The sequence below is a fragment of the Beta vulgaris genome, chromosome 6 (assembly GCF_026745355.1).
Source record: "Beta vulgaris subsp. vulgaris cultivar EL10 chromosome 6, EL10.2, whole genome shotgun sequence".
Taxonomy (NCBI): Eukaryota; Viridiplantae; Streptophyta; class Magnoliopsida; order Caryophyllales; family Amaranthaceae; genus Beta; species Beta vulgaris.
This window is the reverse complement of record NC_079207.1, coordinates 20,130,261-20,202,349: the sequence shown is the minus strand read 5'-3', so window position 1 is coordinate 20,202,349 and position 72,089 is coordinate 20,130,261. Positions and strand designations below refer to the sequence as shown.

Genomic DNA, 72,089 nt, shown 5'->3' with positions numbered 1-72,089 from the left:
CCTATGACACCAGAATCTTCAATAAAGGAATTGCAGCAACAATCAGACATTCGCCATACCTTCAATGAATGGCTTCAATCCATTCATAAGAGTGTTGAGGTGAAGAGCACACCAGGAGCTCGTAAGACTTCACATAGAGGTAATTCTGCTCCTGTTCTTTTTCAATTGGACGATGATTATGATGTGGATCAGGATGATCACATAGTTGGATTGAATGTTGCAAAGGATGATCAAGAGGATCACATGGTTGGATTGAATGATCAATCAGAACCAGTGAATATTGAAATGGAGGATATACAGGAGGAAGTGGATTTCTGGAATTCTTCTTTGGTTTGTTATGTATTAGGTGCCAATCCACCTGTCCATGTAATGGAAGGATATTTTCGAAGGATTTGGAGGAATCAGGGAGTGGATAAGGTGGCTATGGTGAAAAGAGGAATGTTCTTAGTAAGATTCAAGGTGATGGATGTTAGGGATCATGTAATTAATGGTCATTACTTCTTTGATTAGAAACCACTGATCATGAAAAAATGGAATTCCGAAATGGATTTTGAGAAGGATGACTTGAAAATTGTACCTGTGTGGGTGCAGTTCAAGCTGAATTTGAAGTATTGGGGAGAGAAGTCTTTGCACAAGATTGCTAGTCAGATTGGTGATCCAATAAAACATGATGAAGCTACGAAAAATTGTGAGAAGCTTCAATATGCTCGCATCTTAATAGAGGTTCAGATAGATAAGACTTTCCCTACATTAGTGCAATTTTGGAATGAAAAAAGGGAGCTCACTGATGTCCCTGTGACATTTGAGTGGTCACCTGTTCATTGTGTACATTGCAATGAATTTGGACATACTGTTCAAGAATGTAGAAGGAAACAAGGCAAAAAGGAATGGAGACCTAAGCAACCAGCTTCCACTACATTAGAACCATCTGTTGTCCAACAACTAGTGGTGGTACAACAAGGTCTGGCTAAGGAGATTATAGAGAAGAATAATCAGGGGGAGATAGATCCAGAAGGATTTCAGAAAGCACTGAAACCTATTAATGTGAGGAGTTCAACAAGAACTCCTATGTCTACTCATAATCCTTTTCAGGCCTTATTGAGGTAGATGGTAATATGTGTAGAACTAGGGAGCAGGAGGCACAAGAAAAGGGAGGGGGAGATCCTTCCAAGCTGAATGGATAGGCTCTTATGTTGGAATGTGAGAGGCATTAATAGCACTAGAAAACAATTAGATGTGAAGAAATATATTCATTCAAGTGCTGCTGGTGTTGTTAACCTCTTGGAATCCAAGGTTAAGGCTCATAACCTTAGAAGATTATTTCAGAGAATGTTTCAGGGATGGTGTTTCACATCTAACTCAGCTATGATTGATAGGGGAAGGCAACTGATAGCTTGGAAGCCTACAAGCTTTCACTTGAACATTTGTCAATGTTCAGAGCAATTTATTCATTCCTTCCTGAAACCTGTTAATGGAGATAGGGGTTTCTATGTCACATGCATTCATATATGCCTTCAATGATAGAGGGAAAAGAATGGAACTATGGGAGGAGTTGAGAAGGATCAAGATATCTGAACCATGGCTAATCTGTGGTGATTTTAATTGTGTCATGTCTGTTGAGGAAAGAATTGGAGCACAAGTTAGAGAGACTGAAATGGTGGATCTCAGAGCTTGTATGACACATTGTGGGTTACAGGACATTAAATCCTCTGGTAACTTCTACACTTGGAACAACAAACAAGAAGGGATACATAGAGTTTTTTCCAAGATTGACAGAATGGTTGCCAATCAGTCATGGTTAGATCTATTCTCTACTGCAGAGGCTTCCTTTCACAATGAAGGTGAATTTGATCACACTCTTGTGATTCTAACAATTCATCCCGGCCTTCATGGGAGGAAAAAACCCTTCAAGTATTTCACCATGTGGAGATCTTCTCCTAAATTCTTAGAGATAATTAGAAAGCATTGGATGACAGAGGTTCAAGGAACCAAGATGTTCCAAATCCAGAAGAAATTGAAGAGTATTAAAGTAGACTTGAAGAGGCTGAATAAGGAAGGGTATTCAGATATCCAGGTTGCTAATGTGAAGGCCTATCAAGACATGATGGAAGCTCAACTGAAGCTACATGAAAATCCGAGTAATCTGGAAAATATAGTAGTGGAATTGGAGGCTTCTTAGAAGTATAAGATCACTCATCAAGCTTATGTGGAGTTTCTTTCACAAAAACCTAAGCCTAAGTGGATCAAGGATGGGGATGAGAATACATCCTTTTTTCACCAGAGTATTAGATCCAGGAAACTTCAGAACATGATCTATAATATATATGATGAAAATTGGATCTGGTGTGACACTCCTGAAACTGCTTCACAAGCATTTGTAACTTATTATCAGAAGTTACTGGATGATAATATTGCTCACAGAATACCGGTGATACAGCAAGTGGTGCGGGGGGGGTACTGTTATTACAGAAGAACACAGAGCAATATTAAATGCACCATATACTGAGGCTGAGATCAAGAAGGCCCTCTTTTCTAATCCTGGTTCTAAAGCTCCAGGTACAGATGGCTATGGGACTTACTTCTACAGAGACACTTGGGAAGTCATAGAAGAGGATATTATTGCAGCTGTTCTGGACTCTCTTCAAAGTGGTAGAATTTTGAAGGAGGTAAACACAACAGTAATCACTTTAATTCCTAAGAATTCATGTCCTAAGAATGTTAAAGAATATAGGCCTATTTCATGTTGTAATACCCTCTATAAATGCATAACTAAAGTCTTGTGTAATAGGCTTAGATTAGTGCTCCCTGACCTGATTATGGAAAACCAAGGAGGTTTTGTGCATGGTAGGAGTATCATTCATAATATCATGGTGATACAAGACCTAGTCAAGCACTATGGTAGGAAACAAACACAGCCAGGGTTCTTGTTAAAGATTGATTTGCATAAAGCCTATGCTACTGTAAATTGGGAGTTCCTTGGAGAGATGCTTGAAGCTCTAGGTTTTCCTTCACAGTTTATGCAGCTGGTGATGGAATGTGTTACAACTCCCAAATTCTCTTTGATGATTAATGGAGTGATGGAGGAATATTTCAGTTCATCTAGGGGATTGAGACAAGGGGATCCTATCTCCCCCTTTCTCTTTGTGCTGTGTATGGAATATTTGTCTCGAATATTGACCAAAATGGAGATCTTGAACAGTTTCACTATCATGCCAGATGTAAGGAAACTAAGCTCACACACATGTGTTTTGCAGACGTTTTGATCATGTGTTGTAGAGGGGATTATGCATCCATTTACTTAAAGCTGAGAGCTTTCAAGTTGTTTTCTATGACAACAGGTTTGCAGGCTAATGTGTCTAAGTCTGCAATATATACATGTGGAATGAATCAGAGAGAGCAACAAAGAGTAGTGGATGTCTAAGGTTTTACACATCAACACTTACCTTTCAAATACCTGGGGGTGCCAATATGTGCAAAAAGGATAAGTATGAATCAATGTGATGTACTAGTTGACAAGATGATAGCCAAGATCAAAGTGTGGAGCTCTAGAAACTTATCATACACTGCTAGAGTGCAGTTAGTCAATGCAGTTCTGGTGAGCATTCATTAATATTGGGCTCAGGTGTTCATATTGCCACAATAGGTGCTTCACAGAATCACAAAAATCTGTAGATCATTCCTCTGGAGTGGCCAATACTTCACTCTTAAGGCTGGAAATGTAGCTTGGGAGAAAATCTGTACTCCTAAGAGTGCAGGAGGACTGGGATTCAGGGATATTTTTAAGTGGAATAGAGCATGTCTTGGGAGATATGTATGGGCTATTTCTACTAAACAAGATAGTGTGTGGCTTAAATGGGTGCATTCAGTATACCTTAAAGGAGGATACTGGTGGGAGTATACTCCTAATACAAGCTCTAGTTGGTATTGGAGGAAATTGTGCCAGGTGAAGGAGCAATTGAAACAATCATTCACACAAGCTGAAATCAGAAACATGAGACAATATTCAGTGAAGCATGTGTATGAAGTACTGATGGGTGAACAAGAGAGGGTTCACTGGGATAGAGTCATATGAAATAGGATGAATCTCCCAAAACATAGGTTCATTTCCTGGTTGGCTATTTAGGGTAAATTACAGACAACAACAAAATTGGCTATGATGGGTATAAGTAACAATGATACATGTCTGTTATGTGGTAGTTATAAAGAAGATCATGCACATCTCTTCTTCAAATGCCAATTCAGTTTAGCATGTCTGAAATATGTTAAGGAATGGCTTCATTGCCCAACACAAGCAGAAGACTTGCATCAGATAATTACCTGGATTCAGAACAGCAGAAGGACTAAATTCCAGAAACAGGTTCATCATGCTGGTGTTGCTGCCTTGGTCTATATGATATGGCAGAGTAGAAATAAAGTCTTTTGGGAGCAATGTGCTCCAAGCATTAGTTCCGTTTGCAAGCAAGTGATGAGTATTGTTAAAGCTAGAGTAAGGGTTGTATTACCTAAAAAAAGTTACTAGAAAAGATGGGGAATGGTTCCTTAGTCTTTAAAGATTGTATTAAATAGTGCCTTTCTAAGGGTGAGGGAGTCCAACCTAGTTGGTTTGCCTTCCCTTGGATAGGTTTGGTTGTAAAATTGTTGTTCAATATATAATATTCTCACTTGCTTAGCAAAAAAAAATTTGACTCAAGGAAGAATCCATCATAGTTCCTCTTAAAAGAGGAAACAACTTATGGCAGTAGGAGAGGAACTTGTGGAGGCGATTTTGGAGGAACAAGTTCCTCAAGCTGATGAACTAGAGGAACCACCCAAAAACAAATCCAAAGCCCAAACCAAAAAGACCATTAAACCAATTCCTAAGAAAACTCCTTCCTTGGCTTCAACAAGGAAGAGTTCATGATTGAGATCGGCTTAAACAGTCCACGTTCCTTCCAATGAGGATGCTCCCTTGATCCTTTCTAATCAAGAGGAATAACATGAACCCTCTCCTAAAGAAACCAGCTATCTCTACCACTACTCCTTCACCAAAACTACATATCATCATCTCAAATATCCCTTTCATTTCCCCCTCTACCTTCTCTGTTCCCACCAGTTATGAATAGATGAAGGTTACCATCAATAAGCCAAACCCACTTGCCTCCACCTTTGATATTACCCCTACTCCTTTTCTCCCTCCTCAATACATAAATCCTTCTCCTAATGTTCCTTTCACATGAATAGCAGGACTATCCAAAGAAAACACACATGTGCCTCCTCCCCAACTCCCTATTGACTCTAGCTCTAAAATCAAGGAAGAAGTTCCTTCAAGTGAGTATGGGTGGATCCATTAAGTGTGCCTCCTTGCTCAACATATGATTAAGTTTTACAATCACCTTCACTGGACCCTAGCTAGCAAAACTGACAAGATGATGGGTTTAATCAAGGTCCTTAGTGATATAGTGATTGAGCAACAAATGAATATGGAGATCATGGTTCAACCAATGAACTCGTTGAAACATCATATGGATGGTGGTCACGAGGAGGTGATGAAGAGAGTGAAGGAAGTGGTTGAAGAAGTAGTAGTAGAGAAACACAACTATTCCTTCATACTGTCGAAGATCTTGTTTCTCTTAAAGGAACATGAACTCCTAGCTTTTGTCTCCTTTTACTTTCTTTTCTTCCTTTTTATTTTATAGTCCTTTGAAATAAGTGTTGTAAATATATGACTTTTGCTATTTGTCTTCGTTTTTCAAATGATTGCATAATTTCTTACTTGAAATGGCTAGTATTGTGTGATTGACGTTTGAGCAAGTCTACCCTTTGAATTACTAACTTAATCATTTTTGGTGCTTGTTAATGGTCTAAAGTTCTTGCAAAATCAATCATCCCAAAATAACCAAGAGTTTGATCTTTTTAAGGATGACAAAGGTGAAAAAAGATACTAGGAACAAACTAAGTTGAAAAAATTTAAAAAAAAAAAATTCAATCCGTAATATGACCATAATTAAAAATATAAATTATTATTATGTCTTTCATTCTCTTATTGTATTTGTTGTTTTTATCTTCCTTAGTTTGTAACTTTCTTGTTATCATCAAAAAGGGAAAAATTGTTGAACCCTAGTTGTGATAATAACAAAGGAACAAAGAAACAAACTAAGTTATGAACTAACAAGTTGTTAAGTTAATGAAATATTCAAGGTATCACTGCATTGAGTAAAGAGAATACTAAGTATAAGGAAGAAATCAAGTTTAGGTTTGAAGACTAAGTGAAGATGTTCAAGGAACTGATATTGGAGATGCATTTGGAACAAAAGAATGAAAGCAAGACTTTTATTATTAGTTCCTATGTAAGGAACGAGTAGGTAATGGTAAGAAACAATGATAAAGTCAAAAGAGAATATATTTCTGTTCATTTGAAAGGAATACATACTGGTACTATTAAGTTATGTTAAAGGACCTAACAAATTTAAGTAACTTGAATGGTGCAATGGTTATTTTGTGTGGTTGAATTGTTAAAGCTAAAAAATATGAAACCATTTTTTATTTGTTAAAAATCTGATTATAAAGTAAATATTTCTAAAGAAAAGATTTTATCTTTGTTGAAAAATAAAATTCATTTTCGGCCTTAAAATAAAATATTTTAAAGATATTATTTTGATAAAAGGATTTAATTTTGTTTATTAATTAAAATATTTTTTCATTAAGAAATCGGATTTATGTTTGTTGCACAAGTAATTGCTAAAATTCAGGAAGCTATATTAATCATTTACACAAGTTTCACGGGTAAATAATGGAACATGTTCGTCTAGCTGAGGAACATCATGAGAAAGTGATTAATCCACTATCACATATTTTAATAATCACTATTATAAATACTTATGACTAACTAAGTTCCAATTTGTGTCTGGCCAAGTGATTTAGTGAGTTTAACTAATTAAAATGTCAGTGCCTTCATTCTTTTATACACCATTTGTTCTTTGCCTTCTTACTCTATTAACTAAGTTTATTGATCATTGTAATTTTGGTTTTTGGGTAAGAGGATTTTAAGTGAGGTCCTATAAGAGAGAAACTTTGAGTGAATCAAGTTAAAGTGATAAAATTTTAAGTGAAGTTGAGAGGAACAATTGTTAAGGGAAGCACTGTTCAGGAACTTGAGTTTAGGAACTCAAGGTGTGGCCCGAGAGTATAGTTGGGTTGTAACAAAATTGGTTGGCCTAAGTACTGAAAGAGTTGAGTGTAAAATCCCTATTGGTCGAGGTTATTTCTTGTTGTGTTGGGCCCAAGAAGTTTTTTCTCGTAAATTCACTTGTGTTCCTTTAACTTGTTTCTTTGTTTATGTTTTATAATTACGCAAAAAGTATGTTTATTTATACAGATACAATTCATCCCCCCATCTTGTAGTGTTCTTATTTAAATAACATTTACAATATCCAAGCTACTAATTTTACCATTAGTATTTTCAATTATGTATTAGTGAAAATTTTGTAAAAAAATCATAATTTAAGTTCTACACACTAAGAAACATCTAACAAGATGACTCATGGTTACATAATGTTGGGAATTTGTAGCCAAAAGTTCATAAAGATGGCCTTAAAATAATAAGTATTACATAAATAATTATAAAATTCAGGAAATTTGTGCGTAGATTATTGAAATGTAAATATTCATTACCCGTCATTTCATTTATCACTTAACACTAATGAGTTCATTCCAAAAAGATAAAAATGTAGAATAAGTACTCTTTTTGAAGTGGTAGCTTAGTGAAGTATCACCTTGAATTTCAAGGCAGTGCCTAGGTTTTAAATCCTCATCCCAACAATATGTTGGGGGATTTACTTCTTACCTATTTACCCTTGTACCCATTCTCTAAGTTGGTGTGCCTTGAGAATTGATATTCGGAGCAATTATCTTTTCTAATTAAAAAACTACTTTTCTTGAACTGTTGCGAGCTAAAAAATATCTTTAAGTGGACACTCCAAATGCTTATAATTACCATATGATTAGTTTTAGTATAATGAGCATTATATTAAAACGAGCTTCTCAACTTATGTATGTTGTCCAATAAATAAAACAACACTTGATCAAGAATTAATAATTAGCACAAAGCACTATTTACTGTAAATTTTGCATTTGAATCTGTTATATATCAACGGATGCATTCATATTGTTCCAAGTATCACAACCAACAAATATTGTTAGATGTAGTATTTCCTTATGATACAATATAAAACTATTCTTGAAACATTAACCAACAATTTAAATTTTTGGCTAATTTGGACTTTTAACATGGTAGTAGAGTCGACATCACATAAAAGTCATAGGTCTAAACTCATCCACATCTCGTTTCTAAGTGAAACTAGTTATTAGACCCAGGTTATGACTCCGGTAAGAAAATATTTCATTTATTAATATAATACTTTCTGATAATAGCACTAAATACAACTTAGCTTAGTGATTAAAACTTTAGTATATGTACTTGAGGTCTCAGGATCAAACCCTATACTATACAATTTCTTAATTTTTTTATTGTACATGGATTACATGAATGAAAACTCCCTAGGAAGAGCGCGACGTGTCACATTTTCTTGTTTTCACACGCCTTTTAATATATTAATATAGATAGCTATTTAGCACTAGGTACAATTGAGGTTTGTTTTACGTCCACACTTCAAACCCAAAGGGCTCTCGCTGAGGGAAATGATAAAGTATAAAACTATTCTTAGCACACCAACCATCAACTAAACTTTTATTAAGGTCACTTTACTTTCTTCTCACAAAAGCCATCCATTAATTTCATGGACCCGGACACTTTTGTTGCTTAGTTTACTAGTATGAAAAGTGAAGTGAGAGACAAAGAAGTAAAGACAGATACAGTGTAAAGATAACAAAATTCTGACTCGTGCATCAAACAAGCTTCGAAACCAATTACGAGTTTACGACTGGTTCCAAATTAATAGAAGCATAATGATTTTAACATGTCGTTTCCACATAGAGTTGGCAAACCATTCAACACACAAACAACAAACACCTCTAAATTATAATAGGTGTATTTTAGTCTTCACCCCCATTATCATACAAAATACATTGTCTCATACCTTGAGCTTACTATTCTCTCTCATGTTGTAAAGCATCCCATGTGACATGAGTATATCGGTTCTAGCGTCAGGTCAAGATCATTCCTCCTTACTTCTCCACCAAATTGTCCTTGGTACCCACTAATGCATGATATATAACAATATGATTATTAATTAGCAATATTAACGAACTAATCACGTGATCTGTTTCTTATCTTAATATTGAACAGAGGAAATTAAGTTGAAGAATTAACTTACCCCGTGTTCAAAGAAGGAATTGGAGGTGGGAGCATGAAATTTGATGCGTCAGGAGGAACTTGATGATTTTGTGGCGGCGGTGGCGGCTGCTGCTGGTGCTGGTGCTGGTGCTGGTTCTGCCACTGCATCTGTTGCACTTGCTCTAGATTTTTTCCTCTCTCCTTGATCTGCATAAAAATGTATTCGTCAATCGTCATTCGTCATCAAAGCATGCAACCAAAATCTAAGAAATTAAATTACAAAATTACACAAACTGGTCAAGTGCAAGTACCTTCTTAGACAGGATGTTATTGTGCTCCTGCATTGCCCTCTCCTGCATATAGAAGTATGAATAAGTGTAAAACATGTCACATGTGAAATAATTAGAGCGCGCTGAGCTAGCTTCCTAGCTTTTTTTTTTTTTTGGTTAAAATGGCATAAAAGAAAACTTAATCAGAGTTTTGGCTTGGAGCCTACAACAATCCGTCAATAATAAGTTCATACACTCAGTAGGGGGAGGGGTAAATCCCTAACAACATTTAGATTTCTAACATTTCTTCTACAATCACGGGAAAGAAAATCCGCAACCTTGTTCTTCTCTAGCTGGCCTGGTAAATAAGTCATGTTGGCTTAGGTTCATGGGTGTTGCGATAATAATTGAGAATGAGATAATATCTTGGGCCTGGTAAATGAATCACCCCCATATAACCTAATTTAATTGCATGGGTTATTTAAACAATAAGACTACTTAAATAGGTTAGAAATTTCATCCAAAATCCACAAATTGCAGATTAGGTCCAGATGAAGATTTTGTGGGTAGTCAAAATTTAACTGAAAGAAAAATAAATAAATAAACAACTCCTAGCTGAAATTGAGTGGCCTCTTTCAATTATCATGAGTGAAGTTTGTAATTAACTACCAGTAAATTGTATTGATGATAAACATGCAATTTATTTACTTTGTTTCCTAATTCCTGCAGCAAATTATTGTTGAGAAACACTTTCTTGTTTATTTAGTTTGTATTTTAGCATTATACTCTCTCTGTTACATACTACTTTGGGTACTTATTAGGATGCACACAAACTTTTAAAAGTAATAAGTTGTTAGGTACCATTTGTTATTTTTTTTTTTAAAAAAATGTATTTTTGTGAAGCGAATCCAAAAGGAACATGATAGGTGATAGTACGATATTTGTATTTTTGTTCTAATGATGAATTATATATTTCATTAGATAGTGATTTCCAAACTCCAAAGGGTCTTATATTAATAAAAAAAACAAAGCTTTCCAAAGTAATTTAGCAGACAAAGGAAGTATATAGAAAATAAATGTCTTCAAAGTTCAAACTAATATATGACGTATACACTGATCACTAAGTAATATGAACAAAATGTAGACAAATACTATTGTAATTATCATGTAAACTAAGAAAATAATGGAACATTCTTTTACAAGTAGAGGATCTGAGGAAATATAATTTCAAATGAATCTGCAAACGCAACAAAAGTTCAACAGGCATACTTAAGTTTGGAAAAGGATGTATAGTGACATCTTATCTACCCGGTGGCCGATGCTTCTTAATAATTACATTGGTCAAAAAAAACTTTCCCATACAAAAATATCTAAAATGACGCGTAGATATTTGCTCCATTCCTATTGGCTGTGTTTTTCATGATCGCGTAAAAATCATGGGCCTTGTAAAACATCACGTCATCTTGGTAAATATATATAAGTAAATTTAGGGAATCATTGAAAATACTTTCTTTATAAGTAAATACTTTCTCTATTGTTTAATACCCATAATATTGAAATGTGCTTGAGGACCAAGATGAGGAAAGAAATATAGGGAAATCAAGAAGTACTATGGTAGAAGGGGTTCGGGTTCGGATTCGGTGGAGTTTGATGAAAACTCTACATAGTAGAGTTGAATCCAAACCTTATATTTTAAAATCAACGACTCAGATTTTATGGAAAGAGATAAGGAGGGGGAGGATTTTTGGGGAAATGGGGAGAGTTTTGGGAAAGAATATATAAATCATTGATTTGAAAATCAATGGCTATGATTTGTTAAAATCTACGTGGTAGAATTATTTACTAACTCTACTGGATCTAAACTCTGGTAGGAGAGGGAAAGAGATAACATATTGGCAAATATATAACATTATAAATGATAGCGAACTTTTTTAAATGAAAAACAATTCAAATACTTTATCCGTTACAAATTAGTTGTAGCACTCTTATTTATCACGTATGTGAATGTAAAATTTAAAGGACATATATCTCTAATTTTGTATTTGCAAAAATTATAAAAAAAAAGTATATTAAATAATACATATTAAGACAAATATAACAAGATCACACGTAACTATGTTTTCATTCACATATAAATCACAAATGATGGTAAAAGTAAAATTTAAAAATAATGTAAAATAACAAAAAAAATCATTTAATTTGAAAATTAAACAGACAAAGTAATAAAAAGAAGAGAAAGTATTGGATATTGAGCTAATAACAAACCTTAATACGTTAATAAAAGGAGAACTTTGTTTCCATCCTTCTATTCAAGAACAATGAAGACTTAGCTGTTGATTGTAACTTCTCCGAAAGTACTATTTTGTCCCACGCTTGTGCGGAGACACTTTGGATTATAGCATGACGTAAGCTATAATTATTTTCTCAAACTTTTCTCTCTAATTTACCGTTTAATTGTCAAAATATGGATATATAAGGATCATTATCAATCAATAACACAATATTTAAATTGACGTACGCTTAGATAACTATGGCTAATAAGTTAGGTATCATCATTTTTATGCATTACAAATTTAAGTCAAAGCTTTTTTTGGTATCCTATCCGGCTTCCATCTTTGATAGGCAAAATAAAAGCTCTATAATCTTGGTGTATGTATACCTCCAATTGAGTACACATCCCTAGTCAAGTAGCACTCATAAGTCATAATGATAGCTTTATTGACTAGCAAAAATTATCTGTATATCATGCATTTTTTTTTTTAAACAGAGAAAAAAAATTACTTTAACCTTTTTGGGCAGTGCTAAAAGAGAGCAAGCAATAGAACTTCCTTTAAATATGTAACTTTGGATAATACATAATATTTTACAAAATAATACATGTCCATGTTTAAGCATTAAGAACATTTATGTTTGTTGAGATAAAATAAATAGCTACTATATCTTGGCAATATAAGACAGAATCTTTATTGTCTGGAGTAGAATTTATTAGTTTGTATTAGATTTATTTACGTAATATTTATTCGGTCCCTAGACTTCCTATTACTCCAATATACGTTTCTCAATACACATTTTGTATCGTTAATATCTTTAATTACATAGTAGTAAAAATTATATAAGTTTAATTTTCCTAAGGTACCAATGAGACGAATCAAACAAGACCGCACATGACTATTTTTTTTCTTATATATTGGAAATTTTTTGAAAGAATTCCTTTATTTATGAATACTGCCAAAATTAGAAATGAGAAGTCTATCTAGAAACGGATGGAGTATAATCTTATATTATCTACTAAAATTTTGGCCACTACTTTTGAGCGTCGTTTATCCAAACATATATACAAAAGTTTCCAACTAACATTTTCTCAGTTTTTAAATTAAGATAAACTAAAAGTTACATTTATGATTTATGTACATGTATGTTTCAATTACAAATAAATGGTTAACATTTAATAAGATTTTTTTTTCTGAACCAATGATAATAAGATTCTATTATTATAGGTAATAAAAGTACAGTAATTAGGATCATTTTAAGTTACAGATTATAATTGTTCAACTAGTTATTAGGTCCGAGCTATGTTCCGGGTAAGAAAAAAAATTTCATTTGTTAAAATTATACTTTAAAATAATAACACTAAATATCACTTGCTCTAGTGGTTAAGAAGTTAGTATATAAACTTACAGTCACAAGATCAAACCTTATACTATTTAATTTCTAATTTTTTTATTATATGTGCACTACATGGAGTAAAAATGGAGTATAGATTGGAATAAGATTCTACTGAAAAATTATTTCCATTTTAACTTATTTAAGGTTTTGGTCTAGCTTAAAAGTGTTGCTCCTCCAAGCCATAAGTTTCTGTCATCATTTCCATTTTTAGTTCTTTTTATTTAATATTTCTTTTTATTTCTTGATTTAATAAAAAAAAATAACATTTACACTCTATCTTACCGCAGCTTTAAACCAACTGAGGGTTTTTTTGTCTTCAATATTTATTTAAATAAAATGTAGATAAGTTTTGAAGAATTAAAAAAGTTCATAAAGTTCGGAAGTTAATACAATTTCAAATAAGTTCAATATATATATAATAATAAGTTAAAAGACCTTCAATCCATGGTCCGATCTATTAGATCAAGCACCCGCCATCTTTTTTCATTGTTTAATTTTTTGACAACACGAAAAAATCATTGTTCAACTCTTTGACAATATAACAAAACCAAGAACGGCCTTGTCCTCCTTTTCTATCTATATCTATCAAGAGATTGAAGGCCTCTGGTTTTTTAATTTTTTAACAATACGAAAAAACCATTGTTCAACTCTTTGACAACATGATAAAACCAAGACCCTTGTCCTCCATCTCTATTTATATCTATCCAAGAGATGGAAGAGCCGAGACCTATGATGTCCCTCTATTTTACTAGCTTATTCTCTCATAAATAAATAAATAAATATATATATATATATATATATTTATATATTATATATTATATATATATATATATATATATATATAATATATATATATATATATATATATATATTGGGCCAAACCGTTTGATCCAATGTGTTTGGTCGGACGGACTGAGTCCAAAAGTTTCACAGAAGAAATTAGAGATTCTGAAATTTCGCCTTTATATTTGGCAACACTCAAACACCACGGCAGCTCCGTCACTACTGAGTGCCACCATGGCACCACCTTTTCCACTGACAACACGCCGTTGGTACTTACGCACACATTGGCTCCCTCAGGTTCTTTTACAGATGGTTCCTCAAAGCTACTCACTCGACTATGTGCTTCAAGACTTTCAGTACTTTGGAGGGAGATCATGGTGCGGTTGTTGGCGCCGTCTGGATCAAGAAGTTTGCTAATGACATCAAGATAGGAAGGAGAGCGTTTGGAGAAGAGGACTATGTGATACTTGGAACGTCCATCTTTGAGGAAACTTTTTTTTTTTTTTTTTGATCCATATGAGCCACAAAGGCGGTACAAAGTACAAAGAAGGGGAGGGGGGATTTGAACCTGTGACCTATCGTTCACAGCACCTCAATCTTAACCATTAGGCCAAGACATCCTTGGTTATCTTTGAGGAAACTTTGAATGTGAGGCCTGAGCTTTATTGCGATCTAAAGAGGGTAGAATAGCGGGAGCAGCTTGCCTTCTTTGAAAGAATCGAAAACACCATAATGTTTGAAATAATTTCGATCGTATGTGGTTTCATTTAGAACTTAATTTTTTGCATTTAATTAAGTTTTGCTTTCAGTTAGTTTTTTGTTTTTTTTTGTTTTTTTTTTATTTTAGTTAGTTGTTAAATGAAAGAATAAGAAAACTAACTGAAACGATAATATAAGTAACTGAAAACTAAGGGCCTGTTCTCTTCGGCATAAAACAACTGAACTGAAGTGAACTGAACTGAACTAAACTGAATTGAACTGAACTGAATTGAATTGAACTGAACTGAACTGAAATGAATAGTGATATGTGAGAGTAAAAGTATTGTCAAGAGCTGAACTGAACTGATCTGAACTGAACTGAATTGAACTGAACTGAACTGAACTGAAAATGACCTGGGGAGAACAGGCCCTAAGTTGCTTTTATTTAGAACTTATTTTATTTCATTTACTTAAGTTTTGTTTTCAGTTAGAATAAAACACGTAAATGAAACAATAAGATAAGTAACTGAACTTAAAAGACACCCAACTGAAATAAAAAAGATCAACTAAAAAAAATTAAAACCAACTGAACAAAAATTGAAACCAACTTAAAAAAAATTGAAACCAACTGAACAAAAATTGAAATCAACTGAAAAAAATTTGAAACCAACTGAAAAAAATTGAAACCAATTGAAAGTCATCCGACCAAATATTATGATCAGACGCGTCTGACCCAATACCTTCTCATATATAAAAGGTTAGAAGAAATAAGTTAAAAACAATAAACCTTTGAGAGTAAAAAATGGAGTTATTACCTTCTTCTGGAGTTCAGAAATGGACTCGTGCATCAGTTGGTTCTGTCATTGAATAAACAACCAGTTAAAATCAACTAATATTTTCAACAATAAATCATATAATTATATAAACAAATATAAAATCTCCATTATAAGAATTATCCTATGCTGCTATTAATACTTACTTTATGTGATACATTCTAATTAGTAAATTTATATTATTAAGATAACACAAAGATCTATGATTAACATTTTTAATTACCATCATGTTAATACGTCTGTGAAGATCGCCTTATTTATTATTGTCTCATTTTTTTCTTGTCCAATTATTAATTGGTCAATGTTAAAGATTTATAATAAAATTTGACACTATCAGAAAAGAACTATAGGATCTCTATTATATAAGCTAAGGGGGAGTTATGGTATCTCCTAATGAAATGTCTTTTTTTTCTTAGCTAAATATAGATATATATATAATATATATATATATATATATATTATATATATATATATATATATATACACTTAATTGGATATTCAGATTTTGTACAATTATATCATTTTCTAATTTAAGGATGGGTCAAAATTCCAATAATAAACTAAATAAGCATTAACAAAGTAAATTGACATGATGAGAAAAACGGTTACTCAGTTTAAAAAATTACAAATATAATTTGACCACAAAATTTCACATCTAAATGTTTATCTCAATTGTAAATCACACTACTATAATTATATTTTGATAAAATTTTTATTAAGAATAGACCCAAACAATCAACACACGCATCGCGTGCATAGAAGACTAGTTAATCAATAATCGAGGAAGACAATAAATCTATACAAATCTCTATTATATAAGGGAGGGGGGAGCTATGGTGTCCCCCAATAAATTTATTTAATTACCCTTTAGTAAATCAACTACTCTACCAAAAACAGATGAAAGAAAAATAAATTCAAATATAGCATAAAAAAATTAACAAAAAAAAATTATGTTTGATCAATCAATACACAATCAAGTAGTAAATTAAAAAGGAAAATACAATCAATTAACAAAGTGAAATAATTTAATTAAAACAAAATACTTTGTTGATAAAAATATAAGAAATACTTAATAAATCTACTTGACATTCTTTTATTGCTCATCATTTTAATTTTAAAAATTTTAAATAAAATATAAATCAATAAATAATAAAAGAGGAGTTTGGTTAAGTGATATAGCTTTAATCAACAAATTTAGCTAGCCCAAAAAAATATGTCTAATGTTCAAATCTTACCTTTGTTTATGCTCAAAAAAGTTATAAATTATATTCTAAAAAAGTAAGGCACACATCACGCTCATAAATTGTTAGTATATGTTACTCCATTAGATGACTAGAATTGTCCAATGTGTTGATAAGTCATGTCAATCAACAAAAATAAATTTAGCTTGCAACGAGCTTTGAACTTGTGACGTTTTGCTATTATACATGACACAATTACCATTTCAATCAAATTTGAATCATACTTTAAGTATCCACATTATTATATTTGTATCTTTTAAATGTTGAATTTTCTTAATATATTTTAGTGGAAATGGAAAAAAGTGCATATCAAATTTGAAAAGACAATACCAATCTGGGGTAAAGCCTGAGCCCAAATACTAATTTATTATGAAACTACGGTAGACAAGTAAAATTTCTTACCTTCCTAGATCGAACATTTTTGAGAGCAGTATCAAGTTGTTGCTCTAAACTCTGAAGTTCCTTCATGTTAAGCGAGTCAAGCTCTTGTCCTAAGTAGTGCCTGATCATGGTAAATTTTAATCATTATTTTAAACTCTTGAAAATAATCGAAAAATCAAAGTAAAAATATTTACCTAAAATGATGGGAGTAATAATATTTTAGGTAGAATGTAATCCTAGAGTAATCTAATGTAAGGTAAGGGTAAAGTTATGGAGAAAAAAATGTTAGGAAAGCCAGTTGATGCTCATCAACAACTATGGTGTATAACTACTAGCATTATATATAGGACAAACCACTAAACCTCCTAAATAAAATTACACTAACACTTTCGTTCACCATACAGTATACACCCATGTTTGAGGTATATCAAAAGTATGATATGTCTTCTCACATTCTTGAACATCATATGTACTATTCACAAAGCACGATATGTGAAAAGGGTATAAAATTAGACCCAAATGTGAAATGCAATTATACACAAAGTAATCCATTATCACTATTCAATATCCACTTAAAGTGACAGAGAAATCATCAACATATGCACTTTTTTTTATTATTAGAAAGAACAGTTTCATTGTGGAGAGAACAAAAAATAAGTAAGTATGTGACAAACAAGTACTACTCCCTTCGTTTTATTTTAATTGTTATACTTTGATATTTTACACTATTCACAAATTTAACTTTGGCCATTATCTGTTATTCATACGCGGACGAAAATATCGTCATGTGGGATCTTGTTAGATTCATCATAATATGTATTTTATTAATATGTACTTTTTATAATTTTTATAAATACAAAACTAAAGATATATATCCTCAAAATTTTGCATTAACATACCTGATAAGTGTAAATGTATAGATTAAAATGAAACGGATGGAGTATATTACTATATAGATATACAAACATATGGTCTGGTTTTGGAAGCAAAAATAATAATAGAAAAATTATGACATATTGCCATCATACCTATGATTCCTTTGTAGAAGTTCAAGCTTCGCCTTCAGTTTTGCGAAGTCAAAGGTCCAGTTTACCTACGTATAATGAAAAGTGATTTCATCACGGAAATATATAGAAATCTGGTTTCTCCAAGCTATTTGAAATTATTGTCATATTTCAGTTTTTCGTTTTATGAGAAGTAAAAGTCATAATTCTTCCGTTTTAAAATAAGTGAAACACTTTTATCATTTATGTGAGAGTGAGCTTTTTGAGACAAGTGTTTCACTTATTTTGAAATTAAATATGATATAATAAATGAATTTAAAATCAATCATATTTATGTTAAATATGTCATTTTGAAAACTGATAACAAAAGATTGAAACTATATTTTCTAGTTTTTATTTCTAGTTTACAAAAAAAACTAGAAATTAAAAACAAAAACGATAACAAATAATTCCTAGCTAGGTAATTGTCTAGCTTGGCTCTTTCGTTACAATTTATATTTCACTTGATCAGAACTTGTGCTTTTCTTTTTTAAACATGCAAACTAATGATTACATTATTGTACTGAAAACTAAATAATTTAAACAGGACAATTATTCAATTAAACTTGGCTTTGCAGTACGTAGTGGGATAAAAAATTCAGGCTTCTTGGGCATGAAGAGTATATCTGTATTTACACAAATGCACTACCTGTGAGTCTGGATCATTTGAAGCTAGCCGTCTTTCTGCGTAAGAATACCTCTCATACCTTTCTAGGATCTTCTCCATACTTTGAAAAAATATATCATTAGAAAATAGCACAACAAGTTTTGCATTGGAAAAAGGGGAAATTATCATAAACCTCGACAGTCAACAGACAATGCAAGATCACATATTTATAAACTTTCTGAACATATTTTGATGTTAATCACTATTTTGCGCAACTTTTCTATTTCAAATAACGATTTCTCTAACATATTTGTTTTTAACTGTATGCAACATACTTGATAAACATGACATAGTTTTCTTCAGTGTTAGGTCTAGTCAACAATTGTGATTTTGCCATATTAAAATAATGTTTATTTCAAATTGATATATACTTGGTAGTTTTTTATATCTACGGTACGTACATGTTATATGATTTCAGATCAATAACTAACTTCACTTTAAAAAATAAAACTAAAAACTAAAATAGCTAAACCTATGCACCTTGTATGTACTAGGTCAGAAAAACCTTTTAAATAGTTCACTTTTCACATGTTATTATGGACAACTCGTGTGTCATTTTCCATTATATTAATATCGGTGCACTATCCCTTTTCCATAATAATCTCTAAGTCATATGACTTTTTTAATAGTGTGTATCTAACACACTGTTAGCATATAAATGAAACCGAGATCAATCTCATCTAGATCATTTGCAGCTCTTTATACACCTAAAATAATGATTCGAATACAAAAAAAAATATATCAAAAAGAAGTGTTTAAAAAAGTCGACCAGAACGGTGCATCAACTATCTATGCAATCATCTTAGAACTTCTAAATATAAAGGGGCTATAATGAAAACAATTTTAAAAAATTTCGATAAGCCTGATTTAGTTATACCACGTCTAATGTCAAAGGTTTTGATAGATATAAAAGTTCACAACAGTATGGCTCTTTATTTATATATCTCTATATCTTTTTATTGAATCCTGTTGTATTTATAAATTAAATTGATAAGATTTTTTTATCTATCCCTAATCTTACAAAGAGTTCAGAATTTCATAGGCTAAGTGTTAAGAGCTCTAAAGTAAAGACATGAAGTGATGAAGATGGGAAGGAAAGTTTTGAATAACCTTTAGCTTTCCCCTACTGTTATATCTTCTTTAGTGAGAACCTTAATTAAAAGACTAACTCAAATTTAACTATTCCCCTTCTAAGATGTCTGATCTTCCTCCCATCTGTCACGTCCTCTTCTATATTCCTTTCGTTTCTTAAAGTTCTACTCAACTTTCCTTTTTCGCCCATTTTTTAAAGTTTTACTCACATGCTTTATTCTTTATTTGGCAAAAGATATACAATGATTTAATTATCTTTGGCACATATTCTCTCACTATTCAATGCTCTCTATCTCCCTTGAAACATAATAAACCCACACTTCTCTCCTCATTTAAAAAAATAAAAATATTAATATGGATCCACTTTTTACACTCTCTTTCTAATTTGTGTTAAAGTGTGTATCTATAATTCCGAGTAGAACATTAAGAAATGGAAGGAGTAGCAGGTTTATTTTTCTTTTGTTTGCTTGTCTGCCTATCCTTATTATTGTTCAATGGGTCTTTCTAAGTGATTCTAATAGAATATGTATATAGAAGTATTACTAAATAATCTTTGATTATATACATACAAACAATAATCAAACATTAACTAATACATACATATTCTATCATATTGAATCATTGTCATTCAATTTTGTTAACTAATGGTTTCAATAAAGCCCTATGTTCTAGAAACTCTAGCCGATCAGTGTAGAAATGAAAATAACAACGACAACCAATAAATCCTAGTTCCAAAATATTTTAGGGTGGACTAACATAAGCTGTCATAATCAACTATATATCCTTGTAAAGTGAAATGAGATACGCAAAGAAATAAGTTAAAGAGAGTAAACAAATTGAAGTAAGAAAAGGAAAGGGAGGAAATAAGCAAGATGAAAGAAAACATAAGAATACTTTGTTTAGATATTGATCAGATTATATACATTTTTGTGGGTTACCATATATAGGTATACTTTTATAGTTTTAAAGAAAATCTATTTCTCCAAGGATTTCCTAGTTACATACTTCTATTTGACTTGCGTTCAGTCAAAGAAACAAGAGAAACTGATAAGGGTTTTTCTCTTTCTCAAATGAGGGACATCGTCTTACTACTTCTTACTACTTACTAGAGGGGAGATCTGCACTTTATTATATGTTAATTTTCACAAACTACTCAAGCACTTCCAATACTTTAACGACCGCTTGGTGTATGATTATAAATTTAAGGGTAATTTTTGTATGGAGAGTCTCATGATCATATTGTCCATGCTCTTGAAATCCACCTCAAAACTTGTGAACATTTTAATTCATAGAAATTATATTGCCATATAAAGGTGGTATGGAGTAGAAATGAAAATTTGTAAAAGAAACTTTATGTTTGGAGATAGAAATATAGTGCAATAAAAAGGAGCAACAAATTTTTCTAAGAAATTGGGGGTGTTTGGGGGAGAGAGTTTTAGAGAGAGTTTAGAGGTTTGGAGAGAGTTTAGAGTTTTGACCAATAAAAACTCTAATTTGGGTGTTTGGTGAGAGAGAGGACTAAAGAGAGTTTTGTACCGAAAACTCTGATCAAAACTCTCTTTTGAAAAAGCTGGGTAGAGGAGCTTTTTCATGAGAGTTTTGGAGAGAGAAAAAACAAATGACTATTTTGTCCATATAATTACTACTAAAATTTGTTTTAAAAAAATACATATGTCCATAAATGTCATTTTACATGCTCTAAAAAGTACAAAACTTTAAACAATCAGCTAAGTGTTACCAAACACCTTTACACAACAATTATTTAAATCAGCAGTCAAATCCTCTGAACAAAAAAGTAATCATCTAACCACAAACTCTAAACTGTAACCTCTAAACTCTAAACTCTAATCACCAAACATGGCCATTATGTCATTTCATATATTGCCAATACTGAGGTTTATTATCATCTACCAGACTACGATACAGATTATAAAAGGTGTGTATACTGAAGGGCAAAAAGCTAGTCAACCTATATTAAGTGTACACTAAGAAAATTCTATTAAGGGCATGTTGTTTGTATTAAGGACTGTTCTCGTGGTACTAGTTTTACAGTATATATATAACTAGTATATAGTACAAGTGTCACAGAACCAACTTAATCAAAAGATTGAGCTAATGGTTGAGGCCCCAAAAATATTTATATACTCTATCACCTCCTCTCAGACAAGAGCCTATTGGACTTAAAGTGTGGATGCAACCACTGACAGATTATAGAAGGGGCGGGTGGAGGCTTGGTCCCCCATAACTGTATAAGATAAATTAAGCAAACTACACTTCATGTCACATAACAAGCTGTGGGCACGGTGGCAGTGAACCAAAGTGTAAAAGGAAGTTTGAGCCCTTAATGTTGCAAGCTCGAACCTTGCATCAACACACATTTGGACTTTTTTGTTTTTCTTCACTTGCTTCTCTTTTTTCTTTTTTTCTTTTTTTCTTTTCCTTCTTTCTTTTTTTACTTATTTCTTTCTTCTTCCCCTTTATTTTTGGTTTATATCAATTTGTCTAATTTAGAAAAATATTTAACATTGATTGTACTATCTTCTATTCTTCTTCTCTGAAAAACTTTCATTTTTATTTAACTATAATAGTACTTTTTATTTCCTCACACTCATTCCTAACAATCATAAAATATAAATTTATTTATTTTTTTACTTAAGAAAGCAGTTTGGTAATTTTTTTTTACTGGAGTAGTTTATTTAGTTAATGAACTATACCTTAAATTTCTTAAAAACTTACTCAATTTCTTGAAGATTTCATAATGGTCAAATAAATAAATGGAAATAATTTCTTAAAAATTGCACCTTTGGGATTTTGATTTATTATATTAGCTACAAGCTCTTTGTAACCATTAATAAAAGTATATTTATATTTTGGTGTGTATTAGTGTTTTTATCCATCATTTAAAATTTTAAATTAAAACTTAATTTATCAACTCGCCCCTGTTAAATTATTGGTCAAGATCCGTTATTGACTCATGCAACACAAGCCTCCCTCATACCCATACCTGAGGTAAATATTCTACTTGGAAATGAGAGGTGAATGAGATTTGAATATGAGACCTTTATGTCATGATGGTTGTGATACCATGTCAAAGAACTAACTCAACCAAAAATTTAAGTAGATTGTTGATGTTCAAAAAATAATTTTATAATCAAACAAAAGTTTAAATTGATGGTTGCGACCCCAAAAATATTTTTATACTCTGTCCAAAAGAGCCTTCAATATACTAAAGAAACCCATCCTAATAAGCTAGTACCATCAGTGAAGAAGATTTCACAAGAATTATAATTAAAAAAGGAAAATTTACAGACCCTAGTAAATAATAGCGTAGAGGTTAAGACTTCTTCTTCAACATCATATCCTCACGGTCCATTTGATTAATGGTTATACATGGTGGCAATAGTAATGTATTATACTGTATTCTTGTAACAAAAATCGCATGTCATTACCCATGGTAATGTTCATCCCAATACCCATTTCCCTGCCAAAAATTTTATTATCATCCAATACCACTTGAAAAGGTAGTAATGATAATTTTTAAATGAAACATGTTTTGTGAAGAACTTGTATTACCATGGGTAATGATATTAATATTTATTTATAAATTTAGACTAAATTACATTACTATTACCATCTATTATCACCACCAACCGAACGGGTCGTCAAAGATTCAGAGCCACTAAGGTGGGTACGCCTTCTAGGAAGGCTCCGCCCACATACATCCGAGTGACACAAAATTAAGTTTTCTATATACTACATCTGTTTCATGTATCATTTGCTGTTTCACGTATTCCAACACGCTTCTTTAGACATTGATATTTCTAATTGCGTATGATTAAAAATTATAAAATGTCGATGTATGGAATCTTTTGACTGAGATAAACTTAACAAAATTCCACTTGATTTTGATTTTTCTTACAAAATGGTGAGAAAAATATTGTCAAAAATTGGTCAATAAGTGTGTCCAAATGGAAATTGGTGCATATGTTTTTTTTTTTTTTTTGATACGTAATTAAAATTTGATTGCACATAAACAACTCCAATACATCCTAACCATCCAATGCAAGCTACAAACCAACTAGGTTGGACCATAGCTAGGCAATTGGTGCATATGTTGTGAAATGGAGATAGTATTAAACATGTATTTTGAATTATTAAACATGTATTTTGAAAGATGATGAAATAAAATAGCGGATAAGATCTTGTAAGACCCTAACCCAAACCCTTTTTTTCTATGCCCATACCCCTAGCTAGCGCTACTCATAAAGATACAAAGCTGTGAAAAATTAAGCTCTTGCCGGTTTATAGTGAGTCAGGCGGGTCATGAGGTTCTAAATGGTTTCAAACTTGCATATATTTCTAAATATATATAATGCACAATGAAGACTGACTTAAATTAAAAAGACTACTAGCTGCTGATTGCACAAAAACATCCTAGTCCTACTTGAAATAGAATTATAAGCTTCACAAACTCATACATCTAATCTTTCATTGTGTAATGTAATGAAGTCGTGGGGGTTATGTTATTGAGTTGACTTGGCGAGCCACTAACTTTTTAAGAACACATTTAAGTGTTTTCAATAAATGGGTCTATGAATAGGATCTTGATCTGAAAACCGAGAACATCTATACACCGAAGATCCCAGATCCAGGACCATAGAATAGATGTCAAGCTAAGAAACAAAAATATGGATGGTTGTGATCGAAGTAAAATTAGATCTAAAAAAACGAGCAAAATAGATTTCATTGGGTATTAACCCTAAAATGAAATAAAAAACTGAGGATAAAGAAGGGGAAAGTATTGAAGTATGGTGCACATGTGAATAAAGAACATAAAGGACGAAACAATTGACAAGTGAGTGGAGTAGCAATGTAAAGATCAAGAAGCCAATGGATGGAGGGAAAACAAAGCTGGACAATAACAATTAATATTTAGCATCATCATGTATGGTCAAATCTTCCATAAGTTTCATTACCCATTGGATCAAGTATTTGTACACTAGTAATATTAATATCCAAAGTACTACGCTATATACTAACCAAATTTGCTATAAACTTTTTCGCAGATATCATGCAAGTAATAAATAAGTGTGTTCATGTAAGTAGTACAATTTCCTTTCCAGATTTCTGTATTATTTCGTCTAGCTTTGCCAACAGCTACTCTAAGCTATGATAATAGACTTTATTTTAAAAAAGGGAAGAAATTCACACAAAAATTTTTTAAAATTGCTTGGATTGTTTTAAAATGTAGTCCTATTTAACCAACAAAAAAATTAAATGATTACAAGTACTACTACTTCATATGATCAATAAAAAAGTAAATCCTTAAGTAATAAAAAAATTTAATGAAGGAATAATGTTTTCGTGCATGAAAGTTAGGTCTATTTCCTAATTTATACAAGTTCATCATAGAATATTTATCAAATACTAAGTATGACAGTAAAAACTTTGCACCATCTTCTTCCTTTATTTCAGGTGATTGTTGGATCCTATTTTAGTAATCAAAGAGAACATCCTTCAAGTAAAAATTTTGACCTATTCGACACACGTGAAGGGGAAATTTTCTTTTATTCAAAACAAACAAAAATGAAATGGTAAAAGAAAAAAAAATTAAGGATCAGATATAAGGAATTAATATTACCTAAATTAAATATGCATCAGACCTAAAAATAGAAAGCAGAAAACAAGTAGTTACTATTAATATATATACTTACGAAGAATCAGAAGAATACTCAAAGAGTTTTCCTCGGTGAGAAAAAATGATGAGAGCAACTTCAGCATCACAAAGAACAGAAATTTCATGAGCTTTCTTCACAAGTCCACTTCTTCTCTTCGAAAAAGTTACTTGTCTGTTGATCTTATTCTCTATCCTCTTCAGCTGCACTCTTCCTCTCCCCATTTTTATTTAAAATTTTCTCAAAACTTTGTGTTATAATCTTATGCTATAGTTTGATGATGGATATAGTATATGGTTTTATGATATAAAATAATTTTCTGGAGATATTTCAGATATTGAAATTGTTGGACTACCCTAAAGAAAGGAGATGGTGGTGGTGGTATATAAGGTAGGGAGTTGTACGGCTTCTGGAAGCAATTAAGGATAAGAAAATGGTAATAAGGTTTTCTAAATTTGTTTAGAAAGGTGGTTTTATGAAAACCAGAAGTGGTTTTGAGTTGCTGTGCTGTCGAGCTGCGAAGGTTGATTCTTTTTAAAGAGGGAATAAGGGACCCTCTCCGTAAATGTTGTTTTCTCTATTGGTAGCCTACATTCGCGGGGACTTTAGTAGTGCCTAGTATGCTACATTTGGGTTTTGCCAAACATAGGGCATAGACTAGGGGACGGGTGAATGAATGTGTCACCAGATATTCCCGGTAATTACTACATATAAATATGAATCAATTAGGAAGATAATAAGTTAATTATTTTAGTAGGCATAGACTAGGAGTCGAGTGAATGAATGTGTCACCAGACATTTCCAGTAATTACTACATATAAATATGAATCAATTATGAAGATAGTAAATTAATTATTTTAGTGGGCATAGACTAGGGGTCGGGTGAATGAATGTGTCACCAGACATTCCCGGTAATTACTGCATATAAATATGAATCAATTATGAGGATAATAACTTAATTATTTTAGTGATTATATTTGCTTTCTAGACACTAAATGTGTTTATTGGTGTTGCATAATATGAGCACTATAAGAAATACCCTCAACTTTACACTAAAAGGAAGGAGCTTAGTTAGGTCTACTTATGTTATGGATCCCCCAATTAATGTAAAAAAAAACCCTAGCCTTCCTCTCTCTCCTTTTTCTCTCTAAAACCCTAACCTCCCCTACTCTTTCTCCATCAGTTAAGGGTTGTCATGGATGATTTCATCCAAGGTAAGCCCCCTTTTTCCTTTTATTTTCAGTTTTTAGTTTATTGTCTTGTTTTGTTGAATAAATTAGTATCTCTTTATCAGATTTTTTCAAATTTTATTATTGGGTTTTTAGTCTCTGTTGTGGAGATCTCCTTCTCCCCTATCGGAGTTGTGAGTGTGATTTTTTTTGTTAGGTATGAGAAATTCTTCTTATTGATTGAAGTTCAAGACTCAACATGAAGGTATTGGAATCTCAGATGCGGTTAACATGGCTCGATCAAGAATGCTCTTCCCAAACTATGTCAGAATGATAAATTTCCTCATCAATAGTTGTTTAATTCAGCAAATACAAGGGGGTTGTGTTGTATTGCTCGATCTGGTACATTATAGTTTCTTCGAAAACGAATTTGATTTAACCTTATTTAATTATATCTTGTTTTTCTTTAAAATCTATTGTAGATGTCATTTGGCCTTCAATTAATGAAACTTCTCTTTCAAAAAAAAAATATGAGCACTATAAGAGGGGGGTGGATTATAGTGAGAGAATATGCTGAAATAGTGATTCTAAGCCAAATTAAACCAGGATTCCTATATTGTTTATACGCTCAACATTTATTCGTTTTAGGTATTCCTAATTTCGTTTCTAAGTCAGTTCCCAACCAAAGTTCCTAAATTATGCCTGTGTTTGTTCCTATCATGGGAACAAAACTATGTTCTTTTGAAAATTCAACACGAAACATCTTTTACCTTTAGTCGACCTTAACATGAAGAATATAATACACCCTAATGCATTTTAATCTTCACTCCAAGCTTGATTCTTCATCTTATGAACATCTTCACTCCGGTCTTGATTAGTTCTCCTTGCTTTAATCTTCGATCAAGTATTCTCTTTGTTCTTTAATGAATAACCTAGCAACATCATATATGAAATAATACAATTTGTGGTTAAGTCATCTTCAAAACTTAGGATCAATAATTTCTCCCTTTTTGAAGATGGCAACAAAAGACATACTTCACAAAATATATATATATATATATATATATATAATATATATTATATATATATTATATATATATATATATATATATATATATATATATATATATATATATATATAATATATATATATATAATAAAATTAGTCATATAAAATAAACTTAACCAAGTTAAAAAATTTATTTGTCCTTTTATTTTAAACTTAGGCAAAAGTGTTAATTTACTCTTACTGCATTTCTTAATTAAAAAGTGAAAACATAAAACAAGGCAAAAATTTAATTTACTCTTACTACCTTTCTCTTTCCCCCTTTGGCATCTTCAAAAACAATATCATGTGATTTCAAAAAGAAGAATTTCATTTATAAAGAACTCATCACACCACAAAATGTGTTAAGAACAGTTGGTTAGTATAAGTAAATAACACCTTCAACTCTCAAAACTACAATCCAAGAATATTAGCCCCACAAAATATGCACACATGCACATAAGGTTTAGAGTCAAGATATAAAATTAAGATTGTTCCTAATAGCACCGAAAGAAAAGAAAGAGAATAAATTACAAAATAAAAGAGTAATTTTCCCAAAATTTAACAAAAAAAAAAGGGAGTAGTGTTTAAGGCTTAGGAGAGGAGGGGGTTTCAACAACTTCTTCCACAACATCTTCCAATTTCTTCATCACCTCCGAGTGGTTGCTTTCTACTTTTTCGAGAAGTTTTAACACGATTTTTTCCAAGTTCGTAACATCCGCGTTAAGCTTTGTGATAACCTCGGTCATAACATGCAGTTGGACATATATAGCTTCATGACCCTTAAGCAACATCCACTTTGTCCGATAACCCTTTTTCTATTTTTTCTTTTGCAATTTTTTCATTTTTCTTTATTTTTTCTTCTTAGTCGGTTTCTCCTTCACCATACTGCGTTCCCTAGTGATGGAAACTCCATATTCTTCATCCTCATCATCATCATCAACCACATTGGCTCGGCCTCGAGTCACAATTCCATCCACCACACAAACTTTCAAATTATTCAATGCCTTGGAATTAAGCATAGTTTCCGTTGAAATACCAATGAATGATAAGCCTTTCAGATCAACCTTAAACTTAATCAAGATTTCTGTAACCAAAGCATCATAACCAACATAACAAATCAATTTTCTAAATAATGACTCAAGTGTTGAATCATTAGACAAGGAAAGTTAATGGGCTTATGAGACGCAAGACAATGTAGGTAGATGAGGTCTAGCATGCCAACTTGAGCACGTTTGGATAATCGGGGTAAGAGAGCTTTCTTTAGGAGATGAAATAGTACTTTGTGAAAGGGAGATAGGAGGTTATGGTCTAGGAAAATCGTTCCACGTTTTCCACCATATTTATCAATCAATTCATCAAACGGAATATCAAAAACTGGATACGACTCCCTTTGTTTCTTAAAATAAACATTTATTCCCCTCACAGGAACTCCAAACAATTTCCCCAAAAACTCAGCATTAAACTCAATGTTTGTTCCCCTAACCTTAGCCGTATAGTTTCCAACACAAAGTTCATCCATTGCTTTGGAAATGAGGGATTGCCCATAACAATTTTCAAAAAGATTTGCCCAACCTTGAAATTTCACAATATCAAGCAATTGTTTGAAATTAACAAGCCTACACCAACTAAAATCGATGCATAAACTAAGAACATATTGGTTTTTTTTATCGGATTTCCTCAAAGAGCTTGGGGAACCCTTTGATTTCTTGGTTGTTCCTTTCACGGGAATAACAGATTCCCCCTCAATTGTTGCTTGCTCCTCTTCGATCTCCATCTCGGACATTTCCTTAATTTGCTTTCGTTTTCTGAAGATTCTTTTGGGAAGAGTTGGAGAAATATCCATGGGAGTTGGAGATTCTATGGAGGTTGAAGAAGGAGAGGGTTTTTCGGCTTTTTGTTGGGTGTTGAGGTGAAGATTTTTGTTTTTACCATTTTGAAGAGTTGGGCGGTTTTTATGAGGGATGAAAGGGTGTGTTTTTTTTGGAAAAGTGGCGTTTTAAGGTTTAATGGAAAGAGGAACAATGAAGTTGAAGGGAAAAAATAAACGTGTATTGTACACGGTTTTAGGAGGAGAGAGAAAAAAATAAAAAAATAAAGATAATAACTCCCTAACTAAGTTGAGAAAAATTAGGAGAGATTAATGGTAATAAATCAAATTTTTAGAAAAAAAAATTTGAACAATATCTTTTTGGATTTTAATTTTGAATAAAGATAAAAAAGATCCTAGATCTATACGGTGGAAAAAACGATTGCAAACAATGCTTGGGAACAGCAAGTAATGCTACATAGGAACGCAATTAATCTTTTAACCCGTTATCTATTCTAGTGGCATAGAATTGTCTAATGAATAATAAGGGGAATATGATGAATTATGATGAATTTAAATAAATGAAATCACTCAAGTTTATTCACAAAGAAATAATGCCAAAGAGTCAAACCAACAGGGAGAAAGATTATAGCAGCTATTTCAATTTAATCAAGCCAAGTTCCAGTCTCAATTTCTCAAATCTATCTTTACTTAAGGGCTTAGTCAGAATTTTCTAATGAATAATAAGGGGAATATTATTGGACATTAATGAGTAGTTTTCAGACATTTTCACACATACATATGTAATAAACATATAAGAATTATGATGAATTTAAATAAATGAAATCACTCAAGTTTATTCACAAAGAAATAATGCCAAAGAGTCAAACCAACAGGGAGAAAGATTATAGCAGCTATTTCAATATAATCAAGCCAAGTTCCAGTCTCAATTTCTCAAATCTATCTTTACTTAAGGGCTTAGTCATAATTGTCTAATGAATAATAAGGGGAATATTATTGGACATTAATGAGTAGTTTTCAGATATTTTCACACATACATATGTAATAAACATATAAGAATTATGATGAATTTAAATAAATGAAATCACTCAAGTTTATTCACAAAGAAATAATGTCAAAGAGTCAAACCAACAGGGAGAAAGATTATAGCAGCTATTTCAGTTTAATCGAGCCAAGTTCCAGTCTCAATTTCTCAAATCTATCTTTGCTTAAGGGCTTAGTCAGAATATCAGCAATCTGACTTTCAGTTTCACCAAATTCCATTTTAATAAGACCATTTTCAACGTTATCTTTAAGAAAGTGATGCCTAATATGAATGTGTTTAACTCTAGAATGATGCACGGGATCTTTAGAAATACTAATAGCACTAGTATTATCACAATAGACAGGAACACAATCAAAGTAAATTCTATAGTCAGGAAGTTGTTATTTTATCCAAAGCATTTTTGGAACAACATGTTGCTGCAACAACATATTCAACCTCAGATGTAGATAAAGCAACTGTAATTTCCTTCTTGGTACTCCAAGAAACCAAACTATGACTAAGAAATTGAACCATACCTGATGTACGCTTTCTATTGACCAAATCTCCAGCATAGTCAGCATTCATATATCCTTTTAGTTCGAAGGTATCACTTCTTGAGTAGAACAAGCTCAAATCACATGTTCCTTTGAGGCACCTTAGGATTCTCTTCACTGCTGTGAGATGAGATTCCTTTAGACTGGCTTGAAACCTTGTACATAGACCTACACTAAAAGCAATATATGGAAGATTTGCAATTAGATATAATAATGAGCAAATCATACCTCGATACTTAGTTTGATTCACACTTGTTCCCATAACATCTTCATCCAATCTAGTTAAAGTTCTCATAGGTATATGGTTTACTTTAGAAGCCTCCACACCATACTTTTTCAGCAGTTCCTTAATATACTTTTGTTGATAGATATAGATTCCTTCTTCTGTCTTTTTGATTTGTAGCCCCAAGAAGAAATTAAGCTCACCCATCATATTCATTTCATGATCATGAGATTAGCAAAATCCTTGCACAAAGATTCATTAGTGGCACCAAATATAATGTTATCAACATATATTTGAACTACTAATAAATGTTTCCCGTTTGATTTTTAAAACAAGGTTCTATCAAGTTTTCCTCTCTTAAACTCACTTTCAAGAAGGAACTTTGAAAGTCTTTCATACCATGCTCTAGGTGCTTGCTTTAACCCATAAAGAGCTTTGTCAAGCTTAAAAACATGATTGGGAAAATCTTTATTTTCAAAACCAGGAAGTTGTTCAACATAAACCTCTTCTTTAAGATAACCATTTAAAAATGCATATTTCACATCCATTTGATACAATTTAAAACCCATGAAAGCAGCAAATGCAATAAATATTCTAATTTAAAACCCACGAAACATGGTTGATGAAACCAGCCACCACTTTCGACATTCACCAACGAAATCGCGCGACAACGACGAACCTTCGCGCGCCACCGACGAACCTTCGCGCGCTACCGACGAACCTTTCGCGTGCACCTCCCCTTTTCTCTCTCTCATTCGGACCCCTTTCTCTCTTCTTGCGGGTTGTTCTATGGCGGCTAAGACTCCATTTTTTCCGGCTCCTTTCTCTCTTTCACACCCAACCCCACCACCACCGTAGCCATTTCCCCCTCGAACTAAATCGACCACCTCCTGGCTGGGTAGTTGGTGACGCAATCCTTCCAAAAAATGGAAAGAATTCGTTCGATTGACGGTGTCTTTGCCAGTGGTTGCTTGTAGGAGACTCGGAGTGAGAGTCGCCAGTGGTTTCGCTGGTGGAGGATGAGAGAGGAAGAGGAGAGTGAGAGATAGGCGAAAGAGAGGAAGAGGAGAGTGAGAGGTAGGAAATGTCATGTGAGAGGTTAGGAGGAGAGAGAGGAAATAGACGGCTGAGACTTGAGAGATATAAAGAACCCTAATGGGGGGCGTGTCATCCTTTTATATATTAAAAGAGACAATATTTTAATCTATTGCTGCGGTTTCGACTACAAACCGCAGCGATATATCTGGTTAAACAGTCAAACAAATTTCAAATTTTTTTTGTTGAGACCTATTGCTGCGGTTTTGGCTGAAAACCGCAACAATAGGTCTATTTTATATTTTACTCTTTCTTTTCACATGATTTATTGCTGCATATGGGTAAAACCGCATCAATAAGCAATTATTCTACTAGTGTTTGTTGATTAACAGCTTCTATAAATGTTGTAGTCTCAGCAGTAACATTGGTTATAGCTGGGTAGTCAGCAAGAGCTTCTATTTCTTCCCATAAAACTCTCAAATTAGTATAGTATTCAGACACAGGTCTCTCAATTTGCTTAACTTCATAGGAGTTCTTATTAAGACTATATTTCCTACTACCATTGCTTATAGTGAACCTAGTTCTCAAGTTGAACCATATTTCCTTGGCATATTTCATATCCATGACAGATCTTCTAAGAGTTTCAGTCATATTGTTCAGTAGTCAAGTTGTAACCATGCTATTACAAGCTTCCCAGGCTTCTTTCTTAACTGAGTCTTCACTGGGCATAGTTAGGGCATCGGTAACAAAGCCAAGTTTTCTCTTTGTTGTAAGAGAGATTTCCATAGACCTCTTCCAAGGTCTATAGTCTGCAGTTCCGGTTAACTATGGGTCTACTTTCAAAGAGTTAGGCCCATCAGAAGGATGCATATACAAGGGACTATTACATTCAATGGTAGTTTTTGAAGTCTCTTTATCAGCCATAACTTAAGTATAGACAAAGATGGAAACTTTAACACTATTTTAGCACTGTAAAGCTAGAAACTTTAATCAGAATATTCTCAATTACAGTTCACAAGCTCTGATACCATGTAGAAAAATAAAGAATGAAGAAAGATGAGATGATCTGCTGATGTACCTAGCAAGAGTAGAGCAACAATGTTTGTAGGTAGGTAGCTTAAGAATGACGGCTCCTCCTTTGTGTATTATATATTTCTGTTGTGTTGCATTGTTCTATTACATAGTTTATATACAATAGGGAACCTCTCTCTAGGCTATGATCTCTAGGAGGATCCTTAGAAATAATCCTAGATAAAGACAAAGTAGCTTCACTAATTAAGGTCTTGTGCATATCACATGTACATACACCTTTCTTTTCCTTCACACTACCCAAACTAATTGAATTGGCTCACGCCTCATGAATAATGAAATTAGACAATTAGTGTTAAGTATCGAAGCTCTTCAAAATCCGTTAGCGCATAAATCTTCTTTAATATCCGATCCGATATCCATACCAATTTAAGTACCCGACACATACTTAGGGCCTGTTCTCCCCACCTTCTTTTCAGTTCAGTTGCAATCAGTTCAGTTCAGTTCAATTCAATCATTCAATTCTCTGATAATAAAACAATGATAATTATTATTATCATTATTATTATTACTACTATTAATATTACTATTATAAATATTGATATCATGATTACAATTATTATTATATTATTATTATTGGTATTCCTATTACTATTGCTTTTAATATAATTTTTATTAAAAATATTATTATTATTATTATTATTATTTTAATATTGCTAATTATTATTTGGCTTATACTTTTTTTTCTATATGATTCGGCTAATTATATTGAAATGATAAATCAAGCTTATGAAGTACACATTTCAATAATATTTGTCATTGTTCAAAGTACAAACTTTATAATAGATGACAACACTAATATTATTAATAATAACAAGAATAATACTTCTCTTTGTTGAAATGAAAAAAAAAATTTACATGTTTTGATAGTTGAATTACTAGACAAAATAATAATACTATCAACATTAACTAGTTTTCATAGTCGATTAATTTTTCGTCTTCTTCTTGTCCAAAAATCTATTATTATTATTTTATTTAATAACTTATTACTATTAATAAATCATTATCATGAATTTTATAAATTAACTATTATTATATTATATTATTATCACTACTACTTCCTCCATTCCGAATTAAACGCAACAAATTATCTTTAACGCATGCCAATGCATTATTTTATCACAAGTATTTATAATTACATATAATTATAAATTATAAAATTTACATTTTATAAAAGTACGCCACGAGATGAGTTTAGCAAGATCCGAGTTGAGTATGTTTTTCATTATGTATAAACCACAAATCTTAGTCAAAGTGGAAAATGTGATTAGTAAAAAAGTTAATTTGTTGCATTTAATTCGAAACTGAGGAAGTATTAGTTATAATTTAATTCAGTTCAATTTAGTTCAGTTCAATTGTAATCAGTTCAGTTGCAATCAGTTCAATTCAGTTTCGTTCAGCTCAGTTGTTTTATGCCGAAGAGAGCAAACCCTTAGCTAATGGGAGGTAGGAAACAAAGGGGTTACTATATATAACTGGTAACCTTTAACTTATTTGATTGTAATGGAAAATTTTTAAATGGAATTAGACAAAAACCCACTAAAGCAATAAAAATAGCTAGTTAGCTTGTATAGTAGTATATACTTCCTCCGTTCTTTTTCTATTGCAGCAATTGAGTTTTTACACTATTCACCCACCAACTTTTCACACTTCCACAATTTATTGCGATTTTCATCATAAATAAAAATATAATCATGTGTGGTTTTGTTGGATTCGTCTCGACATATACTTTCAAAATATCTATAATTTTTACTAGATATTAATTCAAGATATTAATAGTCAATGTCATGTCATGCATTGGTAAGTGAAAACTCAATTGTTGCAACCGAAAAAGTATGAACAAATACTACATCTGTTTCAATTTAATCTACACACTTACACTTTTCACGCATGCTAATGCAAAACTTTGGGGACATATATCTTTAGTTTTGTATTTGTAAAAATTATAAAAAGTACATATTAATAAAATACATACTAATACGAATCTAACAAGATCCCACATGACTATATTTTTATTCACATATAAATCACAAACGAGGGTCAAAGTGCAATTTGTGAATAGTGTAAAATGTCAAAGTGTGTAGATTAATATAAAACGGAAGTAGTATAACGTAAGAACTAAATTGAAACGTTGTCTAGCCCAACTGGACTAGTTTATTCAGCTGTTTATATGTCAAGCTTCATCATGCCTTCTTCCATTCTAATGTAATGGATTGCAGATAATCCACCCCCCCCCCCCCCCCACCCACCCACCAAAAAAAAATGAAAAAAAGAAACTAAGGTGGTGAAGAGTCAAAGTGAATCCCTCATTAAATTACATATATGATTGATGCTTCCATTTGCTTATTGAGCCTTTCTGCTGAACTTACATTATTACAATACAAGTCCAACATAGTTAGACTAATCCTCGTAAACTCTTATGCTATATAGCTTAAATGTATGCAAAATATTTTTTCCGATTCGGCCTGATACGAGCAGAGCTGATCTTAGCATGAATCAAAGCATCCATGTTGGTGTAAAACTGTTTTCATTATGAGTTGATGTTGTCGCGTTGTTCAAGTGATCCTGCGTCACTGCATTATAACTGCACAAATGCCGAAAGGTAGTCTTTTTAGTCATGATTTATTTGTACTTGTTGGAGCTCAACAAGAGAAAAGAGACTAATTACCCAATGTGCAATGAGTTGTTGTTGCATGGCAATGGCTCGAAAAAACCTTCACCAGGTTGGCGAACATAAGTAGGAGGAGCATTCTGTGGCTCAGCCTCCCAATTTTGCCTAAGTGATGCACAAGTTTCTTCCAACTGCGAGAGACCACTCATTGCATGTAATATAATGTCCCTTAAATTTGTTACTCTACTTACATAGTTTCATGCCATAAAAAAATGATATAATTGTACAATAATATTAGAATGTTAAACAACCATGGATATAATCGTGATTGTTTTTGTGTCCAATTTTCATTTTCTTGTTTTTTGAAAACTAAAATCAAGTAGATAGAAATAAAAAAAAAAATAGATTCTCATATACTCTTTCCGGTCTTTATTAGTTTACTCGGTGTTTTTACACAAAGTTTTAGGATAAATGATGTTGTGAGACATAGAAAGAAAGAGAAAAGATAAACTTATATTAAAGTTGAATGTGCGTGTGATGAAAAGTTAGTGGTGTCATTCTAAAAATAAAAACAAAAGAAATGGGTAAACTAATAAGTAATAAAGGACATCCCAAAAAGGAATACGAGTAAACTAATAAAGACCGGAGGAAATAGTTTGTTGTGAGTTCTCAAAATGAATATGATTAATGATTTAAGACTAAAAGAAATATCACATAACCTTTAAACTGTTAAAACAAAAAATTGAAAACTAACAATAATACAAAGTGCATTATCGAACGTGTAGTCGCTTCATCAAATTGTGTGGTCTTACAAGAATGACACAAAACTTGCCATTTGATTATTTTTTATAAGGTGTTAGTAGTGAAAATGTTAGTTACCTAACCTTACTCAAGGATAGTATCCTAATTAAGCTAAATAAAAAAATCATGTTGTGTACCTTAGACTTCAAAGCTCTGTTGGACTCAAGCAACATCTCCTCCTGCATCAAGATATGTATGTATAAAATAAAACATTTATTCTTAATTGTACTTCAGACACTCCAAAAATAAATCTCATATTCATTTCCTATGTCCCTCCATCTACAGAACATCTTAGTGTATAAAGTTGCATACTAAGTTTTTTTTCCTTTGCACCACAATTTTCTCTTAGGATTCTAACACTATCTTTCACTAGTCTCTAGTTCCAAATATATTCTTCTAAAAAAGAGTTCCAAATATATATTCACATCTAACCAATTGACAGAAATCATAATATTTTGACCAGATACTATGAAAATATTTAATCATATGAAATCTGACAATATGTCGTCAATTACTTTATGAATCTTTTAGAAAGAAACTATGTGATAATATAAAACCAATCTTAAGCTCCAACCAAAAGTTTAAACTCATGGTTGGAGCCCAAAATTAATTTCATAATATATTATTATGGACTATTGTATGTAGTAGGTATATCAACAAGTCAAAAATCCAGAAGGAGGAAAGAGGGGAAGAGAAAGTTCTCCTTTATGTCACCGTTGATGCTTAAATGTAAATATCCTAGTATAAAAAGATATCTAAATATTTGAAATATGAGTATGTATGCAGAATTCTATAATGTAAGCTCATTGGAAGTGGGATTTCACCTTTCTCCTATTTTAGATTAATATGTAGTTATCTCATATTTAGTTAATTTTTCTTAGATGAGTACTTCCTCCGTTCCAATTTAGTTGCTACATTTGTTTTTACACAGTTTACGAGATGCAATTCTAAACACCAATATCTTCAGTTACATATATGAAAAAATTATAAAAATTACATATTTGGAAAATACAAACTGGGAATCAAATAAGATCCAACATGACTATATTTCTTCTTATGTATATGGAGTAAAAGATAGTCAAAGTTATGCCGTAAATAATGTCTACGGTCAAAATGTAGCAACTAAATTGAGACGGAGGGAGTACTATCTTTACCAATATTTTACACTTTCAAAATTACCATTAGATAGCACATGTAACAGACTAGGTATCTATACTATGATAGTAGGATACAATAAGTGTAGGAGTAGCTCAGAGTGGTTATCGCTAACTGTAGCAGTACTATTGCAATATAATCCAAGCTGTGAGATAATACTGAAATTGCAAGAATGTGAAAACTGCCCAGAAAGGTATTTTACACAGATTCGCAGCATGGATGTGACAAGTAAACTGTAGATGTAAGATGCATGCAAACAAATTAATAAATCTTGGATCCATATTAGTGGAGCCCGGTCTAAACCTATAACACAATAATTAACACCAAGAAATTACCAGTACTAGATCTCAACAATTAACATATGATCAACAATAACAAATTGAGTGTATTCAATCTTACCTTTCTTTGAAGATCTGCAAGTTGGTCCAGCATATATTGGGTCTGCATATTATTAATACAAACGGGCGATAAATTAGTATTCATAATCCCTTCTCAGCCGCTGCATGTGAATTGCATCATTTCCGATTTGGGGTGTGCGTCAACTTTTATATTAGTCCACAACTAAAAGCTTTTAGTGTGTCCTCTCTAAGGCTTAACTTGGAAATTTGATATATAAAAAATCAGCAAATGGGTGGGGTTGGATTTACAATAAATTTATTGTAAATATACACTAATTAAAATATAAAACTATCTATGATATATAAAACTATACCATTCAAAAACAGACAATATAAAAAAACTGAATATTCAAAAGATGATTATATTATCAAAAAAGTTACTATATCAAATTAAAACTAATTATATAATACGAAACCTAATGCACAATAAGTTACTATACATCGTTCCATTCGAAATTTAAAAATAATGATTCACTTAATAAGTTCATCAAAGCACAAGAGAGGGGAAAGGAAGTGCAATCACCTTTTTGCCTCAATTTCTCTTGTTCACCTTCTAATTGTTTGGTTTATAGCCTCATTCAATTTGATAAGTTGTGCAAGGGTGTTATAACAGATGTGAGAAAGAAACAAATAATCGTATGTAAAATAAAGAAAAACGCACAATAGATTTAGATGGTTCACCAATTGGCTACGTCCACGAGCAGAGAGAGAATATTTTATTATGTGAGAAAAACAAGATTACAGAAGAAATAAGACTTAATTCATGGTATAAAACAACTAGGTATATAACCCATTTATACCTCGCATAAGAAAACGTGTTTCCGCGTCAAAACGGCTAGCGGCTAGCGCCCGATCGAGTCGGGCAACATCCGTCTGATCAGGCGATACTTTTCCCAAACCAATAATGCATGCGGGCCTGATCGGGCAACCACGTCCGGTCGTAATTCGCTAATGCACCCGATCGGGCGAACACACCCGACACCATCGGGCGCTCTACAAACACAAATTGTTGAGACTTTTGTCTCGGGTCCGATCGGGCGGCCCATGTGTGAAACTCTATTTCAACCACATTTCGTCGAACAAATTCAAGGCATGATTCTTACAAATCTCCACCTTGAATTGAATCCTCTCACAATAAACCAAATAACAAATGCATTGATCAGAATGCCCAGATTCTCCCTGCGAACAAATTTATCCCAAAAGATAACCAGACCAAATTAGCCCCTAAGGACCCCAGACTTGCCTCACGAGGGCAACTAACAATCACGAACATTGAGAAAGTTCAAACAATGTTGAAACTTACTCTACGGAACCGGCTTGGTGAACATATTAGTAGGATTATCAGCTGTACCTACCTTCTTCACCTTAATTCTTGTCTCACTCCTCAGAAAATGATACCACACATCTATATGTTTAGTCCTCTCATGATGAACTTGATCCTTGACCAAGCATATCGCACTCAAGTTGTCACAATACACTATCGCCTGATCATGATGTAGACCTAAATCACTAACTAGTCTGTTTAACCAAATCCCCCCCTAGCTACTTCTGTCATGGCCATATACTCTGCCTGAGTAGTAAACAAAGTCATTATAGGCTGCAAAGTCGCTTTCCAACTCACAATAGAACCACCAAGAGTGAACACATAACCAGTCATAGAAATCCTACCGTCCACATCCCCAACATAATCAAAATCATAGTAACCTATAACTAAACATGCCATATCACTTTCGTAAATGAGACCAACATATGACGTACCTCTAAGATACCAAAAGATTCTCTTAGACTGCCTGCCGATGCTCCTTACCAGGATCACCCATGAACCTATTAACAACACTGATTGCATGTGCAAGATTCGGCCTAGTGCAAACCATAATCAAGCTCCCTATTGCACTAGCATAAGGAACCCGACTTATGTACTCTTTCTCCTCAGCAGGCTTAGGTGCAAAAGCAACGGATAGATGACTATTGGAAGAACTTGGAGTATCTATAGGTTTTGTTGTTGACATGCCAAACCTTGATAATATCTTCTCAATGTAGCCTTTCCGTGACAAGAAAAATCTTCTTCTGAGCCCTCTCCTTATAAATCTCCATACCCAAAATTTTCCAAGCTACACCCAAATCCTTCATTTCAAATTCAGTAGTGAGAAGCTCCTTCAACTCCTGAACATCCAACTTGTTCCTAACATCTATCAACATATCATCTACATACAACACTAAGTAGATGAAAGATCCATATGTAAGCTTGTTGTGATACACAAAACAATCATATGAACTCCTATTGTAGCCTAGCTTCATAATGTAGCTATCAAACGTCTTGTACCACTGCCTCAGAGACCGCTTTAACCCATATAAAGACTTCTTCAACTTACAAACACAGTTTTCCTTCCCCGGAACCTGGAAACAATCTGGTTGAGTCATGTATATCTCCTCCTCCAACTCTCCAAGTAGAAGTATGTCTAACTAAAAGGTGAAAATATCTCGTTGTAGTCTACACCATCCCTTTGTGTGAACCCTCTTGCAACTAGTCGAGATTTATACTTGACCTTTTCTGCAGATATTATCCCCTTCTTTTTCGTGAAAACCCATTTATATGTAACAATTTTTCTCCCTGGGGGCTTTGGCACAAGCTCCCAAGTCTCGTTCTTGTGAAGTGACTCCATCTCATCTCCCATTGCAGCAAGCCAATTGGTAGTCTCCGTAGATGTAATTGTCTTCCTGTATGTGGATGGCTCACAGACATCCACCTCCTCAGCAACCCGCATTCACCATATCTTCAAAATCATACGTGTTTGGGAGTTTCCCAAAATTTGTCCTCGTAGGATGCTCCCAAGCCAGGTTAGGCGCCTCTTCATTTAGTATTGAAAATGGTGGTGCTTCAGAATTAATGTGTTGATAATCATTCTCATCGTCAGTAACTTGCTGCTCAACCTGTTTATCAACATTACCACTATCTACTACAACAATAGACTTTATAGTAGGATTAAACATAGAATTTTCATCAAAGATAACATTTGTACTCAATATAACCCTACCCTCAGACAGGGACCAAATTATATAACCCTTCACCCCATCCCCATATCCTACAAACACTCCCTTTTTAGCTCTTGGCTCCAACTTACCCTCATTTACATGATAGTAAACATTACAACCAAAAACTCATATGGTATTTTGAGATTGATTCTAGAGTGAGGTCCACAGTTGATCACATAGCATAATGTACTGACGGCTTCTCCCCAAAACCTTCTAGTCATCCCAGCATTAGAGAGCATGCATCGAGCTCTCTCTAGAAGTGGCTGATTCATTCGTTCTGCTACACCATTCTGCTGTGGTGTATTCCTAACAGCGTGATGCCCAGCAATTCCTTCATTCTTGCAGAACTCTTCGAACTCAGACAAACAGAATTCCAGACCATTATCAGTTCGTAGCCTTTCGATTTTCTTTCCAGTTTGATTTTCCACCAATGCCTTCCACTGCTTAAAATTCTTGAAAGCTTCACCTTTTAGCTTTATAACAATTAACCAAGTCATTCTTGAAAAATCATCAATGAAGGATACAAAATACCTATGACCTCCCAAAGATTCCACATGTGAAGGACCCTAACAATTAGAGTGGATATAATCCACAATACCCCTATGAATCCCCTTAGGAAACTTTCTATGATGTAGTATCCCAAAAACACAATGCTCACAAAACTCAAGGTTTGTGACCTTATGGCCAACAAGAAGATCTGCCTTGGAGAGGATTTGCATCTCTCTTTCACTCATATGTCCAAGTCTCATGTGCCATAGCTGGTCATATCCTCAATCTGAATTTCAGATGAAACAACAGCAGCTGAACTTGAGAGAGTATAACCCTGCAAAACATACAAAGTACCACACTTGACCCCATCCAATACATCCTTCGGACCCTTGCAGACATACACAAATCCACCCCCACCTCTGAAACTGAACCCCTTATTGTCTAACAGACTAAGTGAAATCAAATTCTTGGTCATTTGTAAAACAAGCCTAACATTATTATTTAAAGTGCATAATGTACCATCACGTTTCCCAATCTTGGTAGAGCATCTTCCAATTGTCTTGCAGACTGCACTGTTAGCCATAAAAATATTACCTCTATTTACCTGCTCATAAGTAGTGGACCCCTCCATACGAGGACTCATATGATACAATGCTCTAGAATCAAGAACCCACACATCATTACAATATGTTTGCTCATTAGCAACTAGAGCAAGATCATCCTTAGAATTTGAATTTTCTGCTGCAACAGCAGCATAACCAGAGCTAGATTTATTTTCCTGATGCTTCTTTTTAGGACATTGCTTTTTTCAATGCCCCTTATCCTTACAAGAATTACAAACATCACTAGGTTTAGGACCCCCTTTAGAATTTTTATATGTCTTGAAATTCTTTTTACCACGTCCCTTACCACTACTGGCTATTAATCCTTAAACCTGATTATCTGTACATGTACTACTAGATGCCTTATTGCGCAATTTCCTACTATGCAGAGATGATCTAACCTCTTCTATGGACATAGAATATTTACCAACAATGAAAGATAGTACAAAATTTACATATGATAACGACAGAGAAACAACCAGAATCAAAGCGACATCCTCATCCTCCACCTTAACAATATTGTATTTAATTGATCTAGGTGATCTCTAATAGGTGTACTTTCATTCATACGCAGTCTGAACAGACGTTGATTCAAAAGCAACTTGTTGGTTAGAGAGTTTGTCATATACAAACTCTCTAATTTCAACCACAGACTAGATGCGGTTTCCTCCTCCGCGAGTTCGGTGATTATATCATCAGCCAGATACAACATAATCGTTGAATGAGTCTTCTCCTCCACAGTGGTCATCTCAACGGTAACTAAATCTGTTGACTTCTTTGTCAACAGTGCCCACAACCCCTGTTGCTTTAGTAAAGCCCGCATCTTGATTGTCACAGACTGAAATTGTTTCTCCCAGTGAATAATTTATCCCAGACATCTTTTGCACCCAGATCGAACATAAATCTCTTGATATCAATTTTTTATAACAGATGTGAGAAGAAACAAACAATCGAATGTAAAACAAATAAAAACGCACAACAAATTTACGTGGTTCACCAATTGACTTCATCCACAGGCAGAGAGAGAGAATATTTTATTATGTGAGGAAGACCAGATTATAGAAGAAATAAGACTTAATTCGTGGTAAAAAAAACAACTAGGTTTAACCTATTTATACCCCGCATCAAAAATCGTGTTTCCGCGTCAAAACCGTCTACCGTCCGACCGGGATGTACTTTTCCCAAACCAAGAAAGCACGCCGGCCCGATCGGGAGACCAAGCCTAGTCGTAATTCGCTAAGGCACCCGACCGGGCGGACATACCCGACGCCATAGGGTGCCCTACAAACACCAACTGCTAAGACTTTTTTGTCGAGCCCGATCGGGTGACACAACCCGACCCGATCGAACGACCCCTGCGAAACTCCATTTCAACCACATTTTGTCGAACCGATTCAAGGCATGATTCTTACAAAGGGGTTCCAGAATTTATTGGTTTGTTTTCCAAGCTTTCGTTTTAATTGCGATCCTGCTACAACTTTCAATAATTTCATTTTCTACTGGATCATTCGATATCACTAACGATTTTCAGACTTTAACGTTTCAAAAGATGTGATATAAGTTTCAACTGACAACTAAAATTTGGAGATAAGTTTTGCTGACTTTCGTAAATTTTGTCATAGTTTTTTTATAAAAAAGGGATGCCGAATACTATGAGAATAATGAATGCTAAACAAATATCAAAAATTAAAACACAACCATATAAAATATACACGACTCACCCATAATGTAGTGACTAGTTCACCTATAGGAGATTAAATCATAAAATTCAGTAATATTTTGAATAGAGTATAAATATAAAGGAAGGCTAAGCTCTTTAGAAGAGAGTTTACATAATCCCATATAGAAACTCTTTGCAGCGCAATATTATAGACTTAGAGCATGCACATGAAATATTGATCAGATTAATTATGAACATTTTCCGTTGGAGTAAGTTCACCTTGTTGTCATTACCTTTATTGACCTAATTTGCCTTAAAGATTTGTCTAACTGATGTTCAAGCTGCTCTAGCTCCTTGGTGCTTAATTCGGACAAATCCTCTCCTAGAAGATTTCTGTCACATTAACATATCTTGTAAAAAACGAATTACAATAACGACATAAAATTGTGTAATTCGATGATATATTTCATTTGATTTCTCATGATTTCTAGGAATAAATTTTCAACAATATACTTCATGCATTTTTTTTTTTTTTTTTTGCAAAGTTCAAGTAATAGAAGCTAGTGATCTACTATGTTTCATGATTTCATGTGTCGGTGAAACAACTCAACAAACATTAAGTCAATTTTTACTCCATCTCAAATTCACTGCATAATGAACATTCCATCGTCTTCAATCTACACTCTTAAGATTTATAATTTTGTATTAGTAAAATCATGAAATATTGATAGCTTAAGGATATATACTGATACATATCTAACAAAATCTACATTTAACAATGTTCTTTGTTATATTTAAAAAATAATACAGTTCAAGTAAAGAAGCTTTGTCCTCAAAATATCGAGTACAGCAACTAATTTCAGATACAAAGAGTAAATTACCAAAAAAAGAAGAAGATGGAAAGACTCAATACTAAACCAAGTATACAAAGAAGAGTTTCTACGGAGTATAGACTCTTTTAAAGGCCATCATAAATATCATGGCCAACAATCTGTCCAGCTAAATAGTCCTAGAGCCCTACAGTACACTAGTCATTCTTTCTTGTCAATGATTTAAGACTGTGTGCCAAAATCAAGGACATATTGCACCTCTATAGATTATAGACTTACCTTCAAGAGGATGAGGCACTCCATTAAATGAAGGCATCTACCTCCTCTATTTTTTTTAATGGTTACACTTACAATTTTCACGTGTGATATTGCAAAAATTTGAATACATATAATATCTTTAGTTTCAAGATGAACTTAACAAGATCTTACACGACTATGTTTATATTCGAGTATAAATTACAAACGATAGTCAAAGTGAAAATTTGTTAATAGTGTAAAATGTCAATGTGTAATAATTTTAAAAAATTTGAGGTAATACGTAATTTAAACTGAAATAATAAGCTGATCTATCTTACTTTAAAACTTTAAGCTGTGGATTATGATGAAAAGATGAATGCTAAATACTTTTTTAATTCCATCGATGGACTCATTGAGCTTCACCGCTTCAAGTATCGTGTGCAAATGCATGCATGCAGCAGATTCAACGAATACGCAACAAATACATATATAAATAAATACTCAAGATTTACCTCTGGTTGCGCTGAAGAACATCAACTTTGGCTTTGAGCTTTAAATATTCCTGGTAGCTATTCTGTTTGAGAATGTATTAAAATTTAAACAGTAAAAATCCTGGATAACGTAACAACGCAAATTTGGAGACATTGCGGAACAACAAAAGATCACGATAAATTTAAGTAAAAGTGCAAAGTAAAAAAGGGTATGACACAATATGAGACATATTAAATATAATATAGGAACCCTATTCGATATGGCTATAGTCTATATATTATGTACCTCAGTCTCCTTCGAAGGTTGGCTTGCTTCAAGTGCACCATAGCTGCACCGTTGGTACCTCTCCAGAGTCTTTGCCATACTAATAAAATTCATAAAAGATGTATATTATATATATATATCCACACAAAAATGAGGCTATGCTGATTGCTAGCTTTGAAACAAAGTTTCTTGCAGTTTAGATACAATACATAAATGCGTCCATGCATCACAACTTGTATATTTCCTCCGTTTTATAATAAGTGAAACACTTCTCTCCTTTATGTGAAAGCTTTTTAGTGAAGTGTTTCACTTATTATGGAACGGAGGAGTATTGAAAAAAGTTCAATGAAGTGAAGAAACTCATTGACTTTGGAGTAATATATATCTTCCAAAAAATGTAATATATATATATTGATCTACTGTATTGAGCTTTATTGTTAAATTGTCATTTTTATAGTTTTTGTATTTTAACGATGTTTACTATATGTCTAACTTACCATCAATATCAATATACATATATAAAGGGGAACTTTTCAGGAGCATAAAGAGCTGCTCAAGATTTCGAGCTCATAGAGCACGCTACGTAAGATTATCACGTCATCAATTTATTTTTTTACTTTTTACAAAAATAGATTTCTACATAAATTTAAATACATATATGAAATTTTAGATAAGTGAAAATTAGAATTTTGTTTTGAATCAACAACCTAATTTATCAAATTATGTAAATTGTGTCTAACTTTTGCTACGTAATAAAGAAATATTATGATTTTTATATCGTTGGAAGAGAGCAGTCGAATTATGATTTGAAATAAGATCCATTTACAATATACAAGTAGTTCGATAACGTATGAAATAGAGAGCGCCACGTCGGATTGTCATGTCATACATTTTTATTTTTAGCTTTTGAAAAATAGAGCTCTACATAGATTTAAATACATATAATGACTTGTAGATAAGGAAAAAATAGTGTTTGATTTTGATTGAACAACCTAAATTATTATATTATGTAATTGTATATGTTTTGAATCAACAACATAATTTATCAAATTAGGTAATTTGTGTATAAGTTTTGCTATGTAATTCAAAATATTATGATTTTTATACCGTTGGAGACCACTCGAAACATGCTTCAAAATAAGAGCTATTTACAATATAGTTCGATAACTTATGAAATGGAGAGTGTCACGTCTGATTTTCATGTCATGGATTTTTATTTTTAGCTTTTAAAAAAATAGAGTTCTACATATATTTAAACACATATAATGAGTTGCAGATAAGTAAAAATTAGTGTTTGATTTCAAATGAACAACCTAAATTATTATATTATGTAAATAGTATATAACTTTTACTACGTAATTTGATATAATAAAATTTTTATACCGTTGAATTGTGCCTGAAATATGCTTCGAAATAAGATCCGTTTACAATATAGTTATGCAACTTATGAAATAAAGAGCACTGCGTAGGATTGTCATGTCATTAATTATAATTTTAAATGTTTTTCAAAAAGTAGAGTTCTACATATTGGTAAATACATAAAAGGAGTTTTGGATTGGGAGAAATTAATGTTTCGTTTTGAACAAATAACCTAAACTATTACATTATACAATTAAATATAACTTTTGCTACCTAATTCAAAATATTATAACTCTGTTACCATTGGAGAGTGTCTGTAATATGCTTCAAAATAAGTTCCATTTACAATATATAGTCATGAAAATATACTCCTTCCGTTTCCTAAAGATCTTCCCCCATTCCGTTTAAGTGCGTTTCCAAAAGATCTTCCCTCCTTTACTTTATTCCTTATTTAGAATTTGTTTTTCCCTTTTTACCCTCTTATGTCCCTATCATATGGTCCACTATTACAATTATTAATTCAATTTTACTCCCTTTCTCTTTCCTAATTTAACCCTTTTTTATTTGTTTATTTATCTTAAACCATTTCTCTCTCCTACTTTACCCACCCCACACCCCACACAAGTGGATCCTCCTTGGTATCTGTAGGAACAGTAACAAGGAAGATCTTTAGGAAACGGATGGAGTATTTATTTAGATGAATTGTAAGACATAATGTAATCTTTTTTTAGATAAAAATAATAAGTAATATAAGTATATTAAACTATATATGTGTGTGATTATAGCCTTTGATCATAGATTCGATTTACGGGATCAAATATATTATTTTTCAAAACCCTCAATATTACTCAACGAACCAAAACAATTTAGTATTGCAATAACATTTGTTAAAGAAACTTTGTTACAACAAAAACTAAAATCTATACATCGATAAAGTTACATATATATATATATATATATAATTATAATTATATATTATATATATATATATATATATATATAATTATATATATATATATATATATATATATATATTAGTGTTTGGATGATGAAAAGGTAGAGTTTGATTTTGAAAAACAACCTTGGAATATTATATAGATTTTCAACTAATTGTTGCAATAGAAAAAGAACGGAGGAAGTATATATATAAATACAATGATGTTGAAAAATCTCATTTCACAACAACACAAAATCAACAATGTAAACAAAATTTGTAAAAAGTAAAATAAGCAACAAACCCATGCAACGCACAGGCTTCAAAGCTAGTATTTCATATGGCCCCATTATTTGAAATTTTATGGATTTTTCTTTTTCTTTAAGGAAATTTTATGGATTTATTACCTTTGGATCTAATTTTATGAACTAAATTAACCTGGGATATTCAATATTTATTGAAAGTAATGATTTTCTAAGCCGATATTTACTTCAACAAAGAAGGTAAACATTCACAAGTAATGTTTTGCTTATATCCTCTATGAATTTAATGATATCGTTTTTATTTTAATATTTAATATAATTGGACTTTTGGACAATGCATAGTGTACTTTGATCATATTTCTTACCGATAAGTTAAATTCAATAAAAATAAATTGCGTTAAAAAAAATGCATTCCACAAAAATATGTTAATTTTAGCAAAAATAAGCTTTAAAAAAAGGTTCAGCAAATATAAATTTAGTTCAACAAAATCTACTCTGAGTTTCAACAAAATTAAATTTAGTAAAATAAGCTAAGCAAAAATAAGTTCGAGTAAAAATAGTATAGCAAAAGCAAGTTAAGTTCACCAAAGATAGGTTAATTTAAGCAATAATAAACTAAATTAAGCAAAACTAAGCCGAAGAAACAAGTATTAAGTATATTATTAACAAAAATGGTATCATGAAAACTTACATTATGATATATTAGCCTTACATGCACGCAATGTGTACAATTGTGTGTGATAGCATATGAAGTAGAAAGTAAAATTAATTGGGTAGAAAAACTGTTTTTATATTTTGTTTTCTAAAAAAACTGTGTTCGGTTTAAATGTCCTACTTTCCTCCTTTTTTCGTTCAAATGAAAAAGTTAGTTATCTCCCTATTCTTTCTTTTATTCTTTTTTCTATCTTTTAGTGTCCCCATAAATTGTCTTATATAATAGAGATTCGTCATCTTACATGATAATATTTGTTTGGTTAGTCTTCGAAAATAATTCTCCTTCAATTTGCTCCCTTTTTCTCCCCCTTCTCCCTCTTAAATGCTCTAATTAGTTTTAGCCAGTTTGAGGATGTTTAGGTCCTTTTTTGATCGTGGCTAGCCCCAATTTTTACTTTTATTTGATGTTTTTAATGTTTTCTTCATTAATAAACCTTTGTTTTATGTCTTTTGAAGAGTTTTAACTATTGGCTTCTTAATATCCTTTAACAGGAGCGTAGAGTTTCAGTTCTTTCTCCATTTATTGGAATATAAATTGGAAATTCCCCCACTCTCTTGTCTCTTTTAAATTGTTTCCTTGCAGCTTATAGGGTCATATACAAAACTTCTCAAAACTATGTCAGTTTGATATACTCTCACAAAAAGTTGCATGATTTAGCAAACTAACACAGAGTACATTGTATTGTGGTTCATCTTCATTAGGTGCACCAAATAAGAATTTCACTTATTCAAGTTATAGCTTTTGTTTCGTATTTCTTAAATCCATGGTAGATGTCATATGACTTGCAATAAATGAAATTTTTATTTCCCTTTTTAGAAATTGCTTGTATATACTAATTAACATATACAAGGTCAAACTGGGATATAAATATAGTAAGAAAGCTAAAGAACAATTAAATAGAAAGGAAGAAAATAGTTGAAGATAATTGTCCTTAAGTTTTATTATTAACGAACATAAAAATGATAAGGGATTTATATAAAAGAGGACCAAACACAAATCAACTACAACTGTTGTAAATCTTGCATGATAATACGAAATTTTTCTCAATCAACCAATTTATTTTTTTGCTTAACCAACCAAATTTTTTGTGAATGTTATGTCTATTTTTCATAATTTCTCAATACCCTAATTTTTCAAGGTTATGGTAAAGTTGTATTAGTGTATTACCACATGGCATAACAGATGCATTAGAATTTTTCTAAGGAAAAGAAAGTTAGTGGGCCTTAAAATGAATGTGCTCCCTCTGTATTATTACTTGCTATATGTTTCATATATGAATATTTCTTTTTACATGTTATATTTTTTACATGGTAACTATGACCAACCTGAAAATCATAATTCTTATTTTTTTCATGTTTATACCTATAACTTCTAAATATTTGTCTATTTACCCATGAAGTTATGATTTCCTCTATACTTTTTTTCATCCCGTATATATATTTTACCTAAAACAATGTAGCAAGTAACTATAAACAAAGAGAGTAAGCAATTAGAAATCCATAATAATAGTATAAATGATGTTATTTAGGGCTGACAATTCGTGTCAATGAGTCGTGTTCGTATTTTGTTTCGTGTTGATCACGAACTGGCTCCCCAATGTATCAAAAATGATATTTGTGTTCGTGTTCGTGTCAGACTCGTGACGTATTATCATATTGTGTGAGGAATTGTTACCCTACTTTTATTACAATTTAGGGAAAAGGTACCCACGGCAAAAACATGGTAAACATCAAATCAGTCTTGTCACATTTTATTGTGTGGTGAGTCAAAATGCAGAAGAATACTAGCTCCACACAAAAAAAAAAATACTTAATTGAGTCGTGGGAATCTTCACTTGTATGTGTCAAAATGTCATTTGATCATCAAAAATGACAAGATTGACACACGAAAGAACCCAAAGATGGATGAACAATAGGATTGGTTAAGTAGAAGAGAAAAAATGAGAATATACAACATGCGAAAATTAATATGTTAACTAAAATTGAAAACATGACAACTAAAAATTAACAAAATCATATTATTTAGCATGCACCTACAAATGAGGCAATGGTTGTCCCAGTTGGTCCTGAGACCAACCATTATTGATAAAGCAAGACAGAGGAGGGAGAAGAAAGGCAACAATCTGCCCGATGGCGACGCCAAAGCGTCGGCAACTGTGGTCTGAAAGGCAACTTTCCAGTGAGTTCATTATTTGACAAATCGAGTTCAGGTACTGGACAAGAAGATAGCCATTGTGAAAGCTGCCTTCAAGCCCTTTCCCAGCTAAGATTAACACATGTTTTCTAAAATCGAAATCCAACGTTCCAATTGGGTATAGTTATCAGTTCAGGTAGATTAAATGATAAGTCGAGTCCATTACCAAAACTAGTTGGGATTTGGTCTACAAAGTGTTTGTTTTACAAGCGTAAAGTGTTTAATGAAGTAAGATAGAATGATAGATCGCGTATACGCTACACAGTATAGTACATATTTCCGAGCATGTTTAATAGGTTGTTAAGTAAGTTTATCAAGTTTTACTTTGAAAAAAAAAATATTAAAAGAAACGGTCTAATTTTAAGATAAAAGTAGACCTAGTAACTAAATGGATTAAACTAGTCATCGGAAAAAATAACCTACTCATTATTGGCATAGTTCTCTTTTTAATATTGAGCTTACCATTGTTAATTTTAATTTAAAAGTAGGCGGTTTCTTACAAGACAAACTCTTACTTTGATTAGTTAGAACTTAATTTTTAACTTTATTTAACATATATATTTATGAATTTTTATTTTGGGTAGTTGCGTTATTGGGTCTGTACTTTTTAGTAGGGTGTTTGGTTGAATTGTTTTCTATATTCGTGGGCAAAAAATTCTGTCATGAAACGATTTGAATGTATTATTTGCTTCATTTTATTTACAATCTTCTTATTTGAAAATTCTCTCATGTGATGTTCAAGACATTATTTACTTCATTTTATTTCTAGTTTGTGATTTGTGTTTTTAGTGTGGTAATTTACTTATTTAGTGAATTTAAATATTAATTTTGGATTGGGAACAACTAATATGAAATTAGTAGATTAGTCACATATGAAGTATTAATTTATATATTCAAGGCTATTAAGTTGGTAGCTTAACAAGATTATTTGGGTTCGCTCAACAACATTATAAATTGATTTCAAATATGATTCTTCCACCAAGAACAATTGTGAGACTTTGTATATACTATTTGGCTATAATATGATTTTTTATTGTTTTTGAAATGGAACTTTTTATGAAATATTTTTCTAATTATTGGGTATTAGTTATTGTAATATATACGGTAGGGATGAAAGTTATTCGGATAAAATTCATTCCGAATTAGTGATTTGGATCGAATTTGAACTGCATTTAGATTGGATTCGGATTGAGATTTTTTTGAAAAATCGAATTTTCGGATCGGATTAGATTGAGAGTAATTGGACCCAAAAATACAGTATAACCGAATAACAATATGTCTTGTATTATGTATTAGGCTTAAGTACTTAACTAAATTTTTTTTGTAGAAAAGCCTAGTCCATAGTCCAATAGGCGCATAACTTCAACCCTTCCGATCCCCTAAAACTCTATCAACACTTAATTTCGCATTTCCTAAATCTACTAGGCTTTTGTTGTACTTAATTTATTTCATCCATAAACTAGAGTTTTAGAAAATCGGATTTTCGGATCGGATCCAATCCAGAGTATGAAAATACAGATTGGATTGGATCATATTCAACCTCTAATCAGTTTGTATTCGGATTAGAAAATTGAAATCCAATTTTTCTTTGAATCGGATGGGATTATACCCTAATCCAAACCGTACACCGAACTTTCACCCCTATCTACGGTAGAGAGTATGTGACCAACCATTATTAAATTTCTGGATCCGCCATTGCCTACTATCAATACAAATATAGTAAAAGATGTTCTTATATTCCTATTAAAGAAATGGTGTCATGTGGCACTTCACGTGTCACTTTTTTCAAACTTCTAATATACATGTTTATGATCGCGTTTAAAAATATTAATAATATGTAGCTACTAGGAATAGACATATGACATTTGAAATGAAATATAAGAATCCAACTATCAATTCACTACAATTTCAATATTTAATATTTTAAAGTAAAACATAAAGCCAAACATCAAACCACGTAAAAAAAACCCTTAAATCCCCTTTTTTACCCGGAGTTGGTGCCTCCCCCTCATCCTCCCACTAGCCCTTCTTTCTCTTCCCTTTACCAGCAATCAAGTAGCCTAGCTACCTAATCAGCCACAAATCGACGGACCAGCCACCCTCACCTCTCGCCAACTCTTACTTAGTGACTCTAATCTCATGTCGATTTGACGACTAACACACCACCAGGGGCGGATTGCTGAACCCACAAAATTTTGGAAAAAAAACAAGGAAAAATTCTGGAAAAATAAAATAAAATTAAAAAAGCTTAAAAGAAAGGAAGCGCATAATAATTAAGATACAACAAGGATAGCTCAGTGGTCCGCGTGTAAAGCTTAAGTCAGCTCAGCACCCATGTTAGAGTTTGAAGCCTCTCTTTCCTCTTTTTTTTTTTTTTGCAATTTGGTTTTATTTCCCCCCGATTTCTCTAATTCTCTCTCCTCTCTTCTCACTTTTCACAGAACCTAGGGTTTAACATACTCGACAAACTACGCACATGACACAAACCTCTCTCCTCTTGCACTCCGACTGTCGGACGATTAGGTGACCCGCTATACGCCGGCTGTAACATACTCGCACAGTGTTGTCGCCTGTCGGAGCCACATACTCACTTCTCCTTTTTTGTCTTCTCTACTTTCGGAGCCTCTACTCGAATTTTGTGAGGTAATTGACTAATTTCTTTGGTTAAACTTTCATTTACCAATTCATTTAGTAATTAGTAATCAAGTAATGCTTGAATAGATGGTAATTTACGAATTAAATTAATGGAATGCTTGAATGAATTGAAATTATTGATTGCCATGAGATTAGTTAAGACTCTCAAGTCCCAAGTTTCAACTTTGTTGGGTGAATTTGCTATTGTTATTGAAGTTTAATTTGAATTTTGGGTAATCTTATTGGTTATTGAAGTTTACTTTGTTGAATTGAATTATTCATCATTAGAAATTAGAGATTTAGAGTATAAATTAGTGATGTTGAATTGAATTTGTGAATGGAGGATGAAAAGTTTGGAATATTTTTGGAAGTCTCAAAAGTCTTCAACTATTGAATGAGAGATTAGTCACCTTCCTTAAGAGAGATCTTTTTTCAGGAGTTAGTGATGATGATGTATTAGAATGCTTTCAAAATATGAAAACTCGTAGAGTGATTTTTTAGTTTTTTTTTTTCTTGAAATTTAAGAAATCATTCTCATATTTATCGATTGTAATTCCGAACTTGAATTGAGTATTTTATTTTTATGCAATTTAAATTGGTCTTTTTTTTTTTTTCAACATCTCGTTAATTCCGAACCCACGTGGGTTGGATACGCCACTGCACACCACTACATCCCCGCACCACCTTCATTCTCTTTCTCGTCAACACAACCATCACACCATTGAACTCCTCCCTACCATTCTCTAGATTCGGCTCTCTCGTGTTGTGGCACTCATGCGCTAGCCACCACCTCCCTACTCCACCCTCTCTCGCTCGTTCTCGCTTAGGTCATCCCTTGCTCTCTGGTTCGTACCACTAGCCAAGCAGCCACAAGTGAGAATCACTTTTTATTGTGGTTTTTCATTTGAATTTGATGATTCTTCCTAATTTGATTAGGGTATATTGTGGATGGATCCTTTTTGAACCCGAATCCTTCAGACCCTTAGCATCTACATTTGGGTCCTCCTTTTCAGACCCGTCAGGTCCAGGTCGAATTTGAATCTACCCCTGCAAACGAATTTGGATTTGGGTTCATATGAATCCTGTCCATATACGGTTTGTTGCCATCCCTAACTTTTATAATTGAAGAAAAAATGGGGTTGTTACCAATTCAACGCTTATCCTTGAATGACACATGATCTCCAAAATGTGTATATATATTATGTCCTCAGATTACCTCCTCAATTCAAAATTGATTTTGACTTTGAGTATCACAACATGAGGATTATTAAACTTGACCTCATCTATATGATCGATAAGATTATATCATTTTTAAAGATCCACATAAAAGAAACAAATATTTCAGTTATTATAGAACGGATAAAGTATATTAATTTCAAGAAGATGTAAGGAAAATTAAGGTGGATGGAGTTTTTTTTTTTTTTAATATTCGGTACAAATATGGCAAGACCACCTACAATCGTTGTTATAGTTAGATTGACATTTAGTTTTACTCATTTTGTAGTCATTACCCATTAGTGTATCAAACTTTTGAAATAGTACAAAATTATTTATGGGGTTTCTGTTATAATATACCACCGCCCACTCTCTCTCTTTCTTCATACTATTTGGTAAATGTTTGTGCTGTTATAATATCACCCCTTGTCTATATAGTAGGAAAAGTTGGACTAATGATGTAGCATGTATGAAAACTGTCAAAGAAGCAGTATAATATGGTAGTATAAATAGGTAAGGTGTTAGTATTGTTGATGTGTGCTCAGCCAATTTTGAGTGTTAGCTACAAGAAGTAATAGTAGTACTACGATAGCTTATTTATCAGTGGAGAGAAATTGTTAAGGAGTGAATTCTATCAATTTCATGTAAGAGTGTTCTATCACTAAATAATATAAGTATGTTTAGTGTTTAGATGTGAGCAACACTTTAATTCTTATATCCACTTATTTGTTGTTAATTTTTCCACATCATTACCCCAAAACATCTTACAGTTTGAACCACCAATTTAATCTTTTGATTAAGTTGGTCATTTGTTAGGTTTTGGACAGAGTCTAAATAAAATAAACGTCACGTTTTCAAATCTCATCGAACTCTATTTTCTAGGTATAATATCCAGTGTCGGATATGACGGGAGCATTTGGTGCATCCACACTTCCATCAACTTAAACTTTTATCCTATATGCTCACTCAAAATGGAAAAGCCACAAAAATGATGTGGAGCTATAGCCATTACGAGGTTAGTATGTTATTAACTGAACTGTCGGCTACATAAATTCATAGCATGTCATAATGCGTCTAGATTGTACAATAATTTTCCTTCTTTTTTGGAGTTTGGCTTCACTATCGCATGAATTTCCTGCTAATTTGATGTCCACAGCCCCACTTATCTTCATGTTTGTCTTCCACTACAATAGTGTTGTCATTCTCCAAGCACTTAACCTAATCTTTTTTAAGTTAAGATTAGTACTTAAATAACTGACAATTTGTTAACAAATAAGAGCGCTGGAATGGGATGAGAGTTTCTTCAAATAAATGTAATTACTTAAATATTCTCCTACCTTAGTTGCTACCAAACTGTTTGCCATTTTGCTTTCTTAAGTTTATAATAGAAGACTAATTAGCTTCCTTAATTCTTTCAACCAGATTCAACATTTTCAGGTAACTAATCAAAAGACAGTAAAACAGTAGTCTTTAAGTATGTTGGGATTTTGTGGGCATATTTGAAGGGAATAGTTTCATAGGGAGGAAATTTATGATAAAGAAACAGAAGTAGGCTCTACTTTGGCCAGAATCTCACAAGGGATTCATTCGTTTTTACTTTAATTAACAAACAAAGGGAATGGTGGAGACTACTGGAGAGGTAAGGCCATATCATATCCTACTATATAGTACCTAAGACACAACTTTATCAGTTACTTTACTTGTGGGTTTTTTTGTCAATGATTCTCAGCTTTCATAGGTGAACAAATAAAGGGGAAATATATCTGTCCTAAAGAATAACATAAGAGCAATTGGATGGTAGAGTAAAATGAAAGTTAGTTTAGAGTGCCACTTAGGTTTCTAGCAGCTAACTCATATTTAAGTCAAAACTTCCACAATGGTTAGCCAATATACTTGTTGATTGACTAGATTTCATTTGAAATAAGATATTTTTTTTTTTTTATGGAGAAGAATATGGAAATTGTTTACCAAAATTCCCACATGGTCCCACAGCTTTAGCTCAAGCAAATTGGCTTAGTTAAGCTAGATTGGCTAGCAAATGAAATTTCAGCTACTCACTCTAATGGTTGGACTAATTGCTTAATTTTTTTTTATTTGCTAGCAAGTCCCTAATACTACACACCATTAGAGTTGCTCTTAACTTGAATTATCCACTCAAAAAAGATGAAGCATATATTATGAAAACGTCTATTTTACATTTTAATGTCCTCAAGTAGTACTATAAGATATAATGACTATGATGAACTTAAAAGCTACTATATTTAGCTTATTTGAGTTGATTGTATTTGTTCTGAAGACTAACAACAATAAAATGGAAACCTCTTTCAAAATTAAGCAAAAAAGAAAAACGATAATGAATAGGTTCTAAGCTAATTTATACTAAAATGTAACCGAACAATCATAATTCAAAATTTTAAGGTGGCCTTAGACTAGTTGACCAATAGCAAAGTTATTGTCCACAAATGCTTAGATTACGTGGGCCCATTCGACATTATTTTTACTTTTTGATTTTAAAAATATGAAAGCCATATGATATAAGAAATATAATAAATTTAAAATTAGTCATAATACTTATACGAAACATTCAATTTCGAAAACTTACAAAAAAAAAAAACTAAAAACTATTTTTCTTTGTTTTCGTATTTTGGTTTTTGGTTTTACAAAAATCTGAAAAGTAGAACCAAAAACGATAACAAGTGAGCTCTTAATTTATTACATTATTATTTTTTCAGGTCTACTATTTCTGTGTACATGATTCCAACATACAATTTTGATGATTACTTTTTTCAATTATTGATAATGAATATTTTTAAAATTAATAATATATTTAAGACGAGTTTAACAAGATATATACTTCTAATACATGATTAAATGACTATATTTTTTATAATATAACAAAGATACATGATGGTCAAAGTGAATCATATTAAGGTGTCAAAAGTTAATACGGTACAACAATATAATGGAGGAAGGAGATTGCTTTACTTCAATTCGTACAAAACTTTAAGAGAACCTCTTGATTCAGACCCATGTATCCGAAATCTAGTTAACTTATACAATCTTCATAATCATTCTCATTCTATAGACCTAGAGACTGAAGAAGCAAATTATTAATTCAAGTTGTGGCATTACAGTTTTCGCAAGGAAGAGGAGGTGAAAATAAAGTTAGGAGTATTGTACATCAAGAGAAGAAAGCATGCTAATTAAGAGTACTTTTTGTTCTAACTTACTCAAATTCATGTTGGAATATGCATGTGACGGTGTGGTACTATAATGCCTTTGACAAGTTAAAACTGTAATTTTTTCGTTGAAGTAAGATAAGCAAGAAGGATGAATTGTCCACTCCGAAAGAGACTTGCTCCTTAGAAGTATGTTAAGCAAGAGTAAATTTGAAGCTTCACATAGGTGAGGCTCATAAAGTGTAATCTAAAGAAAGCAATTAATCAAAACACACCCAAAAAAATTAAAAACAATTCAATTTCCTCTTGAGTTTTCTTAAATCTTCGTACAAAATTCAAGGTCCACCTAAAACTGTCTTCATGTTCGTTTCTTATGTAAAAAAAATGATCATGCTCTTGGCTCGATTCTATTTTGGCTCTTTCTAGTTTCTGCTATAGTCCAAGCCTCTAAAGTTTCATGGTTACTTTCTTTATTGTTATGATATACGAGTGCAAGATAAATTTCTAGATTGTCGAAGAGTACAAATTCAAGAAACGTTTATGTAATTTTATGTAACTAATTTTTGTTAAGTATACTAATGAACTAAAATGTTGGAGAGATATTGGAGAAAATCTATTATTGCAACAAACATTTGAGTTGATTAACTGACTTATGACCACATTTAAAAATTGATATTTACATATACTATATATTTCCTTTGAATTTACAGGTTTCTCTTTTTAGACCGATTTTACACTTTTTTTTTTTAATCATTATTGGTCATCGGCTCTCACACCTTTTATCAATCTGACCTCCATATAGAGTGTAATTTATGATTACTTTTTCTTCTTTCTCATACCTTTCCTTTACCTATCGCGTACGTCTCCACTTCTTCTATCATACTTTAACTTTCCTTGACTATAGAGAAAAACAAAGTGTGTAAAATAATTAGAAATGGTAATATTATTTTTTAAGAAGTGCGGAAGAAGTTATCAAGTCTTAAACCGCCTATGTACTTTCTTATTTTTCTAATTTCCTTTTTCACGATCCCCATTAAACATCTTTGATATCATTATTTACGTATTAGTAAAAATAATAGAAAGTTAATGAGCTGAAATTACACACTCAGGCTATGTTTAACAACTTCCAACAAAAAATAGTTAAGTTCAACCCAAATATATTGACCCTGGCATAAATAAGTTAAATTAACTGATTTAACAAAAATTAGTTAAGTTCAACACAAGTATATTGTGCTCGGCAGATATATGTTAAATTAACTGATTTAACAAAAATTAGTTAAGTTCAACACAGATATTTTTAGCTTGGCAGAAATATGTTAAATTAACTGATTTAGTCATGTTTCTACTAAATTAGAATTATTTTGTGGCTAATCAGAAGAAACATTAATTGCAATCATAAAATTTTATAAAATTTGAAGGCTATATATTTTAGCAAGATTCGCACAATTTAAAGGCAAAGATCATCAATTTACATGATCTAGTCATCAAGCATGATAACACAAAACAGAATCCGATATACAAGGTAATTTTCTTCACTAAATCAAGGTATATATAACGAGTACCATGAAGAAAATAAACTTGAAGCAACAATTATAACATTAGCAGGAATTTCACAAATTAAAAGGGGAAATATCAGATTTCCTTGAACCAAAACAGCAGATCAAACACAGATTCAAGGTTCTTTTTCTTCTTCTTTTGTATCAAACTTTATGCATCAATGTCGAAAATACAACTATACAACTATACAAGATCATATACTTAGAAAATATTTTTTTTTTGTTATATGAAGTATAATTTCTTTATTATCAAAAAGATGAGGTGAGATTAATTAAATGGAGGAAACTTATAGCTTATGAAATAAAAGTTTGAAACCCACAAGACATAATTATTTAATTTTAAGGGTAGGATTTAAATGATTGTATAGGGTAAAGTACCAAAAGAAAAAAAAAAAAAGAGGAAAACATACATACCTGGAGCTACTGCAGAATTCATAGAGCTTGCCTCGGTTAGAGAAGATGATAAGAGCAACTTCAGCATCACACAGAACAGAAAGTTCATAAGCCTTCTTAAGCAGACCATTTCTTCTCTTTGCAAACGTTACTTGTCTATTTATTTTGTTCTCGATTCTCTTCAGTTCTACTCTCCCTCTCCCCATTATTATTGTATATATGTTTATATATACTATATCATAAACATCATTATTGTTACTAAAAATATACTTTATGATCAAAAACAGCAATATATTTGCACTAGCTAGAAAATCGATTCTGAGAAAATACTATATATAGAACTGGGTTTCTGTTTTGCTTTTGCCTCTCTGAACTTCTCATCTAGGTCATTGATTGAGGTGGGTTTTTTTTTTTTTTTTTTTTTTTTTGGGTAGGTAACAGAAGTCTAGAAGGAGAAGTTATTTATAAGGGGAAGCGTGTGTGAGAGAAAATGGAAACCCTTGAATAGTACTTACTTTTCTTATCTCTCGAGGAAAAGACAAAGAGGGGTGTGGCTATATGCCTATATGTTATGTAAGATAGATGTGTTCAGTGTTCGTATAGTATTACTGGGTAGAACTAGAATTAGATACCAGTCTCATCTTTTCCTGTCAATGGTGAGGAATATTAATGCTGTATATTTCAATGTATGTTCACATGTATTATCTATTAACTCATGTATTAAAGGAGGAAGTTTTAGACACCATTCGTTTGGACATAACTCAACTGAAACGAATATTGTGAAATAGAGAAAAATAAATTGAAATGGCGTGAGCTAAACTGAACCGAAATGAAATTGTGTCTAAAAGAACAAAACTTTAAAAAAAAATTTGCTATGTAAGTATCGTATATATATGCAAACTCACGAACAACCTAAGCTCCACTAGAGGACGTGAACCAACTAGGTTGGACCCCCACCACTCAAGCAAGGAAAAACAAACTATACATCACAACCATCAACAATCTTACAATTTCAAACACCAACCAGAATCAGCCCTAGAAATTTTCTTTGGAAGTGTATCTAAGATTCTGTTGGGTATATGGTTCAAATGAAGCTCATGGATATGTAAGAGGTATGGAGAAAGGTTGCGTCAAAGAAATGAGTCAAAATCAAGCAGATTGGGTCTCGCCCGATCGAGTCGGGCAAGAGAGCCCAATCGGGTCCCGCAACGAAGAGCATCAAAGACAAGAGCTGGCAGTCTTGTCTGTCACCCGATGGATTGGGCCATCTCTCCCGATCGGCCCAAACAACGAACAACGACCCGGGCGTTCGTTGCCCGATCGGGCCCGAGATTGATTTTGCGTTTGGCGTTGTTTCTGGCAGAAGGGAGTAAAGCTTAAGGGTTATGTTGATGCTGATCTCAATGGAGATATCGATACAAGCAAAAGCACGTCAGGATATGTCTCTACTGTAGGAGGTACTGCAGTGAGTTGGATGTGCAAGTTACAGAAGTACATCTCTTTGTCTACTACAGAGTCGGAGTATGTGGCTATGTCGGAGGCAGGTAAGGAGATGGTATGGTTGATCGGTTTTCTTGACGAGATGGCTATTAAACAGGAAAGGTGATACTTTATAGTGATAGTCAAAGTGCAGTGCATTTGGCTAAGAATCTCATGTATCATTGTAGGACTAAGCACATTCGTAGGCGCTTTCACTACATCAGGAGTTTAGTGGAGGAGAATGAGTTGAGTCTGGAGAAAATGTTGGGTGCTAAGAATCTAGCAGAAATGCTTACTAAGAGTGTGAGCTGTGATAAACTAAGGTTGTGCAGGGCCTTAGTTGGCTTCGTTGATTGTTAATGAAGGTGGTGGATTAGGAGTTGAGATGAATGAGAGGAGGATGAAGGTATGAAGTTTTCTTCACTTACACCTATCTCCAAGTGGGAGATTGTTGGGTATATGGTTCATATGAAGCTCATGGAAGTGCAAGAGGTATGGAGAAAGGTTGCGTCGAAGAAATGAGTCAAAATCGAGCAGATTGGGTCTCCCCCGATCGGGTCGGGGAAGGGAGCCCAATCGGGCCCGCAACGAGGAGCATCAAAGACAAGAGCTAGCAGTCTTGTCTGAGAGTGATTTTGCGTTTGGCGTTAAGCGCCCGATCGGGTGGGTCTCGCCCGACCTGATCGGGTGTGTTTCTACGCGGGTTTAGTTTCGAAAACGCATTTTTCCAAGGAGGAGTATAAATAAATGCCCTAATACGTCTTTTATTGTATTCTTCATCATTATTTACATATTAGAGAGAGAGAAAGCTTTAGAGAGAGTTCAGGAGCGCTTTTGCAATCTTTCTTGAATATTCATCGATTCCTAGTGCATATTCGTGGTTTTTCTCCCAGTTCTTGGGTTTCCACGTGAAAGTTCTTGTGTGTTCTTTCCTGCTTTGTTATTTGGTATTCTATTATTGTTTGCTATTATTTCTAGATTGATAGTCACTAGAACTTACATATTCTACTTTTTACAATTTGTTTCAAAAATTTAATTGTTGAACTAACGGTAGGAACCTGCTAATGTCAGTAGCTTGTCACATAAATGACAGCAGCAATACCTACATACCATACTTGTTTTATGAACTTAGTTCCCCTGCTTCTCTGAATCCATTGAATCAAACCATGAACATCATAACTTTGAGATTGTAAACTCAATCGATTTTTAACCTTCTGGATACACCCCTTACTGAATGAAGATTGAAAAAATAAATGTTCATGTTTTCTGGTGCAAAGGCACAAATCAAACATAAATCTTAGCTAGAAACTCCAATACTTGAGAGTCTATCAGCAGTTTGAAGTCTTGCTTGTACATCCAACCAAACAATAAACTTATGCTTGTGCGTGTTCAGTTTGTTCCATACCAAATGATCCCAGTGGACATGTTCCAAATCCCTGGCATTTTCTTATAGACCAAACTGATAGCGTAATCTTCCATACTGTAAAAATCAGTCCTTGTAAAGTAAGTCTTCAAGATTTCCTTAATTGCACACACTTTCCTCCAGTAACAGCTGCCACTAGCTCTAGAGATTTAATCCCACCAACCAGGATCCCTCAAGTATGTAACATGAATCCATTTAACCTTAACATTGTCTTGTTTAGTTGCCAAAGTCCATACTTACTTGCCCATGTTAGCCAATTCCAAACTTTGACATTCCTAAAGCCTAAACCACCATTTGTCTTCCCACAACACAATCTATCCTAAGCAATGTTGTCACTTTTACTTGTATAAGCATCATCAGACCATAGAAATGCTCTAGCTACAAACCTTCTCAACAACATGAAGGACTTGTTTAGACAGGATGTACACTTGGGCCCAGTACATATGTAAGCTCGTGAGAACAACATTGATTAATTGAACTCTAGTAATGTAGGAAAGATTCCTAGTGCTCCAAATTTGAATCCTAGCCACCATCTTTTCAATCAAGACTTCACATTGTGCATTAGTAATTTTTTTAGAACATATGGGAACACCTAAGTACTTAAAAGGAAGGCTTCTTATTTTAAGACCTGGCACAGTCACAACTCTCTGAATTTCATTTTCCTCCATAGCACAACAATAGATGTCAGATTTATCCATATTGGCAATAAGCCCTTAAGTATCAGAGAACAAAGTAAAAGCTTGCAATAGAAGATAAATGGACTGGAATTTACCTTTGCAACACAAAATCAAGTCATCTGCAAAGCACATATGTCTTAACTTTACAACATGACAATTGGTATGAAATTTGAACTGCTCCATATCACCCACCATTTTAAGCACCCTGGAAAGGTACTCCATGCATAATACAAACAACAAGGAGGACATTGGATCCCCTTGTCTTAATCCTCTAGAAGAGAATAAGTGACCCTTCATGACACCATTTATCATCAAGGAAAACTTAGGAGTGGTGACACACTCCATGATGATTTCCACAAAATAACTAGAAAAGCCCAAATACACTAACATTTTTCTTCAGGAAGGACCAATCACCTGTATCATAGGCCTTATGGAGAACCATCTTGATCAGACAACTTGGTTTTGCTGCTTTCATACTGTACTGCTTCACAAAATCTTGAACAACCATGATATTATGTACAATGTACCCTCCATGCACAAACCCTCCCTGGTTTTACGTTACAATGTCAGGAAAAATTGCTCTTAGTCTCCTACAAATGAGCTTTGTAATCATTTTGTATAATGTATTACAACATGAGATTGGTCTGAAATCAGTCACACTACTAGGGCACTTAATCTTGGGGATAAGAGTAATAACAGTAGAATTGATCTCCTTCAATAATTTTTTATGAGTAAAAAAATCAAATACAACAACAGTGATGTCTGGACCCACCACATCCCAATTATCCTTATAGAAATAAGATCCAAAACCTCAGCCCTGATGCCTTCTGACCAGGGATAGAAAATAAGGCACATTTGATCTCATCAGTTGTAAATGGTTCAGCGAAGATCCTCTTATGAGCCTCAATGATGACAGGCCCACGTTGAACTATTTGCTGAATTACAAGTTTCATGTGTGCATGGTTAGTGCCAAGCAACTGTTGATAATAAGAGAGAAAAGCATCTTGAACTCCACTTTGTGTATCCTGCCAGCAACCATGGCTATCATTGATGCCATACACATGATTTTGAACACGCCTCGCCTTTATGCTTTGGTGAAACAAAGTGGTGTTTTTATCACCAGCTTTGATTGACTCAAGCTTAGCTTTTTGCCTCAAAAACTATATGTAAATTATAAGCTTCAGATGATACTGATCTTTAATAGCAGTCAGTTCCGCGTCAGCATAGTCGATTCTCCCTAGATTCTGATGCATCATATTCTTAGCTTCAATCATGGCATGGTATGCTCTTGTATCAGCAACTTGAACATCATTAAACCCCCTTTTATTAAGCTCTTTCAACTCCTTCTTTACTCTTTTCGATTTTTGTACCACACCATAGATTTTGGTACCATTAACATCAGAATTCCAACATGAAGCTATAATGGAATTGTACTAAGGAGAGAATCTCCACATATTATAGTACTTGAATGGTTTCTTACCAGTCATCATGTGAGGATAAACAATTAGCAAGGCAGAGGAGTGATCATACTCTCCTTCTAGTATAGAAAACACCTCAGCAGGAGCATAACATTCTTACCAAGCCTCATTTGCAACTACCCTATCAAGCTTAGACTAGACCCTTGCACACCCTTGTTGCTTGTTGTTACACGTGTAGAAACACCCAACACTCTTAATATCCTCCATTCTACACTCAAACCAAACATTCATTGATAGGATTCATCTGAGAGCTCCTGACAACAACACTTTTGCACACAATTAAACTCTCCAAACATTATCCAAGCATGATTTGTATTAAAGCATATACAAATGTACAAAAAAATCCGGCCACACCACTAACAGGTTGTATGTAACAGTGCATCAATTAGCTTGTTGCTTTAATAATATTCACATGGAACACTCTAGATTTCCATGCTAAAAAAAATTCTACCACCAACATGATGACCAATATTCGAAGAAAAATTCCACCCAACAAACATCCTCTAGTATAGATCACCAAGGTTAGAGGATTTCACCTTGGTCTCCAGAAGGCCAACTAATCACACATAATTCTTGAGAATAAAACTTCTCACTTCATTCTATTTTTTAGGACTATTAGTCCCCGGACATTCCAACATAGCACCTTATCCATTAGCTGGGGAAGGGTCCCTCCTCCCCCACTGCAATCTCAACTAATTTACTAAGAACCACTTCATTCTCATCTGTGGATGGACCTTCATCTAAAGCAAGGAAACCATTCTGAGTGTGAGTATTATTAGCTTGACTTACTCTTACTTTACTAGGCTTAAGTGCCCACTGGAAACCCTCCTGATCTACTTCAGTTTGATTCTTGTGCTATTGGACTTGAGCTACTAATTGATAGGAGCAACAACCACATCAGATTGTTGTTTTTGCATCTTGACTTGTCTAGTCTTTCCTTTATTGCACTCACTAGCATCATGACCAATGATCTTAAAGATTTTACATTCAATAGGCCACTATTCATAATGAATTTCAACCAGTGTTATGTATCCATGCTCATTAATAAAGTAAATCTAGTTAGGGAACACCTGATTTAACTTCACATCCACCAATACTCTTGAATACTGCACTTTGTCCCTCTTTGTAGTGGCCTCGTCCCTCTGAATAGGTGCACCAATTTGTTCAATAATTTTAAACAAACACCTCTCACCGCAATACTTGATCACAATAATCTTCAATTGGATCCATATTGGAAGCGATTTGACCCCTCCTTCTCGACATCTCTATTAGCAAACCATGGCTTAACTATCAATGGTTTATTATATAAAAAAATGCCCCTAAATCACCTTATCCTTGCTTTCCATTGTCAAAAGCGAACAATATAGATCCCCTTCTTCAATAGAGCCACCTTATCAATACCAAGTTTCTTCCAAATACATCGGAAAAAACCTGTCATTACTTGAATAAGAGGGTTTGATCCAGCAACATAACAAATTACAACTGGATTCCAAAAATCTACTTCTTCTTGAATGTCATCAACATTAATTTTAACTTCATTATCATTTATGGAATTCGCATTCAGCTCAACTAGATCATTCAATTCATTCTGATTAACATTCAATTGTGCTAAAATAGGAATAGCTGAAATCTGTTCCTCAGATTCTTCATTTCTCCGAGTTTTATGAATTGAGTCCAGCCACTCACTGAAGTTATGCTGAATTTCAGATTGTTGCTGTAAATTCTTCAGCGATGAAGTCGAAGTCAAAACTTCGCCAATGCCTAAACCAAAATCAATTGCTTCCACTCCCATTACATCGTCAATCAATTGAGTTTTCAGAGCTTTCGAGTCCAATGATGGACCCTTGGCCTTCTCTATCTTCTTCGTAGCTTCTCCTATTTTCTTAGTCATGGCAATGGTGCACGTTTGAAATGTGAACCGAGAGAAACGTTGAGTTTTATAGAGAAAATGTCCTTCGTTTAGTTTAATCTCCACCAACAACAAAATTTTAGTTTTTGAAAAAAGGTACTTTGTCGATCTATTCCTTTATTTTGTTACTTTTATTGAAAATTATACGTTACATAGTTTTATATATATATATATATGTGTGTGTGTGTGTGTGTGTGTGTGTGTGTGTGGGGGGGGGGGGTAGAAGAAAACATAGATAAAGGTTATGACTCAAGCTTTTGAGGATTGTGCCACTTGAATAGGAAACTAAATAATCTTTAAAAGAAAGGTTAACAAGAAAATGAGACAACCTTTCATAAATACAGAGCGCATATAGAGGACTTGAGGGGATAAAATGTAACACCCCGAGCTCTAATCAATGTTATTAAGTTAATTAATCGATTATTAGCAGCGGAACCTAGATAGTCGGCGCGTTACTATCGTACTTTTCATTAGGGAAATACAAGGCAACATAAATTCATAAACTTAAACATATTATATTCATAAAATATAATATGAATCCAACATTAGTCTTGATTAAAAGAGACTTAGTTACTAATTAGAGTCTGACATTAAGTTAAACTAAAACCATACGAGTCTGCGTAAGTCTAGATATTAAATTGATCCTCACTGCTACGCCATCCCGTTCTCACCATCTGTACCTAAAACATAAAACAAAATATCGTGAGACAAGGCTCAGTAGCATACTACTCTAACAACGTAAATTAGTTTCAACTCATTTTATTTATAAACATCAGGGAGGAAAGAATAAGTAAAACTATTTCACAAACGTATCATATCATGTTACATAATCTTCCTTATCATGTTCATCATCCTGATTCATATTATTTGGTAACTTGGCTAGTACAACAGAAGGCACATCTCCCAGAACATAGTAACATCGTAAACGGGAGGCAGCCACTCGAGGACCATAACCCTCACTAAACAGGAGGTGGCGTTAATGTCTAGAATATAGAAGTGTGCGGTGCCACCCGAGGACATTAGCCCTCACTAAACGGGAGGTGGTTAACCGGCCGGGAGGTACGTGCACGACCCAGGATAACATGTACTTGCCAAGAACCTTCTTTCATTTGATTTTATCATGTTTCATTTCTTTTAAGCATATCATACTCATCATGGATAGTTACATTCTTTCATTTCATCCATAACATCATCATCATCATTTCATAGCATCATACTCATCATGAATAGTTACATTATTTCATTTCATCCATAACATCATCATCATCATTTCATAGCATCATATCATCATAACCATCATAAAACATTTCATATCCCTCAATCCATGTATAAAACATAATATTAATCATGGTCATAAAGCATACTTAGAAAGGGAAATGCGGGTTTTAGTAGTAGACGTTACCCGAAATCCTGCTTAACAACTTGATAATTGGGGGAGGCTTGTAATATCCTTTATCTTCTTTAATCTATTCAAGAATAATTTTATTGATGAATGCTTCAGTATTTTAGCTTTTAAGCCTAAATATTAGTTAGAGCTTATTAGTCATGGTGTGCGTTATAATGTTATAAAGTTCTCAATAAAGGTCATTATTAACTTAGTCGTTAATAGCTTCTTAAGGTGACTCTTTCTACTAATAAGTGAAGTGACTCCTTTAGTTATACTTTTAGAATTATCGAAACATTATACATAAAGTTATATTATTACATAATATATAACCACTCGAAAGTATATATTATTATTATAAGATTCCGTATTTAACCATCTATTAATCGTCTATTATTAATTAACTAAATCTATTGCTATAATATAACCATTAATATTATTATAATATTATTTAATCACATAAAACTAATAAATCAAGCTAACTATTTATTTTAAGTGAACATAAGTATTTGTGAAGTGATAACAACTTATACTCATACTATAAATAACAAGCTTATTGGATTAGTTTTAATTATCTCAAATAACTTAGTCATTAGAAATTATAACCCAATAATAGTTATAAGAAATAAGTTAGGTGGTTTAATTAAACTAATTAAATTAGTCCTTTAATCATAAAACAAGTTCAAAATAACTTTTAGCCCAACAACATAAAATTTAGATTTATAAACACTTAAGTTTAGTTCTTTAACGCTCCGAAAATTCATAACCTCATTTAAACATATATACTTATAATTGATAGCGAAAACTGGACTTAAACCTGTGGGTTATGGCCCACTAATATAATAATTAGTTTAAATACTCTTTGAGAATATAATTCTTAAAACTTACCAATAATAATTACAATAATACAATCTTCCTAGCTCACAAGATACAAAATACATACAACAACATCGATACACGAGATACATCCTGAACACTATCTCTCGCGGTGCTTCTAGCTTGAGCATACGTACCCTTACTATTAGTGCCATAAAAGATTCTTTAACACTCATTAGCGAAAATCCGTTTTACCAACGATCTTTCAACTGTCGGACCATACCTAAAACATAAAAGCAAAACGTTATGAGCCGAGACTCATTAACAAACTGCCCAAGCAACGTAAACTCATTTAAACTCATTTTATTTGCAAAATAGGAAGAGAGAATAATTCAAATATTTGTCGAAATAACATGCATTTAGCTTCACCTTTATAAACCATTAATCCTTTTATTCATTTTTACTCAAGTTGCTGCAAAATCAATCAGCTTTGGGACGTCTCCCAACCATGTGTATGCAAGGACCTGTGTCCCGGACATTACCCTACACCAGTAACGGGCCATTGTCGCCCCAGTAAACAGTAACGGGACAGTACCCCAGTAAACAGTAACGGGCCAGTGCCCAATAAACAGCTTGGTACGTGAACGACCGCCAATCAGCTCAGCTTTATAAACCATTAATCATAACTCTCTTCTTGAACTTGCTGCCTTTATATCTTCGTTGCAACCATCTTAGTAACTGGGTGTAGTGCACTGTACAAGCTGTAATACCCAACCACTCTTTTATTTGTTGTAAGCATTGCCTGCTAAAAGGGCACTCAAAAAACAAATGGTCATGAGTTTCCTGCCCATTCTCACATAAAGGGCACTGATCCAGAAAACATAACCCAATGTTATGCAATCTATCTCTTGTTTTCAATCTCTTCAACATAGCTAGGGAACCTATGAATCCATGCTTAGGAACATTATGATGATCCCATATAACATCACTCCAGCCAACCTTAACTCCAGGTTCCTACATATTCTTGTACATAGCAGCAATAGAATAGTCTGTCTGTGATAACCAACTTACCCCTATCTTCCTTGTGATGTCATGTTTTGCCTTACAAATGTAGGTCAAAGCGCAGCTAGCTGCCTTAGGAGCCTCATAAGTGCTCCAGTCTTGGGTCTTAATATACATAGTGTGGACCCATTTTACCCACAAGTTATCAGCCTTCATTGCTATGCACCAAGCTTGTTTTGCAATCATGGCTATATTCCAAGCCTGGATATCTCTGAAACCCAAGCCTCCAAACCCTTTAGGTTTATAAACCTCCTCCCATCTAACATGGCCTGGTTTAGCCCATACTAGTCCCGGACCAAAGAAATCATCTGCATATGTCATTTATTTTCTTGATTGCAACCTTTGGTAAGATAAAGATTTGTGACCAATACACACTGATTCTTAATAGGACAGCATTAACCAGTTGCCTTCGTCCAGCAAATGAGATGTTGCATGTACTTCACACCCTAATTCTAGCAACCATCTTATCTACTAGCTTTTCACAATCTGCAGCTGAGAGTATCTAGTAGATATTGGTACCCCTAGATATCTGAAAGGGAGTGTACCATGTGTGAAACCAGTGCTTAGACAAAGTTTCTGCATCTCCTGGGTACTCAAACCATGGCTATAAATTTCAGATTTCTTCTTATTAGCTTTCAAGCCTGTAGTGGCAGCAAATAACTCCACGCCTTGGAAGATCATGTTAATAGATTTGTAATCTCCCTTACTGAACAATATTAGATCATCTACAAAGCATAGGTGGTTAAGGCCTAAAGCTTTGCATCTAGGGTGAAACCCAAATCCAGGTTGTTTCCCAACGTACTTCATCAACCTAGAGAGATATTCCATGCATAAAACAAACAATAGAGGGGACATGGGATCCCCCTGTCTAATATCTCTCTTAGACTTAAAGAACCCACTAGGCCTCCCATTAATCAGCAATGAAAATGTAGTACTAGTCACACAGGTCATTATAAGCTGGATAAAGTGCCTAGGGAACCTTAGAGCCTCTAGCATTTCTTCAAGAAATTCCCAACTAACAGTGTCATATGCCTTTTGGAGATCAATCTTTAAAAGACAACATTTTTGCTTTTCGCTTTTTCTATACATTTTAACAATATCATGACACAAGAGAATGTTGTGTAGGATACTTCTGTTAGAGACAAAAGCACCATGAGATTGAGACACTAGGTCATTCAAGACTAGTTTGAGCTTATTGCACAACAATTTGGTTATGCACTTATAAAGGACTGGGGAACATGAGATTGGCCTAAAATCA

At 33.0% G+C, this 72,089-nt stretch overlaps 3 protein-coding genes across 3 annotated transcripts; 1 reads left to right on the top strand and 2 right to left on the bottom strand.

Annotated features, from left to right (window-relative positions):
* Positions 1–1,471: 1,471 nt before the first annotated feature.
* Positions 1,472–4,072, top strand: LOC125498836 (uncharacterized). Its single transcript, XM_048647128.2, has 5 exons — positions 1,472–2,138; positions 2,470–3,150; positions 3,255–3,338; positions 3,510–3,595; positions 3,644–4,072. Exons 1-5 carry the CDS (start codon positions 1,472–1,474, stop codon positions 4,070–4,072), a joined length of 1,947 nt encoding a protein of 648 aa, XP_048503085.2.
* A 4,782-nt stretch (positions 4,073–8,854) lies between these two features.
* On the bottom strand, positions 8,855–25,901 carry LOC104896122 (truncated transcription factor CAULIFLOWER A). Its single transcript, XM_010682824.4, has 8 exons — positions 25,660–25,901; positions 18,836–18,914; positions 18,172–18,236; positions 17,165–17,264; positions 15,504–15,545; positions 9,583–9,624; positions 9,312–9,478; positions 8,855–9,194 (listed from the first exon to the last, which is right to left on the bottom strand). Exons 1-8 carry the CDS (start codon positions 25,842–25,844, stop codon positions 9,095–9,097), a joined length of 780 nt encoding a protein of 259 aa, XP_010681126.1. The 5' UTR covers positions 25,845–25,901; the 3' UTR covers positions 8,855–9,094.
* Positions 25,902–35,354: 9,453 nt separating this feature from the next.
* On the bottom strand, positions 35,355–61,283 carry LOC104896120 (MADS-box protein CMB1). The gene is made up of 8 exons (XM_010682823.4): positions 60,625–61,283; positions 46,184–46,262; positions 45,919–45,980; positions 44,633–44,732; positions 38,557–38,598; positions 37,140–37,181; positions 36,259–36,392; positions 35,355–36,174 (listed from the first exon to the last, which is right to left on the bottom strand). The coding sequence occupies exons 1-8, from the start codon at positions 60,807–60,809 to the stop codon at positions 36,087–36,089; spliced, it is 732 nt and encodes a 243-aa protein (XP_010681125.2). The 5' UTR covers positions 60,810–61,283; the 3' UTR covers positions 35,355–36,086.
* Positions 61,284–72,089: the final 10,806 nt, after the last annotated feature.

Excerpts from the sequence above, each read along its gene's own strand:
- LOC104896120 (XM_010682823.4), bottom strand. The coding sequence starts at position 60,809 with ATGGGGAGAGGGAGAGTAGAACTGAAGAGAATCGAGAACAAAATAAAT. Across the intron at positions 45,981-46,183 it reads AACCTTCGAAGGAGACTGAG|AATAGCTACCAGGAATATTT; the intron begins GTACATAATATA and ends ATTCTCAAACAG. Across the intron at positions 37,182-38,556 it reads TTGCAGATCTTCAAAGAAAG|GAGGAGATGTTGCTTGAGTC; the intron begins GTAAGATTGAAT and ends ATCTTGATGCAG.
- LOC125498836 (XM_048647128.2), top strand. The coding sequence starts at position 1,472 with ATGGAGATAGGGGTTTCTATGTCACATGCATTCATATATGCCTTCAAT. Across the intron at positions 2,139-2,469 it reads GAAGCTACATGAAAATCCGA|AAGAACACAGAGCAATATTA; the intron begins GTAATCTGGAAA and ends CTGTTATTACAG. Across the intron at positions 3,596-3,643 it reads AGTTAGTCAATGCAGTTCTG|GTGCTTCACAGAATCACAAA; the intron begins GTGAGCATTCAT and ends TTGCCACAATAG.
- LOC104896122 (XM_010682824.4), bottom strand. The coding sequence starts at position 25,844 with ATGGGGAGAGGAAGAGTGCAGCTGAAGAGGATAGAGAATAAGATCAAC. Across the intron at positions 17,265-18,171 it reads CTTCTACAAAGGAATCATAG|GCACTACTTAGGACAAGAGC; the intron begins GTATGATGGCAA and ends TACCATGATCAG. Across the intron at positions 9,195-9,311 it reads ATTCCTTCTTTGAACACGGG|TGGGTACCAAGGACAATTTG; the intron begins GTAAGTTAATTC and ends ATCATGCATTAG.